Source organism: Castanea sativa, chromosome 9 (genome assembly GCF_040712315.1).
Source record: "Castanea sativa cultivar Marrone di Chiusa Pesio chromosome 9, ASM4071231v1".
NCBI lineage: Eukaryota > Viridiplantae > Streptophyta > Magnoliopsida > Fagales > Fagaceae > Castanea > Castanea sativa.
The window spans coordinates 23,091,925-23,152,872 of NC_134021.1; the positions used below are offsets into that span (position 1 = coordinate 23,091,925).

At 34.7% G+C, this 60,948-nt stretch overlaps 2 protein-coding genes across 5 annotated transcripts; both read right to left on the bottom strand.

Annotated features, from left to right (window-relative positions):
* Window positions 1–3,755: 3,755 nt before the first annotated feature.
* On the bottom strand, window positions 3,756–8,331 carry LOC142609888 (strigolactones hydrolase CXE15). The gene is made up of 2 exons (XM_075781615.1): window positions 7,566–8,331; window positions 3,756–4,432 (listed from the first exon to the last, which is right to left on the bottom strand). Exons 1-2 carry the CDS (start codon window positions 8,237–8,239, stop codon window positions 4,126–4,128), a joined length of 981 nt encoding a protein of 326 aa, XP_075637730.1. The 5' UTR covers window positions 8,240–8,331; the 3' UTR covers window positions 3,756–4,125.
* A 32,823-nt stretch (window positions 8,332–41,154) lies between these two features.
* LOC142610606 (D-lactate dehydrogenase [cytochrome], mitochondrial) lies at window positions 41,155–58,169 on the bottom strand. 4 transcript variants are annotated; one of them, XM_075782465.1, is made up of 18 exons: window positions 57,792–58,169; window positions 57,581–57,683; window positions 57,362–57,462; window positions 56,842–56,890; window positions 56,132–56,224; window positions 55,049–55,163; window positions 53,914–53,974; window positions 52,034–52,070; window positions 51,902–51,963; window positions 51,611–51,707; window positions 49,650–49,724; window positions 49,471–49,579; window positions 44,054–44,163; window positions 42,894–42,956; window positions 42,704–42,783; window positions 42,426–42,556; window positions 42,108–42,151; window positions 41,155–41,616 (listed from the first exon to the last, which is right to left on the bottom strand). In XM_075782465.1, the coding sequence occupies exons 1-18, from the start codon at window positions 58,052–58,054 to the stop codon at window positions 41,497–41,499; spliced, it is 1,713 nt and encodes a 570-aa protein (XP_075638580.1). In that variant the 5' UTR covers window positions 58,055–58,169; the 3' UTR covers window positions 41,155–41,496. The 4 variants fall into 4 exon arrangements, with proteins under 4 accessions (XP_075638580.1, XP_075638578.1, XP_075638579.1 ...); XM_075782463.1 differs by having other exon boundaries at window positions 42,894–43,040; XM_075782464.1 differs by having other exon boundaries at window positions 56,132–56,227; window positions 57,792–58,159.
* Window positions 58,170–60,948: the final 2,779 nt, after the last annotated feature.

The window sequence follows — 60,948 nt, forward strand, 5'->3', positions numbered from 1 at the left end:
ATAGACTAAGACAAGGGTGGAAACTGGAATATGATAACCTCGTGGACCATGAATTATTATCACTAAGATCAATATTTTCCATCTCAGATTTATGGCTGATTCTTCTCTTGTATGATTATGGTTTAGTAGTAGCGGATAAGGACCAGGCCATAATGTCTTGTTTTTTGATAAACCGTGTCATTATGTCCTATAATATAAGATAAGGTACCATTTATAATTGGTAGATTGGTACAATTAATTTAGTTTTATACATAAATTGGAGATAATTCAAGGCATGGGGAGCGACGAGCTGATTCTGGACCCACACAATCTTCTAAAAAAGCTTCTGATGTAACTTGTAAAACATGCATGGCACAATATATTTTCATTTTTATTTTTTCAGGCAAAAAGCCATTGCACCATTCATAAAGTTGGCATAAAAAATTTGGAATTTATATTTTAATGTAAACCTCAAAGTGATTGATTATTGATGAGCACAGTGGAATTGTTGATTCGATGGTGACTGGTGTGATGGAATAGTAAAGAATCTAGATCATGTTTATATTAGGATATGTCCTATGTGATCACCTAATTAATAGATTGGTCAACTTATTTTTAAGAGTTTTAAGCTTTATGTGTCCAATGAGATTTTAAACTCAAAAGTCTTATAACCAGCATATATTAAGGTTTGGAATTGCATGAATGATTTTATCTTATTATCATTAAAAAAAAATAAAAAAAAAACTGCAAGAATGAGTTGAGGCCTTGAGGGAATTTGACGAATAGTAATTTTGCAAAACTTCTTTCAATGATTCATCCACAAAGAAAAAACTGAAGCCTAAGCATTAATATCCGGAAGTTACATGAGCTCAGAACTCACTAGCAAGTAATAATGAGCTAATAGCTATCCCCACATTATTCCTCACTACCTAATTATAAGTATTGACTGTGATCATGGTGTTCACTTTGACATTATTGCAGTGATTTGCTTTCTTAAGACATTGCACAATCATTACAACAATCTTATCAGAGCTTGTATATAGTCCACAAGAAGTGAATGGTCCACATTATCATCTTCACATTACTCTGCCTGATCCGCCAGCCGCTGGCTTGAGATATTAAAATATTGAGTAAATTTAAATACAGTTTATTTTGCTGAAAACTGAAAATAATAAAAAAATAATAAAAAAGTTACTATTTATGTGCGGGTTATCGTTCATTTGCTTGATTGCACTGTATGAGACATGGACAGTACAAGAGGCGCTGGTCTTAAAAAAAAAAAAAGCATAAAATGCAGACGCTGGACGCGCATCAGCGCTACCCAAACGCTGCTATAATATTATGGGTGTATGTGTAATGGTCGAAGAGGTAAATATACCTAATTAGGGCTAATTTAATTTCTATATATATATATATATATATATATATATATACCATGTTTAGGGTTGTTTGTAAATGAGTTGAGAATAGTTATCCTACTTCTCTACAATTTTATCTTTATTACAAACTGTATTGAATTTAATTTATGAAGAACGATATAACTGAAAATTTTCAGGTATGTTTGAAAAAAAAAAAAAAAGGAGTTGTTCTTGTGAAGGATTAATCATGAGCCTTCCCTTAATCCATACTTTACTGCATGGTTTCCGGGCTAAAAGCTCCAAACTTACCTAAAGGTGAAAATGCACATTTGTTTAAACTTTGAAAACAAAGAATACTAAGTGTGTGTTTGAATACCGCTTATTTTGCTGAAAATTGAAAACTGAAAATAAAAAAATAAAAAAAATTTAATTACTGTTTATTAATAAAATCACTGTTCTTCTGTTTGTTTGCACTGGGACGTGAAATATGAGACGTGGACGCGCAAAACAAACGGAACCTAAGAGGGAAGCATGGATATGACTCATACGAGTTTTTGTAAGAATAGAGACAACCAAACTTTTGATGAGAACAGCTTGCATGAACACGCATACAATATTTAGTTGGTCTCATCTTGTAATTTGTGCCAGTGTGTGCATGACAAGATAGTGAGTTCACAAGCATCTGAATGCAACACCATCAGTACTTAGGCACGCTCGATCTTATCCCCAACAAACGTACAGAATAGATACTGTATAAAATTCAAGATATAGTACATTCCTACATACACACCCACTTCAACAAACATTTACAGCTTCAACGGAGCATCATGTACTGTTTTAAAAAATATCTCAAGCCTATCATCACCAGTTTCGATTGCATTTTTTTCTACGGGTAAATAATTTACACAATTGATCCATAGGATGTGAACCAAAGCATACACACGTTATGTCATGACTCATAACACAAGCGCTTTTTTTTTTTATTTTTATAATTCAATAAATACAATAGAAGTTAGAGAGAGATTTTGAACTCTAAATGTTTTTATTAGAATATCAATAAGTATAAGTTAAACTAAAAAGCAAAAAGCACCTAGTGACTAGACAGGGCCGGCTCAATAGGTAATGCAATTGATACAATCGCCTAAAGTCTTCAAATAAAAGACCCCCACTTGTAAAAAAAAATATATATATATATATAATATATTTTACCTATATATTTTTATTAAAAAAATTTGTAAGTACTTTTTTTGTCAATAAAATGCATTAAAAAGACCTCATTATATCCTAAAATATAGAAGATTAAAAAGGAAAAAACAAATGTCCAGCAACTAAACTGTGCGCAACTGTGCTGCTGCATAGCACTGGACAGTTGCGCATTGTACAACAACACAGCTTGCATAGTTGCATATTGCACACTGTACAGGCTGCATGCACAACCCACAGTCATAGGAGATAGGACAACACGTTTTCTGAATTTATCAATTATTATAAATGATCATACCAATTAATAATTTGATGTGTATCATATCAACTCATTTGTTTTATAGTGACATTAATTTATTGAACCATGTAATAAATTAATTTTTATTTGTGCAGGTTTAGACTTTAAAATGGCCACGACTTTAGAAAAATTGCAATAACCAGGTTCTATTATTCTATACTTTAAATTTTATTTTTAGTTTAATTATCATTTTTAATTATAAATTTTTTTTTGATAGTTAAATTCAATATATATTATTTGATTAATATTTAAATATAAAAAATGTCTCACTTAAAATTTTCACCTAAGGCCCACAAAGTTGTTGAGCCGGCCCTGTGACTAGAGCCTCTATCTTAATCCACTGCAGTTATAGTATTTTTTTTTCCATTGTATGTAACATGTACATTCCACAAGATTTTAAATTGTATATAACCTTATTTATCATTAGATCATGTCATTCGGTCCAGAGGTTATTAATTCTTTTACTTACAGATTACAATAACCGAATAAAATTTTTAATCATTCTATTATTATTATTATTATTATTATTTGTAAGTTACAATCATGCTAAGGAAGAAAATGAATAAGACCATCCATTTGTCATGGCCAATTTCATTTGCATTAAATTGAAATATTTTAGTAAATAAACAAGTTTAGCCTAAAAGTATTGTATTTTAAAGGTTAATTTGTGTCACTCAGAGTAAAACTCAGTGTAACTGATTTTCAAGCAAAACGACCTTGTTAGGATTAGATTATAATGTTGACTTTTGTATTAGACATACTTCCACATATAAAGGATCAAGAACAACCTTCTATTAATGTCTTTCCTTCCAATCAATCAACAAGACCATTTGCACAAGCGTGAATACTATTTGCACAAAATATATATATACACATATGTGTGTGTGCGCCCGGGGAGAGAAAGAACACTTTCAAGAGAAGAAAATAACATTGTTATTGTTCAGAGAGAGAGAGAGATAGCGACAACAACACAATAATTTCGTTTACAAAGGAATCTAAATTGAACATCTGATCCAATGGTCACAAATAGCTCAAAATATCAAGGTAAAACTGATCTAGACCCACACATGACAAGGTTGGGCGAGGTGCGTGTGGTATAGATAAGACCAAAGTTCATACTAGGCCCATCACTTGAGATATCAAAGAAGGTTTACAATGGCTTATAAACACAAGAAGAAACTCACTCCAAACCAAGAAGGAACTCACTCCATAGCCCACACGGACACATTATACTTATACATTCCACTAAATATTATAAGAGTCTGAATTGACATGATTCTAACTCTCCTAGTTAGAATTTTCAAGCATGAATCGTCTAATAATTTGAATGGCTTCATTTGCAACTTCTGAGAACGGATCATGAGTGAAGAAACCATGTTGCTTTCCCTCAAACTCTACATATTCAATTTTCTTTCCTAGTTCTTTTAACCTCTTGGCATAGTCCTCGGCTCTATCTTTCAACAATTCACTGCCCCCTACAACAACTAAAATTGGGTCAAGTGCCAGGGATTCAAGCCTCAGGCTCGCAGGTCCAAATGGGTTCGCAAATGGATGGTCTCTATTTTCACCTGCTGGTAGCGACAGCCTCCAAAACCTGTTGAGAATAAGGTAAAAACAAGTATGGTATGAATAGTATGGACTACAAATTGGTAACTACAAATGAGTGATACACACACACACACACATATATATATATATACCTAAGACTTATACAATGGTTCTGCTGCTTAGAAAATTTCTTTAAATCTTATTGGATAACCTTTTATGCAGAAAGATAAGGCTCAGTTGTATAATAATGATTTGGGTTTGCATTATTTCAATGAGTAATACTGATTAGTACAGGGATTCTTGCTTTGTATATGTTGGTAAAGGTGAAGAGATATTTAACGAATTTTTGTTGGGGATATATCCATCACAGGCTTTCTTAATAGCTGATTTAGTACCCAACATATCTACTGAAAGTAGATTTGTTTTGATAAGGGCTTTGCAACTTTTCAATGATTTTAAAGTGGGATAGGAATTAATTTCTCAACCAGTTATACTGAAACATCTTTCATCACTTCTAATGTCATGCTTTTACTATTTTATGCACCAAAATAGTTTTGGTATGACGATAGGCATATTATGCTTATGCATGCATACAGAAAATTATTCAAAGTTTCAAAAATAATAATAATAAACTAAGAAAAATATAGTTATACCAAAAAAAAAGTTGTAAATAAATTGAAATTTAATCTTATTCAAACGCACACATGATAATACATAACAGGAAATACGATTTTAATGGAAATTGTGTTGAGTGAAGAAAGCAATATTGGATTCTTTAAAAAGTTTCTGACAGTAACATATCTCTACAAATTAATTAATATGATTTTTACTAAGTTTGCTGGTGCGACATGTTTTGGCACCACCACCACCAAAGTGCTATAAGGAAACTCCAGTAGTGATGAGCCACGTGTTTTAATTTACTTCCATATTCTTGACCTAAGGAACTATGATTATGGGGTTGAAATTTCTTGAATTTGGTCACGTTCTTAAATTCAAATTTAATTAATTATTTGCAGATATTATTGAGAAAAAGAAGAGAGAGTCTCAAAAGGAAAGGAGAGTGGAGGAGCCCAGATATTATAGAGAATTTGAGATAAGAAAATCATAAGACACCTGTACTATTGTGACTGATTCAAGGTCAAAGTAGCAGCTTGTGAAAGAACTAGAAAATGACTTTTCCAAATAATTAAGAAAGAAAGTTCCCCTAGTTGCCTTTATATATTACATGATTTTGCCGACTATCATGAGAGAGAGAGAGAGAGAGAATTCATTAAAATTTGGAACCCCATCACTTCTTTAAGCTCTTACTATATTCTAGATTTTTTTTTTTTTTTTTAATGTACGTGAAAGATTTGTGAGACTTTTTTCTTAATTCAAAAATATATTTTCAATCACTTTCTCCTCTCATAATTAATAATGTCATAAATTCAAAACCCACTAAAATATGTGTAAATTATCAATAGAGAAAATTATCTATTTGGCCACATATCTAAATGATTGGTTGAAAGAGATCTAAAAATTGGATTTTGCTTGCACACTTAATGGTCAATATTAGATCATCTCCTCATCCACACAGAAGCTTGCAAATAGGGTAATAACTATTTCTAGTGTTTAAAGAAGTGAAATTTTGTGAAAAATGTAATGGTTTCCTTTTGGCATTAATCAAATGATCTTAATTAATTCAAGACCATCATGCATGGCATGGGAGTGGTTTTTGGATAGAAATTTCACTATCCACGTGCATAATCCGAATCAGTAACCCACCATACCTAATCCAATCTGTTTAAATAAGATGTTCCAAATTAGTTGTCCACTCTCAAAAATTTGATACCTACTTAGATTAAGTAATAAGGTAAGTGACAAAAAAAAAAACAAAAAAACAAAACAAAGAAGGAGAGAGAGCGAGAGAGAGTAGCATAGATTCCAAAAGAAAGAAAACAAGATACTCCAAACACTTATAGAAAGGCACTTATAAATGGCTGTTCAATTCAGAGGAATAATTACCATAGATGGATGAGAACAAAAATCACTAAAATGTCGTTATTAATGAACTGTCTATCATTAGTGATAGAGAGTTCATAGGTATATTTCCATCAGGTCCTAGGGGTCACTTACCAAGTTGCATCAACTTTATGTACGGACCAGTCTAAATCATTCGCATGATGTTTGAAATTTATGCAGTTTAATTATCACAAAAATAGAATAGGGTAGTTGCCCATCCACCACCGCAAGCAGAAAGGTACAATGTAAATATAGAATTTTGGAGGATTACTCTTTTAGTCTATAACTCAAGAAAAATCAACCACTCACAATTACATAAGTCAATGAATTATAAAATTGAATGTGCGAGTGTGTTTAGTTGTATCTCTAAAATTATTTAGTAGTCTATTTCAACTCTTTTTTTTTCATTTTTCCTTTAAGTTTCAGTATACGTGTGTCACTCATCTTTTACATGGAAATCTAGATTTAATAAACGAGATCAATACTCATTTATCAACAAAAAAAAAAAATTGTCTTAAATCTTTTCCTTCTTTAGTAATACATTAAGGGTAGATTTTTCTCACTAAATAAAACAATAACAAATTTTGAGATAAATGACATGAAATGATTTCCTTCTTGCCTTAATCAAATGGTCTCAAGACATGAGCTACTTTTTCTAACTATTGCTCAAAAAATGAAAAAGGACATTAACTACTTTGTCCATATATTGTCATAAAATATGTGTTCTTTCTCCCTTGTTTTCAAACTTACCCAAAGAAATATTCTTTTTTTTTTTCTCTTAATATCTACTATTAATAGCAAGTGGCAACGACAATTACAAATTGCATGTCAAAGGTTCATAAGCATGTAGACCAAAATATGAGGCAGTAAAGCTGTAAAGTAAAAGCAAAATCTAAATTACATCCTTCAAATTGGGATGAATGGTCCTTAAAAAATAATTTTCTTCATCTTTATTATCTTTCATTCATTTTCGTCTATCAAATTACGGTTAAGCCCAATAAATCACATATGTGAATAGTATTAATTTTAATGACACATGTGCACGGTATCAATTTTAACGACAATAAACAAAAAGATGAACTTGATAAACAGAAATGTTAAAATTTAAAATTAAAAAAAAAAATTAACAAAAATCTATTTGTGATGGTAAAAGCGATTTTACAAAAATAATTAATTACCTGTCAAGTATCTCCAAGGTCAACAATTCTTCAGATGGCCCCTCCTCTGACTTTGTCCGAACCTCTCCACCAAAAAACGGCGCCAGTAACACAAAACCTCGTACCCGTATTCCCACCGGATCCAGTTCACCCGACCCGAACCCGACCGCCAAATGGTGGGCAATATTCCCTCCTGACGAGTCTCCCACTATGAAAACCCGGTCAAAGTCAAACGCACAACTCCACCACTCATCACTTAAATTCTGGCTCCGCCGCCACTGTAACCACTTCACTGCACTCACTGCATCATCCATAGCAGCCGGAAGCCTATGCTCGGGTGCCAAGCGATAGTCAATCGCAACGACGAGCGCGTCAAGCCCGGAAGCGAGGCGGACGCAGCAGTTGTGAGAGCTGGGCCACGTGCGTGAGCCAACACAGAAGCCACCACCATGGATGAACACAATGATGGGGAGCTTATTAGTGTTAATACTACCATTGATTTCTGTTGAGGTGGGCTTGTACATACGCAAATGGAGGTTTAGTTTTTCGTCAAAGAGACAGTCTTTGAAGAGGACAGAGTTGTCGTGGACAACAGGGTCTTTGAAATTAATGTTTTCAGAACGGAAAACGGAGCCGTCGCTGAAAAGTTGGAGAACTCCCATGCAGTCCTCTACTATTTGAGGGAGTGAACCCATAGTTTCTGTGTCAAGGTTGGTTGGTTGGTTGGTTGGTTTGTTTGTTTGTTTGTTTATTTGTTTGGTTTTCGTAGGTTGATTGTGCTGTGTTTGTGTATGGAATATAGAGATCGAATGTGAGGGTATAAGTAGGGAAGGAAGGAGTGGGAGAAAGTAGTGATAGTGTGAAAATGTTGGGGGTGATTGTGTAAATTTGGGAGGACATTATTGAATTTGAATGTGGTGTCATTTTTATTTTGGCTAAATGAATGTGGTGTCATATGTGTGCATGACAAGTGGTTTATCTTATTATATTGAATATGGACCATAGATGGGAGTGGTGGCTATTGTATTGTTAGTTTCGAGGGCTGAAATTGGCTTAGATGAGGGGTTCTCAACTCTAAAATATGATCACTTTGTTCATTCTTTTAACCTATGCATTAGTTCTTTTTTTTTTTTTTTTTCCTTTTTGAGATAAATGCATTAGTTCATATACCGACATAGAAATATAAAATATGGTAAAATTAGGGAGGGAGCCAATCATACAAATATAAGATATGGTAAAATTAGGGAGGGAGCCAGGAGTTTACCTTAGGCCAAAAGTATAAATGATTTTTTTTTAATTTTAAAATCAGTATTAATAAAATATCAACAACAAAAATGATAAAGCTTCTACTAATTATTCTGAAGGCTTATAAACTAATGTGACAATACTTTGAAAGTGATTAGTATCACATCAATATCATAATAAATAAATAAAATCCAAAAACCATTATTAATTTTATTACTTTTTTTTGTACAAGATAGAAATTTTACTTTATCCTAATTTAGGTGTATATGCGTGTGAAACCCCCTCTTGAAAATGGAGACTTGAACCATAGCCCTTGCCTCCACATCCCACAAGCACTTATACTGGTGGAGCGACTACCGCACCAAGAGTGTGTGATGGTATTATTAATTTTATCACTAAATATTTACAAATGAATGCGACAATTAATGCATTTGATATCACATCAGTAATATAATAAATAAATATCTTAATTATTTATTTATTATGTCTCAACGATTGATACATTAATTTGTAAGACTTGTCTAGTAAAACTTATAGTAGTTATGTCATCATTCTAAATAAATTTATTTGACCAAACAATAAAAAGAAAAGACTCACAATAGTTGTTTTTGAATTATTTGTAATTTTCTTTTGAAATAAATCTAATATTGTAGCTAGACTTTCCATGATTTACCAATCAAATATAAGTCATATTTATCATCTAATTATATATCAAATATTATAGAGCTAAAAAACTATTAACATTGCCAAGGGAATAAAAAGAACCGCACTTCTAACTTTAAGTCCCAAACAACAAATAACCAAAGTCAAACAACTTAACAACTCATTTTCACCCACACGTATTTTAAAAAACTAAAAAAAAATTTATCTCAAACTACTCTACCAAACACCCCCTAAATAATCAATAAAAGTGTTTTGAAGTTTTCAAACGGTCAAAATCGGTACACAAACCACACTGATACAGTTGATAACATAGTGCAGTCACAATGAATGAGATGCCTATTGTGTATTTGTGTTTATTGGCTGTTGTGACCAATTTTAATTTTTAGGGAGGCCAAGTATAAATATTTTTATTTTAAATTTTCATTTATATATGTATATATAATATTTTAAAAATAAAAATTTCAGAGGGGAGGCCATTGCCCCCAAGTCAAAGCATAGTTCCATTCCTAGCAAAAATACGAAACCCACTTTTAGATTTGGCTTAATATCAACTATTAACAAGATTTTTCAAAAATATCTAATATGTTTCCTAATACAAAAAATGCTTAACATCGTTTGAAAGTTTCTTGCTCTTCCAAGTCTTCTACTTTCTTCTAATAGCTTGTCTTGACTACATAAGTTTCCCAGTGATTACATTATAACAATTATACACACAAATGAGTGTCTGAATAGCCAATAATGAAGAAATAATAGCTAGAGATAGGAAGAAGGATGAACAATGAAATTTTCAAAAGGTGTTAAGCGATGTTTGTGCTTAAGAAGTAAACTGGATACATTTGAAAAGTTTTGGTAGTTCTTGATATAAGCCTAAACTTCAGGGATAGTCTTTGTATTTTACCCTAGCTATGAAATAAGTAAAATATTCTTGCTCATCTGATAAAAATAAGATCTTATCCCTTTGATTGAAAATAGAGTGTATATATTATAATCAATATTTTATTTTTAAGATTTAACAATGTACATCTTATAAAAAAAAAAAGTATAAAGATTGATATGTCATTTAAATTTTAAATAACGTAACACTAAATATACTTTTAAATTTAAAATATTTAATCTAAATTATGAAATTGATATATTTTAAATGGAGTGAATCATTTTCAATTTGTCAACATCTTTTTCTTTATACTTTTATTTATTTTATTTATGTACAAATATATTTTACCTAAACTTCAATAAATAATCTTCAAAAAAACCTTTTAGGTTTGAAGGGTCAAGCTAGTTTTGTTACTGTCCCATACCATTCACGAGGTTAATATATATATTATAGCATATTCAACTTTAAAAAATGTCATTCTTTTAGAAAAGTCTCATTATTCACACTCGAAATGTGGTGAGGTTGTGACCCTCAAAATAATTTATGTGTATGAATGAGACGCAACCTATTACTTCTTGTCACGTACTTCAAGTGGAGTCTATATATGAAAATCATTAATCACACTTTTGGCTGTAGCATCGCCATCTTTTTGTTTTTTAGCTTCACTTTACTTTTTGGGGGGAAAAAATAAAGGAAATATTTAAATATACAATTATTAATTTAGTCGGAGCTAGCAAACAAGTCCTCTCCTTTCACCCATACAGGACTAAAATTAATTGATGAAGTTGTTAATGCAAAGGGAAAAGGGGATTTTCAAGAAAACAAACCCTGAGGAAGTTTAACAATATGCTAGTTTGTATTGAGAGGCAGCTTTATCTCGAAATCTAAATCTTCTGTCTCATCTTTCTTATTCCATCTATGCTCTACTAATAAAAATTTGCCATATATACATCTATTTAAGTCAAATCTAATTTTTAGATTTTTATTATTTAGTTTCCTAAAATAAATCAAAAATCAAAAGACCCAAACAATCCTTACCAGCCACCACTATTGTTCCTCCACCACCACCACTACTAACAACCTTTGCCAGCACCACCAAGAGGAGATCTGACATCATCAACGGCCAGCCACTCCCGCAGGCCCGCCACCCACCTCCACCTATTGTTACTTACCGAAAATGAATTTTTTTTTTTTTTTTTTTTTTAAAAAAAAAAAAAACCATCACATCCCCCACCAATTACCACCCGTCCACCACTCTTGTTCAGCACCTCTAGGAAGAGATGGTGCCACTATCAACGGAGCCATGTTTGGGTACCAGCCATGGATTTGAAGAAGAATGATGGTCATGGATACCCACCAACAAGATGTCACAAAACTAATATCAAACATGGATTTTGAAGACAAGGAGCTGTGGTGGATAGCTATTGATGTTGCCGGCGATCTTCTCCAGGTAGCACTGGTGAAGTTAGAGGTGGTGGTGGAGGAACAGTGGTGGTGGCTGGTGGGGATTGTTTGAGTTTTTTTTAACTTTTTTGGTTTTTGATTTATATTAGGAAATTGAAACAATAAAAGGCTGAAAATTAGATTTGAATTAAATTGGTGTACATATAACAAATATTTATTGGTGGAGCATGGGGTGGAGCTAAAAAGATGAAACAGAAGATTTGGACTTTGTATGTCAAGCTAAACACCTTGACTTACAAAAAAATAATTATATACATAATTATATATTAAACACCCTAACTTGAGAATCTGAAGAATTTGGGTTCAATAAAAATAATCTTGGCCTCCAAACATAATTCTCAACCTCTTAAACAATAATAAAAAATATATATATTTATAAACCCAAACAACAACAAATAAATAAAATATTAAAAAAATCATTCAGAAATAAGAAATAAAAATTCAACCAATTTCATAAAAAATAATCCATAATTTCATTTTTCCTAAAAAAAAATGATATCAAAAGAGATACTATGGCTATGAGTTCTCCTTGGCAGAGCCAGCAACTCTGCTCACTTCGGCTTTGCAATCACAGCAGCTCCACTTTTTTTGATAGCTTGACTTGCAATTGCATTAGGTATCATCTCTCTCTCTCTCTCTCTCTCTCTCTCTCTCTCTCCATTTTTTTCCTAGATATTATCATTTTAGACTCTCTCTTACTTTATTATTCTCATTTCAACATTCTCAATTCTTATTTTATCTCTCAACAATCTATTTTTGCTTTTCATTTTGTTAGTAAAAGGAAATTATAGAACTTCATTTATTTGTGCTTTTTTTTTGGTGATATCAATATATTCAAGATATCTTTTTATTGGACTTTGTATGACTTATGGTCTGTTTGGATGTTTAAAAGAGGAGAGGGAGTAAAGTAAAGGGAGGGAGAGTAATTCAATTACCATGTTTGGAAATTTTTTAAAGGAGGGGGAGGGGTTTCAACTACCTCTAACCCCTCATTTTTAATTCCCCTAAATTAGAGAGATTTGAAAGGAGTGTAGAGTACATAAATTATTAACCAAATAAATTTCCTATTTTACCCTTATTATATTAACAAAATTACAATGTTTAGTAACATTTTAAAAAAAAAATCTGTAACCCACAAATTTCTCTCAAGCTCTCTCAGCTCTGTAACCCACAAATTTTTTGTCCTCACACACACTCAGTGCCTTTGTTCACAAAATTGAACACACCGTATTCCTGATTCTTGTTTGTTTCTCTGGAAAAAATTTCTCTACCTCCTTTTTCCGCTTTGTATTGCATTATGTTTGATCTTTCGCTTCCAAGGTCTCTGTTTCTCTCCGATCTAACAACTCTTGCTATAAGGAGGTAATTTTTCACATATATGAATTTTTTTTTTTAATTTCTTCTGAATATACACTTCCAAATTTAGTTTTCACCTAACTTTTTATTTCTTCATTGTTAATAACTTTGTACAGGTACGGGTTTGACTGTAATGTCATTGAAGCTCTTTGTTCAAACTTCTCTTTGAATTTTCCCCCAGATTTTTAATTAATTTCTCTTAGAATAATATTTTGTTGATTTTTTCAGTAAACAAACAAACCAAATTTTTTTTCTTATTTTAATTATTATCAATTAAGGATGATTTTTTTTAGTATAATAAAAAAGCAGAAAAAATATTTAATCATAGACCAATGTTGATTATTGAATTCACATTAGGAAAAAAAATATATATTGCATGCTATAGTCATAATTATTTAATCTAACGAATTAATCATAGATCAATGTTGCAAGTTCATTTTCAAATAGGGGTAAATTTGTCTATTTAAATTATTTCCTCTCATTTCCATCCTAATTTTTAAAATATTCAAACAAGAGGAAGGGCTAATTACCCCATTCCCCCTTACTAATTTTAAAAACATTCAAATAAAGTGGAGGATAATCATTCCCCTCTACTCTCCTCCTTCTCTAAACTTTCAAACAAGCCATTAAGTTTCGTGATAGCTATCCTCAAAAAAAAAAAAAATTTCTAAAGCCGCCATTCATTACTATATTCAAACCATAAGCAAAATGACAAATCGTTGGGTTTATGTCCACATCCATTTGAGTTAAATCTGTACTAGTATCTAAATTGGACTTGGTTATATATGGAATTGACCCCCCACTTCTCTACCTTATTTTTACCGAGCCCCTCAGGTAGGTAAAAGAGACAAAAACAAAAACAGTAAACGATGATTTCAGCTTACCTTGCATATATCAATAATTGAAGAAAAATATAGATAAAAATGGGGAGCCGTATGCCCATATTGTGTATGCATGGTACCAGTGACAATGACAGTGGTAATTGGTGCAGTGTTGATGGCGATGGTAGTTGGGGCAATGTGCTTTTGAGCTCAGTGCTGATAGTAGCTAGCTAGTGCTTGCCATTAATTCATGAATACGTTACAAATTACAATCAAGCCAAACCAATTGAATTGGAGGTATATAATGTTGCTTTGGGACAAGCTTTACACACAATTTTATAGGGTCTAGAATTATAATCATGCTAAACCCACCCTCATCATCGTTATCAAATTAACGAAAACACCAAGGCTATAATTTCAAGTGCATGAACCCTATCATATTGCATAGCCCTACGTAACATGCCAAAGCTTTTTCCGGATACGATGCCAAGCAACATTGCCCAACCCTAGGAGATTATGGTGCCGTAGTGGGTTCTTGGTACAATTGGTACTGATCATAGTTCAATTGGGTTCTCAAAATAGACCCGAGCTCCATCCCAAGGTAGTGGCAGAGCCACGTGGAGATAAGGGAGGCCTTGGTCTCCCAAATATTTGAAAATTTCCTCAGTGTTATGCCTATGTGAGGTAGTTTTCAAGTAGTTGTACTTAACTACTTACAGTTGGCATGAAAAAAAAAAAAAAAAAAAAAAAAAAAGAAAAAGAAAAAAGAAGTAGTTATCATTATGAGTTATGCCCCCAGTCTCATTAATCTAAGGCTACTTACATTTGTTAAAATAAAATCAAAACTCTGTATATACCAATTATTTGAATTTATTAGTCATATATATATATATGAAGAGTCTAATTAGATTTTAATTGAATTCTCAATTTTGCGTCATGTGTTCTATTTAATTTTTAATTATGTGTCAAGTGAATTATTGAGTGTAAAAATTGAAGAGTCCAAATCCAATTAAAATCTAAATTAGATTTTAATTGAAATCCAATTTTCTGACATGTGTCCATTTAAGATTTTAATTTTTGTAGCAAGTGAATTATTGGGTGCATAACCAAAGAGTCTAAAAAAAACATAAGTTAATATCATGTATAATTTAAACCATATAATTATAATTACTTTTAATTGTTTTTTTGCATATACATAATGCTACACACTAGTTTACATAATTACTATGACAAAAGAAAAACCTAAATAATTTCAAGATTAAAAAGGAAAAAAGAGGGCAAACTTCCTATATTCCTATGATTCCTTTTTAGTTATTACCTTTGCCTCTCTGTTTTTTCTGTCTCCCTTCAACATTTGATTTTAATTCTGTAAAAAAGCTATGGCTATAATTTTTAAATGGAGATAAATTTGGCTTTCATATTTTTGTTTGTTTGTGTATGTAAGGGCAATCAAGGACCCATTTTAAACTAATTCACAAACACAAACATGTCTTTACCATTGAGTGAAGAGTTTAACTTACTTTCAGTACTTTTTCAACAGAACATGTCCTATCAATCATCATAGTTTAAGCAAGAGTTTAACTTACTTTCAATACTTTTTCAACAGAACATGTCATTTTGTTTTAAGTATACATTGGTAAGTGATAGTGAGTTTTAATTTTCACATTTTATTTAGTTAGTGAGTGATGTTCCAATTTCTCATTAAAATAAAAGAAGATTTCAATTAAAAAAAATATCCGAAATAAGCCAACCCTTTAAGAAGAAGGATTATTGGTGAGTTCATTCAAATCTCTTAGCAGAGAGTGAGAGAATTCATCGCATGTACACAAAGGGGAGTGATCTAGTGAATAATGCCAACTTGTCCATTGAATACCAATACCTCAAGATACTCAATTCTAGTAGCAAAATCGTTTAGGTCAAAAGGCTTTCACTCTTATTCCTCATCACTTTCTAGAAGTTATTTTAAAAAAAGGACTTTTTTATTTTTTTTGGAATGAATATTATTAATAATTATGTTTCTTTACTACAAAATTCTTAAACTTTATGATTGAATTTTTTTTTTTCATTTTCTTTCTTCTTCTTAGTCAATTTACTAATTTCAAATATATGAATAAAAATTAAAAATTCAAGAAAATGATAGAGAAAATGTAGGTTAACTATGTCTATATTTTTGGATGTTGATATAACAAAGAGAATGTAGAATAGGTTATTTTAAAAATCTCTTTTTTTTTCGGTGTATTTAGCTTTGGTGAGTATAACGTAATTAATGCTAAGTATTTTTGGTATATTCAAATTAAATGCATTATTTTCATGTCAAATTGTTTGGTTTTTGCATCATTTCAGAGTTAGATTTTTCTCATCGTCATAGACTCATAGTCATAGTCATTAACTTAATAATATTCTATGGTTCTCAAAGTTTATTTTTGTTTTTTGTTCTCAAAGCTTTTCTGTCTCGAGTCAAAAAAAAAAAAAAAGCTTTTCTGTCTATTATACACGCGTATTTGGTATATATATTTTGGTTTAATTTGGAATTAGGTGTCAGATAGGATATGGGCAACATGATTTTTTTTTTTTTTATGAATGAGAAAATTTTATTTCGAGGAAATTAATATTGAACAGCATAATGTTATTTATATAAAATATTTAGGTAATTTAGCTTTAAGTTGAGGTAATTTGATGCGAAATTTAGTACTCCTTAATAAAGGATTAACTTAAAGTGTATTAAGAAATAATTATGGTGTCTTTTTTATATATATTTTGTAAATACGGAATAGACGTACATTTTAATTTTATAAATAATTTATTTTTGAATATTTGCTAAAAATCTTTTTTTTTTTTTTTTTGATAGGGCTAAAACTCTTATTAGTTATTACTAAAGGGTGAATTTTTTTTTTTTTTTTTGTTTACTTTAGCCCCCCTCCCCCGAGAAAAATCATGGTTTCGACCTGTTTCTGGTGACGGACACTCAACTTGCTATACAACTGACTCATGGGCACCCATCTTTGTATATATATCTAACCTAGTATGGTAATTGGTTAGAGGGTGAAGTAAAAAATAGTAAATTACTTAATTCTGTTTTACATTCTCCATAAATAATTATCATTTTTTTTATAAAATACACTTTTGTCATACATATTGAATTATAAATAACTTCATTTGCACTTTTTTTTTTAAATATATTTTTCCCCTACACTTCAGGTTTACACTGTAGTGCAACACAGAAGAGCATTCCCATCCATAAATACCACACACAAAAAATGCATCACTAAAAAATTACTTTATTTAATTTACATTACTATTTTAACAATATATCGTGTGTCCAATATTCTATTTGTTTTTTCCCTGTGAGATTAATATAATTGGGAGTGGAATAGAGTAAGTGTTTTTAAAGATAATATTAGATATAGATATTGCTACAGAAAATGCAGAATATCAAGATTTAAAGCACTGGATGGGAATGCTCTACGCAGCAAGAGAAGATGCAAAAGTGTAATGGGTCTTCCCTTAAAGAAAACTGAATTAATATTATGTGGCCGGGCATATGGGCATATTAAACTAATAAAAAGATATTACTCCACTTGATCTTTGTCAAAAGATTGAAAACAATGAATTATGTTTATAATTTATATATATATATATATTGCTATAAGAAAAGCACCTAAATCTGAAACTGGCGCCAGAGAAGTTTATAGAGTCTTCTAATGAATCATTCTGTGGCCAACTGCGCATATGGTATGTTTTATAGTTTGTCTCTATTATGACATTACCGGATGCTGAAACATGCATGGAATGGAACCTGTTGCAGAGTGTTGGATAAGCTTCTTTTCTCCAGCTTTACTCCACCAACCTTTTTTTCCCCCAAATGAATATCAACCTTCTCTTTGGTTATTTAAAAAAAAAAACTTTAATTAAGCATGGTTCAAAATGTTGGTTTAGTGTAATTCATTGTTATTGATGTATTCATTTTTTTTTTTAAGTAAGATTGGACTTTTTTTTAGTCTAATGCTCCAATGCATTAAACCATTGTAAGGAGGTCAAGTTTTCACTTTTGATCACGTGTCATCAACGTAGCAAGTCCAATAAACTAGAGGCACTAAATCTAAACTTTACTTAAAATATAACTGTATTTGAAAAATATTACTGGCTTTTAAAGAGAGTATATAAGCATGCAAACTTTTTTTTAAAAAGGCAAACCAAACCAACACTAAGGTAATTCATCCCATCCTCTCATCAGTCATCTCCCATAATCCTTTCAGGTTGTACCACATGCTCTGTGCCAAGCACACACAATAGATTCTATTATTTGTGGAATCTAACCGAGGAATCAAATTGATACCTTTTGTTTTTAAAAAAAAAAAAAAATCAAATTGATAGTTGGTGACTAAACAATCCTAGAGTCATCTCACCTTTCTCTTAAATAAAAAACAAAGTACTTTTTAAAGTTACATTCAAATCTTTATAGTTCTATTTTGTCCCATTATTGTTTTGTCTTCTTCCATCATTGACTCTTGTTTTATTTTTTGTCCTTCTTCCACTGCATTTGAATTTCATGACCAGACAGAATATCCGCTGAAATCCACGCGAAATCCAGCCTATACTCTATAGGTCATTGGCCTAATTTCCTACGACTTGCATAATCCAAATTTTTGCCTTTATTTGTTGAATTGATCAGAGCTAAACCTTTGGGGTAAATACAAAGTTGAAGGCACGAGAAGACTAGATATAATTATGTAGTTTTACCAATGAATTGAATCGAATCAGTACGTCGATTTTCCTGTCTATTCTCTACTTTTAATTTCCATGTTTTATGAGTGAAATAATGATATAGCATAAAGCTGAAGTTGATGCAGCAAACGTTTAGATAGAATTATATATGCGAATGACACAGTGATTTTGCATGCCAGTATATGTCATATCTCGTTAAGATTAACCATTTCAACACAAAAAAAGTCAACTAGTCGCAACTAGCATGGTAAAGCTAAAAAAATTTGCAATACTGCTACCATCGTAAATTTGTGATGATACTGTAGCAGTATTACAGATCCAAAAATTATTATTTTACTCTCTCCACTGTCTCATTTGCACCGTCTGTAGCAGTATTGCAATACTATATCACTTTTGCACGGTCTGATATCCACTCTCCAATGTCTTGTTTTCTCTCTCTTTAGAATATATTATTTTATTATGTAGATATATTATTTTAATATGTAGTATGGTAAAAAAAAATTAGGATGTTGAATGTATTATAAAATGATATTGTATAATTGATAAAGTAATTTTTTGAGATGGTAAAATAGATATGATAAAATTTTAAGCTGTGAATGCTCTAATGCAGCAAACATATATATATATATATATATATATAGAGCGTTATATTAACGTATCTAATATATATAATGTAATAACACATAATAAATTTGATAATTTTACTCCATTAACAATATTTTTTATTAAATGTCGTATCCAATGCATAAAATTTTTACTTTTACAAAATTTATGAGAGGCCATAGTAGGCAACATTTGTTTTATGAACTTAAAATAACACCTTTTCATTTTGATTTTAGGTTGATACTTCAAGCCACCAATGAATTTGATTAATATAAACTATAAGCCTACAATCGAAATTCTTCTCTTTATGTACTTCCATTCAAATGAGTAATCATCTTGACTATTATTTTTTTAATACTAGCTCGCCTCTCTACAACTTGCCACCGCCATTGGTGGTGGCCCTCTCCTATTTTCCTCTCAGTTTCTCTCTCTCTCTCTCCTTTCTAATTTCTCTCTCTCTTTCTCACATTCTTGAGTCTAAGCATTAACCCTCGCTCTCTCAAATCCCTAAGCTCAAACTCAATGGCCGAAACTCAATTTCTATCTCTCTTTCTCAAATTCAGACTATCTCGACAAATCAGCCTATTGACACACATTAAATTTGCTAGAGATGATGTTTGTTTGGGTATTGATGTTTTTGGGTTTGCTGGATTTGAGTGATAGTTGGATTTGTGAAGTGAAGCTAGATTCGAGATGAAGCAATGTTCATGAAGTGAAGTTGGGTTTCAGACTTTAAAGTAGCTTTACTTTGAGACGATTGGTTTAAAGTAGATGGATTCGAGGTTGGCTCAAAATGGGTTTTTTGGGTTAGGTTCAAAGTTCCTGGATTGATGTATTTGTGGGTCTATATGTCCTTAATCTCTATTGTTTGATGAGATTTTCTAGGTTTGAAAGGATTTCAGCTTGATTTGTCTTTTTCGGGTTTGAATTTTCTAACGATACATTGGAGTAAATTTTCTTAGGATTTTTTTCTACACGTGTTAAACCCTTCAAGGGGCATATTTGGTTTATTCATCAAGTTCATTAGATAAAATGGAAAAAAAAATTAAATTATTTTATTTCATTTTATTAGAATTTAGGATTTATTTAAATTATTTAAAGATTTTTTTAAGTTATTTATTTTTTTTTTTTTGAGAAACAATTATTTAATTATACTTAATAAGTAAATCTATGTCACAATTTTATAGGTTTATCTGTCACATGTGACACGTTTATGTGTCACTTAGTGAACATATCAACAAAAATTTGATAGAGGATAAACGATCCAAATATTATTATTTAACGTTAAGGAGCAAAATTCAAACTCTAAAACTTCATAACATAAAATTTAAAAATCTCAAACTTTAGCATGTGTCACTTAATGGACACATCAGCAAAGAAAAAAAACTAAAAATAAATGTTTTAAACAACATATAACATTAAGGGCTAAAATTCAAATTCTAATATTTTAAGATGTAAAATTCAGAAACTCCCATACTTCAGGGAGTTTAAGACTTTAGTCTTATACAAATATTGTTATTGTACTTGATGTTTGTCTGTCAGGTAAAATGAAAACTATATTTGATGTGTTTGCTACCTCTTTGAAATAATACTAGCCTTAAGAAGATAGAATGAATATTCACTATAGTAGTTTCTTTTGGAGGTTTCGGGCTTGTTGTATATGTAAAGCCCACTCAAGAGCATGAATGGGCTTAACAGCCGAAGCTTAACTTCAACAAATGATAACAAGAAGTTAGAACAGCTTTAGCTGGAATTTCAAGTTGATCAAGGGTCCACGATTCATATAAAAGATAAAAAAAGCGAAGTCAATCAAAAATCCAAATTAAATTTTAATTGCACTTTAATTTTGTCCCAACTATTCTTATAATTGAACTTTATTTTGATACCAAGTATTAGGCCTGTCCACGGGTCGGTCCGGGTCGGGTTTGTACCCAACCCAAAACCGACCCGATCCTGTCGGGTTGTAGAACAGCAGACCTGCCGTCGACCGTGAAACACCACGGGTCGAGTCGGATCGGGCTCAGGTAGACGGCGGTCGGATCCAACTTCAACCAAAAAACACAAATCAAGAACCAAACTTGATACAATTTTCACATATCTGGAAGAAAAAAATCTATACTAACGAACAAGTTTACAAAACCAAACACCAGTAGCCCACAAATCTAAAGAACACAAACAGATTTTCTAAAAACTACAACCTTGACTCGCAGATCGGAGATGTTGAATGGCAGAGATTGCAAATCGACGATGGTGAACGGAAGAAAATTGCAGATCGGTGATGATGGAGGTAGAGAGATCAGCGCAGATCGGCGATGGAGGTTGAGATTTTGGCGCAGATCGGCGATGATGGAGGTTGACAGTGATGGAGTTGACAGCGACGGCGCAGATCGGCGATGATGAGGTTGACAGCGATGAGCTCGGCGATGTTGAGATATCAGTGTAGATCAGCAGCACATGTCGGAGATGTTGAGAGATTGAGAGAGCGAGAGAGAGGCTTAACTGAGAAAGAATGAGAACTGAGAACTATATGAGAGCCAACAGGTTATATATCACAGTCGGGTCGGGTAGATCGGGTTTTGGAAGGGAAGACCCGTCACTCAACCCGCCGGAGTCGGTTTGGGATGGCAGGAACCCGCCGCCGACCACCAAACAGTCGGGTCGGACGGAAGACGGGTCGGGTTTGGTCGGTTTGGCCGGGTGGGTCGGGTGCTCGGATTGGTTGGACAGGCCTACCAAGTATCATTCTAATTCTTCTCCACAAAAAAAAAAGTGTCATTCTAATTATATTATAATTTTGGGTCAATCTTGAGTGTGTTTGACATCTGCTTCCACTTTTAATGTACAACTTTTTAAAATAGCACTTTTTTCTACATTTTTTCACTTTTTTCACTTTTTCCAAGGTAAAAATATACTATAGTAGATTTTCAACAAAAATTAAATAAACTATTGTCAAACGAATACTATATTTATATGCAAAACATGTATCTAATTTTTAAAAGCGTAAAAAGACTCCATTCAAACATATTATATGTCTATCTATGTATGTAATACTATGAATGTGTACAATTTTTTGGAGAAAATATAATAATAATAATAATAATAATAATAATAATAAAAATTGTAAAACCCATGGTTTTATCTTTGACACATTAAACCTCATACTTTTAAACAAAACATTTTAAACCCTAAACTTTCATAAATGCACATTTCATATGTGAGGGTGGTATTTTTTTTTTTAAGTATACTTATGAAAGTCTAGGGTTTCAAGTGTCCCGCTTAAAAGTTTGGGATAATGATGATTAATTTACCCCAATTATATATAGATATATATATATATATATATATATGTGTGTGTGTGTGTGTGTGTGTGTGTGTGTGTGTGTGTGTGTGTGTGTGTGTAAGGACATAATTTGCACTCAAACCCAAAATTAAAGTTGGGATAGGCCCAAAAAGCCCAATACAATGAATTCGTAGAGAGTGTGCTTGAAATCTAGGTTCTAGTGATTTTAAATAACAAAGATGATAGGCTAGACTACAACATCATACACATGGGGTAGTTTATACAACAGAAATTGTCCTCAGACTCAAGCCGAGGAGGCTGGATTTTATATTTCATTTTGGACTTAGACTAAAACAGATTACTGTTTTTTATCTTAATGTCTACCGTCCTCCCCTTTTCTCCCTTCGATCCCCCTTTTATATCATCCTTCTTCTTCTCCCCATCCTCCACGTATGGATCAGATTACTAATTTAGATACTTGTCCCATCAGCCCATCCCTGAAGTCTTTTAGAGGCAGCTGTAAGGCTGAACTCTAATGCTCAGGCATCACTTCCCCATTAATGCAGCCAGAGAGGTAGCTGAAGAGCATTCAATGTAGTGGTAACAGCTTTATCTTGGATATTTCACAGCCCTTCTTCTTATCTTGTACATCCACCATGCCTACCCTTACTTATAGGATCTCCTAGAATATCGCATTTGGGCGTTGGACAGCCCTTTCCCATCTCAGCTTTACCTAGCTGAGGACATACTCTTCCTCAAACCACCTTCTTGGACAACCTTGATTAGACCTCGCCTCTTTATCTATCAACACTACCTCTTGGGCTAATATTCCCACATCCTCAAATCATTCAGTGTCCTCGGATTGGGCCTCTAGCTCAACACATATTCCTGGGCCCATTGACCCCACAATAGCCCCTCGAGATTTTCATTTCTGCCACCTCGGGAGGAAAAAAGGATCTCGACATTTGTCACCGTTAATTTTTATTCACCACACATCTTCCCTGACAGTGATGATGTCTCTTAAACTGCTCATTGCACGTTCTTGACGTTTCGGTATGCGAAGCGTCCCCTAATTAAATTCTGACAGCTTTTTGTCCCCCACGTTCGACAACGCGATGCACATCCAACGGCTGAGAATTGTATAAGAACATAGGCGGAAGTTTTCCCGCTTTATAACTCTCGCTGATATAAATATCATCAATTTAAACCATCTTTCTCACTTCAACACTCATACAACAAACCTGCTAATTCTCTTAACCCACACGTGCTCTCACGATTTCCCAGAACTTGTCTAAGGAAGCTTTTCTTCTTAGTGTAAGTCTTCTTAAACCCCTTCATTCGTTCCCTTTTTGTACATTTTTCTCTTTTCTATATCTCTTTCTCCTCGGTTTATTTATTCCCTCTTCTGTTTCTCAATACCTTCAACCTTTTCCTAGAAATTGGTAGATTTGCCTCCTTAGTAGATTCCAAGGAAAAAATAGAACAATTCAAAGCCCTGTATAAGATTCCACCCGGGGTATCCCTTAGGTACTGTGAGGAAAGAGAGTGGCATGAGAAAAGGCAAGAAGGGGAAGTAGTAATCCCAATTATCGCCTTCGTAGAAGGGAGAATGAGAATCCCTATGGGCAGAATCACTAGGGACTACCTTAAGGCTCACCGATTAGCTCCCACCCAATGTGTCCCAAATGTATTTAGAATATTAGGTTGTATAGATGCGCTTGACGAAAGGATGGGTTTAGAACTTACCCATCACGACGTTAATTGGGTCTACAACCTTTACCACCTAAAAGGGCAAGGGTACTACCTAAAGTCTAGGTATCCCGAGGTCAGACTTATCCAATGCCTCTCCAATTCTAACAAGGTCTGAACAAAGATTTTCTAATCGTGTCTGGGGAATGGCATGATGGCCTTCCTTGTCCGACGAGGGAAGGGGAACCAGGTGGGGTTTTAGGTTTAAGTCAGTCATTCTATAGTTACCCTTATTCTTTATTTCCTTCTTATGTTTGTACTCACAACACCCCTTTGATTAAGATTGTCTTTTGTTAATAACTTACAAATAGACACGTCGCCATTCCGAATTTCGATCTTGTCAATGAAGCAAGCTTGGACAAGATCTTGAAAGCCGAAATATACGTACATAGCGACGGTGAACTCAGAGCGGCGCATTTGATCCTCTGATATACTCCTATATCCAATACCTTTCAAGCACCGAAGTGTGTGATTAGAGCAAAAGACGCTCGTCTACATCGGATAAGTGTCACTGCTGAAGGCTTTCTCCTTCCCGAGGGCACTTCTATTCCTCAAGGTACCCTCGTCACACAACCCATACCTGACGGTATCTCCCTAATACTCTTCCATACCAACGCCCAACCGGTGAAGCAACCCCCTCTCAACCCAGCCTAAAGAAAGAAGAAGAAGTTGTTGAAGTTTCATATTCCAATGACGAATTTGAAGTTTTCAACAAACCCACTTCCCCAGAGAACCAAGCTGTTGACCTCGGCACTTCATCTTCAACACCAACAAGACATCCACAAGAAGAAACTGTCAGCTCCGATACAATGGGAATTCAACGCAAGCCCAAGCAGAACCTTAGAGACCTAATGGAGGCCCAGGTGGGGAGTCAGGAGTCCGAAAAGCTAGCTCAGACCAAACTTCCCCAGACAAAAGATAAAGGGCCAGAGAAATCCTTGCATCCCAAACTCCCTCCTCTTCCACCTATCCAAACCCAACGCGTTGACCAGGCTAATCATAAGAGAATGAGGGATCAGCCTAAGGGAAAAGACGTGATTAAGGGAAGGAAGAGCCTCCTTCCCAAGGACGTGGAGCCCGAAAATGGAGTTAAACAGGCTCGCATAACACACACAAGGCTAGAAAAAAGGACTAAAATCCAAGCGCCTATGTCTGCCCCAATTTGGGCTCCACCAATGCTCATAGACGATCATGTGGTTACTGTCGACGCCTTCATTAGGAGTTCTGACGCAAGAACAGCTGCCTGTGTGGCAAACACATTAGAACAAGCTCTTCTACTGCTTGAGGACATGATCGAGCTGAGGTAGATGAGGAAGCAAGATGTCTTTATGAAATTAAAAAAGGAGCTCACTATGGTAAGAATCACATTTAACTATTACTCATTTCATTTTCTTTTGTACTTAGGTTTTTTGCTTTGACCATATCCCTTTGCTCCACTCTGTTACCGTGAATAGGTTGTCTAATCTGCTCATAGGGCTAAAGAGATTGTTATCAGCTCTGACAAAACCCTTAAGGATGAGGAAGTAAGGTGCAACAATGCCCAGAGGACCCTTGAAATAAAGGACAAAAGCTACAAGAGGTCACTGCCCAACTAAGCAAGGCAGAAAGCGATAAAATAAGCGCCGAGGCGACTTTAAAAGTAGCTGAGAGACAGGCCGAGGCCCAAAGGCTACAACTTCGCCAAGCCAACGAGGATTATGTTGTGGCAAAGAAGCTGATAGAGGACCTTCAGAAGAGTCTGAGGGAATCCGAGAATGCTTAGGAGGAGGCCAACAAAGCCAAGGAAGAAGCTACAAAAGCCAAAGAAAAAGCCGAGAAAGCAAGGGACCAAGCTGAGCAAGATGGATACGAGGTTGGGGTGGTTGAGATAGAGAAAAACCTCAGATTGCAGGTCTCCGAGGTATGTTGATATTACTGCCTCCAAGTGTGGAATGAAGCACTTACCCAAGCTGGGGTTGATGCTTCTTCTGCCCTTTGGAGGACAGACAATGTCTATTACCCCCCAGCCATCCAAGCCTCTGCTCCATCCGTTACCAAGGCTAATGCTGCCACCCAGGGAGCAGACGCTGAACAAGACGGCTCAGCTGAAGCCTTTCCCTCCATTGGACGTCAGCCCGAGGAGGTTGAGCAGTCTGAGGCCACCAAGCAACCTATTGTAATAGCAAAAGGAGGGGCCCAGGATGCTGCTCAGCCCCCTAATGCCCCTAAAGAGTCTACCAAAGAGAAGGGAGCTACCGAGACAATGGAACTTGTCCTGGCGACCTTCCCTATCACCATCAAGGAGGACCCAAAAGGCAAAGGGTTTGCTTCTGACACCACGGCTCCTATCCAGCCTTTAAAGAATCCTAAGGGAAATCTGATGATAAAGATGAAGCCGTGATTGATCCTCGCCCTTTCTTCCTTGTAGCTTTATTTTCCTTTTCCTTGATGTAACTTAATAGTCTATAAGCAAATTATCTTTTCGAAAGACTTTAAATTAATAAAAATACCAAGCGGTTTCTCTTATGTGTTTGACACTTACATTTTTTCTTTGTATCACCTCTACTTTACTTAATGCCTAATTAATATGACAATGGCATATGCCTAGATTTATCATCCACATAAATGATAACTCTTTTCTAATGATCCCAGAGCTAGTTAGTCAACCAAATCTGGCAAAACACTCTTGTAACTGCAAAGTCTATATGTCACAACAGAACAATTATTCACTTCATTTCCCAAATGCTTGATACGTAGAACTAGACAACAAACATGTTTAATATACTTACAAATTTTTTAATTGATGCTCATGAACTCTCATCTGTTCATCACTTCTTTGGGAGAACCCAAGATATGCGTTCAAAATGGCTAAACATTGCTAAGATCAACTTTTGGGTATTAGTTGACTTACAAAACGGACAGTCCGAGGAACCATAGAGTTTTGTTTAATGCTTAAGAAAGCACAGTAAACTGAAGTGTTAATTTACACAAAGTAGATGGTCCGAGGACCAGACATAACTAAGGCTCTATTTAACATTTAGTAAAAATATCAATTTATCCAAAATATGTGGTCCGGGGAGCCAGACATAGCTAAGTTTCAGTTTGATAATTAGAAAAATGAACTAAAGTGTTAATTTTCCCAAAGTAGATGGTCTGAGGACCAGACGTAACTAAGGTTCTGTTCAACACTTAATAAAACATCAATTTATAGCAGGTATGTGGTCCGAAAAGCCAGGCATGACCAAGCTTCAGTTTGATACTTAGAAAAATAAGCTAAAGTGTTAATTTCTCCAAAGTAAATGGTTCGAGGACCAAACGTAACTAAGGTTCTGTTCAACACTTAATAAAATATCAATTTATACACGGTATGTGGTCCGAGGAGCCAAACATGACCAAGCTTCAGTCTAATACTTAGAAAAATGGGTTAAAGTGTTAATTTCCCCAAAGTAGATGGTCCGAGGACCAGATGTAACTAAGGTTCTGTTCGATACTTAATAAAATATTAATTTATACAAAGTATGTGGTCTGAGGAGTCAGGCATGACCAAGCTTCAATTTGATACTTAGAAAAATAAGCTAAAGTGTTAATTTTCCCAAAATAGATGATCCGAGGACCAAACGTAACTAAGTTTCTATTCAACACTTAATAAAATATCAATTTATACAAGGTATGTGGCCCGAGGAGCCAAGCATGATCAAGTTTCAATTTTATACATAGAAAAATAGTAATCAACATAACATAGTGTCAACAGAAATAACATGGCAAAAGTGCCTTTCATTAATAATAATACCTTCACAGGTTATTTACATTCCAGGGACGTGGTACAACATTTTCATCTAGATCTTCAAGATAATATGCCCCTATTCTAATTACCAAAGTGATACGATAAGGTCCTTCCTAGTTGGGTCCCAATTTTCTCCATGCTGGGTTCTTCACAGTGCCTAAAACCTTTCTCAATACCAAATCTCCCGGTACAAGTGGCCTTAACTTTACATGGGAATCATACCCCTGTTTGAGCTTGTGCTGATAATAAGCTAGCTGAACCGTGGCCTTTTCTCGTCGCTCTTCAACTAAGTCTAAGCTCTTTTCCAATAAACTGTCATTATTGCTTGAGATGAAAGAACTCGTCCTCAATGTTGGAAACCCAGTTTTCAGAGGGATTACAGCCTCTGCTCCATAAGTCATAGAGAATGGTGTCTCTCCAGTGGACCTCTGAGGTGTAGTTCGATACGTCCACAACACATACAACAACTCTTCCACTCACCTTCCCTTCGCATCATCCAGTCTTTTCTTGAGCCCATTAACTATAACCTTGTTAACAGCCTCGGCCTACCCATTCCCTTGCGGATAAGCTGGGGTGGAATTTCTATTCGTAATGCCTAGATCACAACAATATCTTCTGAAGACCTTACAATCAAATTGCAGTCTTTTATTTGAAATAAGAGTATGAGGAATTCCAAACCTGGTGATAATATTTTTCTAGATAAACCTTTTCGCATCCAAATCCCTGATATGTGACAATGGCTCAACTTCAACCCACTTAGTAAAATAATATGTGCCAACAAGCAACTATCTCTTATTTCCTACTGCTTTCGGGAAAGTACCTACAATATCCAAGCTCCACTATGCAAAAGGTCAAGAGCTGGATAGAGGATTTAGGACACCCCCTGGTTGATGGATGTTGGGAGCAAACCACTGACACTGGCCACACTTTCTTACATAATCTTGCGCCTCTCTCTGCATATTTGGCCACTAATACCCTTGTGTAAGAGCTCTATGAGATAAAGACCTTCCTCCCGTATGACTTCCACAATTCCCTCATGCAACTCTTCCAAAAGTAGTTCCGTTGCTTCAGGATGTACACATAGCAAATATGGTCCAGAAAAAAGAGAGTTTGTACAGCTTTTGATCCTCGGATAGCCAGAACCAAGGTGCCTTCCCGCGTACTTTATCTGCTTCAGACTTCTCCTCGGGCGAACTATCATCCTTAAGGAATGACACTACAGGATCCATCCAGCTAAGTCCGACCCTAATTTGATGAATTCGGATGATATCACCGCTTGTCACAGTTGGTTTACACAGATCTTCAATGAGGATGACCCAAGGAAGGCCTTGAGCCGAGGATGTTACGAGAGTGGCTAGGGAGTCTGCATGGGTATTCCTGCTCCTAGGAATCTGTACCAAAGCAAAGGATTCAAACTTTGATCTTAAATATCTCACTTGGGTTAGATACTCTTGCATTCTCGGATCTCTGGCCTCTAATTCTCCTTCCACTTGGCCTACTACCAACCGAGAGTCTAAGAACATCTGCACTGTTTTTCCACCCATCTTCTGAACCATAGTCATTCCTACCAGTAAAGCTTCATATTCAGCCTCATTTTTGGTGGCCGAGAATCTCAATCTTAAGGATTTCTCAAAAGTAATTCCCTCAGGAGATACCAAAACTAGCCCCACACTAGATCCTATTTGGTTCGCTGCTCCATCAACTTACACTTTCCATATTAAAGGTTCCTCGCGCGAAATCATGCCAACTGATTTTTCATCCATGTTCGGCCTCTTTGCATTCTTTTCTAACGAGCGCTCAGCAAATTTTACTACCAAATCAGCAAGGATTTGGCCCTTCATAAAGGTGCGAGGCATATAGTTGATATCAAAAGCCCCTAAAATGGTATCCCATTTGGCAATCCTTCCCGTGTAGTCAGCACTTCGAAATATAGACCTAAAAGGAAGTTGAGTTAAAACAACAACTGTATGAGATTGGAAGTAATGGGGAAGCTTACGTGTAGCATGCACCACTACTAGGATCGCTTTTTCCAATGGTAAATAATGCACCTCGGCCTCATGTAGGGATTTGCTCACATAATAAACTGGCCTATGTACACCATTATCAACCCATATCAAAACCAAACTAACGGCATGGTCAGCCACGGCAATGTATGTGAACAGGACTTCATCCACTTCTGGCCAAGACATAATAGGTGGTCGTGAAAGATACTCTTTAAGTTGCTGAAAGGCTAAAGCACACTCCTCGTTCCATTCAAATCCCTTCCACTTATTCAACAACTGGAAGAAATGCTTGCATATGTCCGCAGACTGAGAAATAAACCGGTTGAGGGCAACAGTCATCCTTGTCAACTTTTGAACTTCTTTAGGATTCTGAGGTGGCTGTAAGCTGTTAATTGCCCTGACCTGCGCAGGATTAACTTTAATTCCCTGATGAGTTACCATGTAACCCAGAAATTTACCTAATCCCACACCAAAAGAACACTTAGAAGCGTTAAGGCGCAACTTATAATTTCTTAGCGTCTGAAAGGTGTCATTTAGGTTTTCCACATGCATGGAAACCGTTTTACTTTTCACCACCATGTCATCCACATACACTTCAATAGTCTTCTCCAGCTGTGGCTCAAACATCCTCGTCATCATCATTTGATAGGTAGCTCCTGCGTTCTTCAAACCAAAAAGCATTACCTTATAGTGATAATTCCCTGTAGAAGTGACAAAGGTTGTCTTCTCCTGATCATCCAAAGCCAAAGGTATCTGGTGATAACCTTGAAAAGCATCTTAAAAACTCATCCGAGGATGCCCAATAGTGGCATCCACTAGCTGATCTATACGAGGCATTGGGAAAGAATCTTTAAGACAAGCCTTATTCAAATCTGTGAAGTCCACACATACTCTCAACTTCCCATTCTTCTTCTTCACTACTACTGTATGAGCCAACCATTCAGGATAAAAAACTTCCTTGATAGCGCCAACCTTTTTAAGCTTGATTACCTCTTCTTTGACAACCTCAGAATGCTCCTTGGATGAACGCCGAAATGGTTGTTTTCTTGACACCACAGCCAGATTGATGTTTAGATAATGATAAATGAAACTCGGATCCACCCTGGGGGCCTCATAAGCATTCCATGCGAATACATCAACATTCTTCGTCAAGAACATAATCAGCTCATCCCTCTCCTAAGGAGGCAATTGAACTCCCACCTGAAAGAATTTTTTAGGGTCATCATCTATAATAACCTCTTTTAACTCTTCACACGCAAGTTCTTCTACCACTGCCACCCTGGGCCTGGCCAGAGTCATTGATTGCTATGAACCCCCTCAGCAGAGGTCGAGGATTCAACCCCAGGCTAATGCAGAATTGCAGCTGTCATGCACTGTCTGGCCACAGATTGACTCCCAACCAGTTCCTCGATCTGGTCCCCAAATGGAAACTTCACCTTCACATGCAGAGTTGAGGAAACAATACCTAGGGCATGAAGCCAAGGTCTCGCCACAATGGCTGTGTAGGGAGAATAGGCATCTACTACAATGAAGTCCACCTCTACAACCTCTGAGCCTAATTTCACAGGTAATCTAATTTGCCCCTTTGGTATGACAGTCTTCCCTTCAAAGCTTATCAATGGTGAATCATAAGCCGTCAAATCCTCAAGCTTTAAGTTCAGCCTCTTGTACAAGTCAGGGTACATAATATCTGCACCGCTACCCTGGTTTACCATCACCCTCTTGACGTCGTAGCCCTCTATCCTCAATGTAACCACCAAAGCATCATCATGTGGCTGGATAGTCCCTATCTTATCTTCTTCTAAGAAACCCAATGTTGGTTGGATATTCCCCTTGGCCCTCTTCGGCTCAGAACTAGACTCCTCGGCAAGGATTCGTGCTACGAACATCACCCCGGAAGGACAAGAACCAGTCCTCCCAGGAGCGGTAAAGATGACATTGATCGTACCCAAAGGAGGCCTTGAAGAAGTGTTGCCCTGATTTACCGAGCCTGAATGGTCTCCCTTGCCATTAGGCCTATACAAAAACTGTTTTAACCTCCCCTCCTTGACTAATTGCTCCAAATGATTCCACAGGGTCCTTCAATCCTTAATGGTATGGCCCCTTTCTCGATGATACCGACAATGAAGATTTTGATTACGCCTCATAGGGTCTCCTGCCATCTTGTTAGGCCATTTGAAATACGGTTCATTCTGGATTTTCTCCAATAGCTGATGCACCGATTCCCGAAATATAATATGGACCGCTTGAGGAGTGATAGGACCAGATTGCTCGGCAAAATCTCTTCGGGACCTGTTGTTGTTGTAAATGTCCGACCTGAAATCCCTCCTCTCTTGAAGGATAATCTTCGCCTTTCCCTTACCTTACTGTTGATCTTCCTCAACCCGTTTATATTCATCAATGCGGTCTATAAGCCAGCGTACTCTCCTAATAGGCTTTTTGGTCAAATATTTCCTTAAGTCATGCTCGGCAAGTAGGCCAACCTTGAAAGTCCTTATTACTACATCATCGAAATCTCCGTCGATCTCATTGAACATCTCCCAGTACCTATCGGAGTATATTTTCAGGGTTTCCCCCTCCCGCATGGCCATGGACAGTAATGAATCCAGAGGCCGAGGAACTCTACTACATGTAATAAAGCGAGACCTAAACGCCCGAGTGAGTTCCATAAAAAGAATTAATGGAACCTGCCCTCAAGCCATTAAACCACCTCATCGCCACAAGACCTAAGCTGGATGGGAAGACCTTGCACATTAAAGTTACATTCTTGGAGTGCACTGCCATCCTCTAATTGAAATGACTCACATGCTCCACAGAGTCTGTTCGGCCATTATAAATGGTGAATGTTGGCTGGGTGAACCACCGAGGAAGCTTCCCTTTTTCCACCCTACGTGTGAAATGTGACTTGAAAATTTGGTGCAATGCTTTACTCATAGCATCATTTCCTAAGCCTCTGCAGGATGAATTCTTGCCCCCACAACCATGAAGGTTGTCCTCCTCATAAGAGAAAGACTCATCAGGGGGAGTTCTTGACCTGGGCCTGTAACTGCTATCCTTGGAGTCCTCAGAAGAAGGATCAGAAAAGGAGGGAGTTCGCCTTCGCCTTCGTCTTTCGCGGCGCAACTTCCTCTTCAGACGATCAATCTCTAGCTGCATGGCTTTAGCATTTTCCTCGTGAGGAATTCTACTTCCACCTCGTGAATGACTCCTACTAGTGTGAGCTGTATGCACACTACCCTCCCGATCTCTTTCCCGCTTAAGATGCAGGAAGTGATCCTCATGCTGGGACCCCATAGACTCCGCATGGTGTGAACCTGAGCCTACCATAATGTTAAACTTCCTAAAACATGAGATTTCTCACAAACGACGTCAATTGTAAGGACACAATTTACACTCAAACCCAAAATTAAGGTTGCGATAGGCCCAAAAAGCCCAATACAATGAATTTGTAGAGAGTAGGCTTGAAATCTAGGTTCTAGTGATTTTAAATAACAAATCTAATAGGTTAGACTATAACATCATACACATGGGGTAGTTTATATAATAGAAATTGTCCTCGGACTCAAGCTGAGGAGGCTAGATATTATATTTCACTTTGGACTTGGACTAAAACAGATTACAGTTTTTGATCTTAATGTCTACCATCCTCCCCTTTTCTTCCTTCGATCCCCCTTTTATATCATCCTTCTTCTTCTCCCCATCCTCCACGTATGAATCAGATTACTAATTTTGATACTTATCTCATCAGCCCATCCCTGAAGTCTTTTAGAGGCAACTGTAAGGCTAAACCCTGATGCTCAGGCATCACTTTCCCATTAATGCGGCTAGAGAGGTAGCTGCAGAGCATTCAATGCGGTGGTAACAGCTTTATCTTGGACATTTCACAGCCCTTCTTCTTATCTTATACATCCACCATGCCTACCCTTACTTATAGGATCTCCTAGAATATCGTCTTTGGGCGTCGGACAGCCCTTTCCCATCTCGGCTTTACCTAGCCAAGGACATACTCTTCCTCAAACCACCTTCGTGGACAACCTTGATCAGACTTTATCTATCAGCACTACCTCTTGAGCTGATATTCCCACATCGTCGAATCATTCAGTGTCCTCGGATTGGGCCTTTAGCCCAACACATATTTCTGTGCCCATTAACCCCACAATATATATATATATATATATATATATATATATATATATATATATATATATATATATATATATATATATATTGTGAGAGGAACCAAGGATTATAAGCTTTTTTTTTATATATACAAGATTGAATTTCTACTCTAACATAATCTAAGTGTATATGTGTATGAAGCTCTCTCTTGAAAACTTGAACCCCAGCCCTTGCCCCCCACACTCCACAAGCATTTATACTTGTAAAGTGACCACCGCACCAAGGTAGAGCGGTGGTACCAAGGATTATAAGCTGGTTATTAAATATGACTAGTTCTCCATTTTTTTTTTTTTTTTTGGTGAGAGGACCCAAGGATTATAAGCTGGTTATTAAATATGACTAGTTCTCCAAATAATTAATTATATTTATTACATGAACAATAATAGTCACATTGGTTTGAGACTTTAAGTAATGCAAATTAGCATTACAGGCAACTACATGTTGGGAACATATCTTACCTATCATATATTTTTAGCATTTATCTCATACTTTTTGTATTTATCACCTTTTTAATATGATAATCAATTTTATATATATATATATATATGACAGAGATGAGAGATATTTTAATTTATATATATATATATATATATATACCATTCTTAGTTTCTTACTCATCTGCTCTTTGATTTTGCATTTTGTAAGGTCAAACAAACAGTACTTCATACTTCATAGTATTTAAATTTTTGCTCCTAAGTCTGCACTCTTCCAGCCACCTCACTTTGCCACCATCTTCAACTACCCATTCATTTTGCCTCTCAGAATCTTTCCCCAAATCTTTTTAATTTTATTTTTTATCTTCAACTTTTAAATAGTAAGAGCATTCACATCCGGTCTTGCAAAATCTTAAAATTGCAAAAAAATTTGCAATTGTGCTACAGTGTCATCCTAAATGTATGACATTGTATCACAATTGTAAACGAAAATATTATATTTTATCAATTTGCCTTTTGTTTTCTCTCATTCTGACTCTCACTTGCTCTCTCTGTGTCTCTCACAACTCCTCCCTCCTCACTCCCTCTCTCACATCTCTCTCTTGTTCAAAGCTTGCACCAGAGCTAGGTTTTGGATTTTGGATCGGCGAAGATCGGAGATTGCAGTGGCATGGGTTTGGATCAGTAGGCTTTGATCGGTTGATGGTGGGTTTGGATCAACTGATCGATGGGTTTGAATTAATGGATCCATTGATCGGTGGGTGGATCGGTAAACACACCGATGGTGGCTCTGATGGATCGGTGGGTTGATCGTCGATAGCTCCGATGGTGCCTTCGATGGTGATTTTTTTAAAATAGGTTTGCTGGGATATGTGGGGTTTTGGTTTTGTTTGAACTAATGGTTTGATGGGTTTTTTTAATATGGTTTTGGTTTAATGGTCCCGCAGGTGGTGCTGGGATATGTAAGGGTGACAATATGTTGTGGGTGGCATGGTGGTGGCGTTGTTATTATTATTATTTTTTCCTGTTGTGGCCGGTGCTAGAGAGAGAGAGAGAGAGAGAGAGAGAGAGAGAGAGAGAGAGAGAGAGAGAGAGAGAGAGAGAAATAGTTTTTAAAAAAAGAATATTTAAATAAATTGGGAAAAAATAGAGTTTGAGATGTTAAGTGTGTTGTAAAATGGTATGGTATAAATGATTAAGTAACTTTTGAGATAATAATTTTTTTTTTTTTTTTTAGATACGGGATGTGAATGCTCTAATAGATCTGAAAAGTAATAGAAACAAATGAAAAGAGTTGTTGGACTTAAAATCAATTTGTGGCAAGAGCAGGTAAAGAAAAGCTAGATTTCCGCAAGGTGCTCTCTCCCATTTTCTTCCGAAATAGTATTAACATGGGCCAAATCAAGAATTATTAAAAAAAAAAATAGTGAGTGCATAACATAGGGCTATAAATGAGTCAAGTTTTGTCGAGTAATGCATGTTCAAACTTGGCTTGTCAGGAAAAATCAAAAGCTCGAGCTTGGCTTGAGCTTGTGACAAGCCTAAAAATAGTGTTTGAGCTTAAGCTCGTGAGAAATCCAAGCATTGAGCTTGGCTTGGCTTGGCTTGATTAATTAGTCAAGTCAAACTCAAGCTTAATATCAAGCTCAAACTCGAGTTCAGGTCAAGTTTTTGAGCTTGAGATCTACAAAAATTGCATTATTAGATGCTTAAATCTCTAAAATTAAGAAAAAAAAATAGTATACTCATTTTATCATGCATCTAGTCTTACTTATGATTAGCTATTATTTAAATTAATAATTTACATAATTAAATTCATTCATTCATCATTCCTTGTCTATAGCTTTAGCAGTTGTTCAAAATACAATTTTTACATTCACATTAGATGGTAAATTACTAGAAAAATACATGTTTGTAACTATTATGAATGAGAAAATACTAACATATTTCATAACTTTACTTTAGATGATTAATAGAGAAGGATCATATGTGGCTTACTTAATTATTTATTTAATTTTAAATGTAACTATAGTCTAAAGTGGTTCTTGATCAGTTTAAAGGGAAGGAAAAAATTAAGGTAATATAGACAGTGGTCTCATGTTGGCCATGTCATTATTAAGATATGTGTAACGAGTATATTTAACTAACACATATAAACTTATAAATGAGTCTATGCTTGAATTGTTATGTATCAAGCCTAATGGCTCACGAGCTTGTTCGTGAACAATTTTTTTTGCTTAAGCTCGGCTTGTTTATTAAACGAGCCTAAAACTAAGGCTCAAGCTTGGCTTATTTATAAACAAACAAACATGAATAAGTTTTTTATCGAGCCGAGCCCAAGTCGTTCATGATTAGTTTGATTCATTTACAGCTCTATTGTAACATAATAAAAGAGGCATATCTCAACACTGCGGCACAGCGTTCTCACGTCCAGCGAACTGCTGAACACATCCGCAATACATTGACTGAAGGCGAGGAGATCGTCTGCAATTTTTATAATAAAATCCTTTCCCGAGTCAAAGTTGCTGTTGTTTGGGAAGGATTTTATTGATGAAGCCATAGGCGATCTTATTGCCTTCCGTCAATGCACCACAGATTGGGTATTTCCGGGATGTTTCAGAATTTTTGGTATGGCAAACGGCGATGTGTTCAACTAGTTGCTGACACGCGAGAACGCTGCGGCGCAAGTTAGGCAATCTTGTGTAAGTAACGTATGCTTATTGAGGTTGTTCTGAGATATGCCTTTGTGATGTTCATTATCTTGTGTACTCACTATTTAGAAGAAGATGGGAGAGAACACCCAGCAGATATCTTGGTAACATTTATTTACTCGAAGGCAAGAGCGTAGGGTCAGATCTACAAGATGAACATTGGTATGGAAACCAGAAAGACTTCCAACAAGAAAACCGAAATACATTCCTTCTTCTAGAAACCAAAACAAATCCTAAACACAATCTTAAGTTTTCTTTCTTTCTTTATTCATTTATTTATTTAAAGCAGTAGGGGAAAGCTAGAGCAAATCCAGTTCTGCATATCAAGGATCCATGGTTAATTGGGGGGCGGCTTCTGCATATACTAACATTACATACCTTCAAAAAAATGTAGGTATTAACATTGACTGCTAAATATGAAAAGATTTACAGCTAAAAAAGCAGAGCTAGTACCTGACAGCTAAAGAACTAGAGCAACGTGTAGCACGCATACACCAATAGTTGCACCAGGCTCTGTTAGTAATTTTTTAAGTATATGGAATCTAAAATTGCAAAAATGTCTTTAAAACACAACTAATACACCAGGTGCCTTTATTGAAAAATGAAGTATATTTCACCCTAAATTGGTCATAAATGATATGGAAAAACTAAAAGCAGAGAATTTTATTCACAAAATGGGTTGTTTAAGCATCTTACGTATAAAATTTTAACCTTTTAATTGACAACATCAAGCACCTACCCCAATTTTAAGTAGCGTCTCAGATATAGCAGAGCTTTTAGAAGTAAAATACTTAAGCTGTGTGTTGTCAGTTGTCACAATGTCGAATACTTAATGGTTCAACAATAAGAATCGTGTTAGCTTATTAGGCTGTTAGTATGTATTAGGTTAGTGTTGCTAAGAATGTATTACTTGCCTCCTTGGTTCAGCCTTAAGTTCAGATTTATAATAACTAAATAATTGCAATACTTCAAATATCTTTTTTATTGTTCTAGAAAGAATTAAAAAAAAAATTTTAAAAATTTATAAAAAAAAAAAAAAAAAAAAGACCTAATGCAGCCAATTCCAAGGAATTCAGATATCACTTTGTAATTCTATACAAAAATTACATAGGAGGAAAGATAAAGATTGCATGAAAAATTTCTATTATGTAATAAAGCAGCCTAGCTTTACCATTTTCTTGCCATTTCTGGAAGCAATACCAGAGTAAAGACTATTTCCCCAGGATGTCAAGTAGGACACCACTAAAGTTTATATGGATTAACACAAATCAATTAAATAGCATTTCTTAGAAAAATTGTTTTGTAGGACATTGCATTTCAGTTTCTGACAAGGTGCTTTCATTTGATATTGATACAAACCTATTGATAGATCTTACCCTCGAAAACCAGCTTATAAAAAAAAGGTATCTAAGAACTTATATACACATGATTGAACTTACACTTAAGACATGTGGGGCACTAGGATCATAACATACCACCACACTCCGCAGCCGACATCCATGACGGCTCACTCTATCAATATTAACCCGATAGTAGCCCTTTCTCTTTTTTAGCGTCTCCACTCACCTATCAGTTATTCAATGACTTGATAAGACATTTTAATCTAGTTTTTAGGTCACCCCTCTAAGATCCAACAATAAAACCACAACTCATTTGATCCCATACTCAATGAGATACATTGGATTACTCGACATAGTGGTTGGCTCTAATACTAAGCTGATATGACCCCCACCACAACCACGTGCTGCACCTCTTTTCCTGCAAGGGGCTATGGTTAGATCAAGGGATTTTCAAAAATGGGTAATGCTAATTCAAGATTGGATCATGGGTGTCTTGTGACCTTATCCCCGCCTTGTCTCCTCTTTAGGATAAGAAAAACTTGCTTGGGACAAAAGCGAGGTAGGTTAGGTTTGGGATGGGTTGGAAATATTTTACTAATCCTAACGAGAGTGATGATGATAAAGATGAAATGTAAAGAGAAAGTGCAATTGTGAGAGTACAAAAAAAAAAAAAAACAAAAACAAAAAAAGAGAAACAAATATTTTAGAAATTGTAACATAATATGTATAAAATATAAATTATAACTAGTATATGAGTTTGTAATGGTCAAGAAATAATTTTAGATAAGAATTTTTTAGCGATTTTTATGTACAATAGAAGACTAAAGAAAATTTGGTGTGAAAAGTAATAAATAAGTAATTGAAGCTTCTTGCAATTTTTTCTTTACCTAGACTTACTTTCCTTTCATTAGCAAAGTTAGAAAACAAAAACAAAATAAAAGATAAATTGTATGTTTTTCCTCCCTAAAAATAGTCTTGGCTTGCTTGACCTGCAGTTAGGACGGTAAATGAACCAAGCCGATCATGAACAACTCGAACTCGGCTCGATAAAAAACTCATTCATGTTTGTTTGTTTATAAATAAAACAAGCTTAAGCCTTAGTTTTAGGTTCATTTAATAAACAAGCTAAGCCCAAACAAAAATATTTGTTCACAAATAAGCTCGTAAGCTATAAGGCTTAATACAAAACAATGTATAGACTCATTTATAATTTTATGTGTTAGCTAAATACACTCATTACACATTTTAATAATGACATGGCTAACATGGGACCAATATTGTTTACCTCAATTTTTTTTTTTTTCCTTTTTAGACTTTAGTTACGTTTAAAAATAAATTAATTAATTAAGTGCACCACATATGATCCTTCGCCATCATCAATCATCTAATGTAAGTAATGAAACATGCTAGTATTTTTCCATTAATTATAGTAACAAACAAGTATTTTTCTAATTCTTCATCATCTAACGTGAATATAAAAATTGTATTTGGAACAATTGTTGAAATTGTAGACAAAGAATGATGAATGAATGAATGAATTTAATTATGTAAATTTTTAATTTGTATAATGACTAATCATAAGTGGACTAAACGTATGATAAAATGAGTATACTATTTTTTTTTTTTTTTTTTTAGAAATTTAAGCATTTGATAATGTAATTTTCGCAGTTCTCAAGCTCAAAAGCTTAACCTGAGCTCAAGTTTGAACTTGATATTAAGCTTGAGTTTGACTTGACTAATTAATCAAGCCAAGCTCAAGCTCAAACTTTTTGACTTTTTCACGAGCTCAAGCTCAAACATGAGTTCTAGGCTTGTCACGAGCTTGAGCCGAGCTTGAGCCAAATTTGAGCTTTTGACTTTTCTTGACGAGTCAAGCTTAAACATTTAACTACTCGACAAAGTTTGATTTGTTTACAGTCCTACCTACAGTCAACATGACTCAATCCACTGTTTTGGTGGGTCGAGTTCAAGTTGACGCATTTTTCATGGGTACCTATACCCATTTCTATCTTTTGGGCTTGGACGGGTTAGCAGGTGTGGATTGGAGACCAATTTTGCCAGGTGGTTGGGCTAAATAGGGTTTTGGGCTGCTGATTATTTAACTCATAAGACTCAGGCTTGGCTTTAATCTAATCCAACTAATCTGAATCAAGTTCCTTGCTGTACCAAATTCCAGCTACTGAAATACTAATCTAGAGGTCGTTTCCATCGTGTGACAAACCTCTCAAGGATAAATCAGAGAGCAAAACCACAAAAAGATCAGTGGATTCAGAATGGCACAAAAATCACTTTAATTCTCTTTCTCATCTCCATCCAAGCAGATGGGGTCTTTCCCTTCAAACACACGCGCACACCACACATAAAACTATTCTTCAACAAATATTTAAGGTCACTCCAAAGAAGGGTGCAAAATTATTAAAATAACTAGAAATTTCTTAATTTCTTTGTCAATACAAAAAAAAAAAAAAAAAAAAAAAAAAAAAAAATAAAAAAAAAAAAAAGAAGAAGAAGAAGAAGAAGAAGAAGAAGAAGAAGAAGCAGGAGAGAAAGAGGTACACTATGAAAGGCCTGATGCAATAGCCATTGACCAAGTTCATGACTCATTATTGCCCATAATATACAACGAAGATTTTATAGCCCTATAGGTACAACATTTGAGATGTATAGATAGGATGTGCACGCATGTGACAAGGTAGGCATGGACGTGCATATAAGTGCGAGCAAAGAAGGGTGGGGAGCTCTTTAGAAACAAATGTGAGGAGGAATAAGCTTTCCTGGATTCATAATACTGTTGGGATCTAAAGCAGCTTTTATTCTTTTCATTGTCCTCAAAGCCTCCACTCCAAGTTCTTTCTCAAGATACTGAAAAGAGGAAATGTAAAGAATCCAATCAAAACAGTCTACATTGTCAAATAACACTGAACAGGGCATTTAGTCTTTGAATTCGGGTGGCTAATCCCAGTAACTTATGTATTCTAAGGTCATCTCAGGATAAAACACCAACCAAAATGAGAAGCGTCATAAATATTTTGGTCTTGCCATAGTCCTCATAGTGTAAAATTTACCTTCTGAAGGAAGACCAATCTATGGAGCATCAATACTGTAATTTTTTAAATTATCATGGTGAAAGGTATGCTTTCCGGATATACTTTCTTAATTAATTGTCCCATTTATCCTAATAACCATGCCATTGGCAGATAGGGAAGTGCCAATGCATGAAATTGAGAGCAAACTCATTGTTTTAGATATCAAAATATGGGCATGATACTGAAGTTGATAACCAATGCATTTTAGAAGTTGCCTCAGAGTATTGTATTAAATGGCCTACATGTCTAAAGATTTGAATGAGTTACCTTCACTTTCCCTGTGCCAACACCATGTTCACCAGTACATGTTCCTGCTTAGTTGTCAAAGAAACCATCATTAGCACCACAACTTGCTTTTTCAGGTCATGTTCTAATTTTTCAGAATGGAAACCGATCAAGATAACATTAACTTCAGATTACTGCATGTATGCAGAAATACTAGATGAACGTATGAAAGATAAGCACTACAGGATTATGAATCACCACAGACAAAGAGCTTTTATAGAATAATTAATGTTACAGGTAACCATGAACATTCGTCGTTAAAAAGGATTCGGTAAGTTTGTTAAAGATTAGAGTGCATACCTTCCATTGACAATGCAGTAAGGACCATAAATTTATTAAGTCTCTCTGCTTCCCGCCGGTGTTCTTCAATGTTAGGGTCAAACAGAATCACCGTGTGGAAATTTCCATCACCAGCATGAGCAATAACCGTGCTGTTAATTGGAACAGAGGCATATGTATTGTGAGCATCAGTTATTTGACTAACCACATTACTACAGGAACACAAAATGCTCTAATTTAACTTCTTGTCCAGAAAAAAAAAAAAAAAAAAAAAAGAAAGCCATTCTGATCAGACATACCAGACCAGTGGTGATGCATCCAGCTCTTGTTTGGACCTTGATATTAATTCGGCAAGGTGCGAGAGAGGAACGCATACATCCTGCAAAAATCAAAAGTTATAGAACTAAAACAAACAAAAAGCAAAGAGGGTCCTTCAGAGTATAAGGAAGCAAATAAAACTATAACTAAAATCCATTGATATCAACTGACCGAAATCATTGCCTCAAAATTAGGTTCCATTGCAAAGCAAGCCCATAGTGCCTCCTTCCTTATCTTCATGTCATTAAAACTTTGCGTTAGAAAATATGGAGAATGGCAATGAGGACCATTTGGATAAAACCTCTGAACAGAGAGACCCTATTAAACAAAATAAATAAATGGATCTAACTGAGGATAATTAGGAAAACAAGCTGCAGTTTGAGTTAAAAACCAATATCATACTAATTCAACATGACCATACAGGCCACTTGGGTTTTGATCTGAGAGTTATGGAAATCAACCTGATCTCTTGTATGTTTTGGTGAGCTTTCAGGTTTGCATTTATGCAACTTAAGAGACATCTAAGTGCACTGTGCATGTCCATATATCTATGTGCATGCATGCACTAACAGGTAAAATCGAGTGTAAGATCTATCCATTAAGGGTCTGTTTGATATGGAAGGGGAGGAAGTGGGAGGTGGCTGGAATTTCCAGCCACCTCCCCCTCTACTCCCCTCTCCTCTCCCTCCATCTCCCCCAATCCAAACATAGGGTAAAGTAAAGTAAAGTCTCACCTTTATGCAGGTATGTCTCTTCCAAACAAAACAGAGAACACTGTATGACATTCCAGAAGTATAAAGTAATACTACAGAAAATATAGATGGCAGCCAAAAGCTAAAATTATATATGAATAATATTCCTTGGAAAGTAATTCTAGTTTTCAACAGTTTCCTCAAGTCTCAACTCTCTCTCTCTCTCTCTCTCTCTCTCTCTCTCTCTCTCTATATATATATATATATATATATATATATTAGCAAGGTCTCATTCTCTGTTGCAAAATTTTATGGATGCAAAGCAGTTGGGAGATGGGGCACCAGTGCATGCTTGAGTCTATAATCCACAATTCCTAATAGAAACATTATACATGAAACATTATCTAATTTAAACATAAAATTAAAGCAGTGGAGCAGTGTAGTGTGAGACAGGTTCATGTAAGGAATCGAAATGAAACAGACTTGTAGTATTACCTGAATTCTGACAACGTATTATTTTGATAAATAATTAGTTCCATGGTGAGTTTTCTGAAGTATGGGGTTTATTTATAAGTCAACATGAAGAAAGAGATATAACAAAAAATGCCACTCAGTGAACATCAACTGAGTAACCACTACCTTCCAAAGCTCCTTTTTAGCTTCAGGATCTTCTGCAAAAACAAAATCTGAGCCATTGTGCTCTGCAACAATCTTCTGAACAATTTGTGTTTGCTCACGTGCATAAGCCTCTAAATAAAAGTAATCAAGAAATAAATTAGGAATCAAAAAAAGGTAATGAAGAAGAAGGCATAGGTGTAGCTTTCTATGGGAAATGGTGATGCATTTTTCCAGAATAATAAAAACAAGGACCATTTTGCCCAGGATAATTTCCTCTTTTTCTTTGGGGGGGGGGGGGGGGGGGGGGTAGGGATTGATTTAGAGCTTGTGTCATAATGACAATGCTATTTGTTGTCTTACTAGTGTTAAATTACCAATTCTCCCAAAAACTTAAGCTATCAAGAAATAGTGAATTTAATTACTTAATCATAATTCTAACACTTACTCTCACTTGGGGGCTAAACTTCCCCTTAATAAGTAGGGGCCCAACAAGTGAGAATTTAACATTTTAAATAAGAGGTAAAGTGAAGACAGAGATCGAACTCAGAATCTTCTGCTCTGATACTACGTTAAATTTGTTTATCCAAGATTTATTTTGTGGAATTCATGTTTGCAATCCAATTGAAGTAAAGGTCAAATGATTTTAAAGGTCTAGTTATATGTGTCCTAGGGATGAAACATTTTTTAATATTCGTTTATATTAAAAAACTTATGGTCAATTTTATATTAAAACGGAAAAAACTGTAATTTATGCAATCTTGCGAATTAAGGGTATTTGATAGTTTAGTTGAGTCCAGAATTTTCTAGGAGATTCAACATATTTAAGGTAGTATTTCTTTGAGTTCAAGTTAGTCTTTTATCAGTCACTACCTTATGAGTTAGTCTTTTATCAGTCACTACCTTATGAGGTTGTTTAGTTCATTAGTAAAACTAGTAGTCCTAAATACAAGAATGAACCTTATATGTATTTGCGCTTATTGTACTCAAAAAATAGATGGAGTTAATCGATAAAATATTGGGTGAGTATTGAGGCATGTTGGTTTTATTGTTCTTTTCTTCTCTCTCTCTCTCTCTCTCTCATGGGCACTATTCACAGGACGTTTTCACATGCACTATTCACAAATTGTGGAGAAATTCGATTTTCGTTTCCTCTTACCTCTTTTCAACCCTAAATCAAATCTTTTCTCTTTCCCACAAAACCCTTCTTTCTAAACCATTAATCCACGAATCCTCCTAAACCTTAACCCACCAAAAGCACATGTAGAAAAATTCTCCAATTTGTCCCATGTCAATTTTGTAACAGAACCAAAATCCTTTCACAACTTCTTTGCTAAAATTTTCTACCAACCGCTTGACGAAATTTCACATTCAAGATGGTGGTTACTAATGCAGAACTATTTTCAAAGTCTCATGCTTTTCTCAAAAATTTGTGGAAACCAAGAAAAATTTAAAACAATTGAATGAAATGGTGTGTTCCATAGAACCAATGTTAAAAAATTTGTCTAATATGTGACAAACTTTGGATAAGCTAGCAGTCACTATATTGGAAAAATATTCAGCTAAATGGCTATTGATGAAGAACTTATATATTCTAAGTTTCACCTCAGTTTATCCCCACACTTGTTGGCAAACCTCACAGCTGTTCCCCATCAAAATCTAATATATGCAGCCTTGCAAATTTTCTGCCACAACCTCAAGCAAGCATTGGTTTGACGCATCAAGGTGTGACAGTAAAAGAGAGAAATCCAGCTTCAAAATTCACCACATGTCGAATTTCAAGAACACCCAAAATAATGAATTTCATCTACAATAAAGACCATAAAGGAGCAAGGTGAGCACGAGGCTGACCATGGAAAAGTCAGGACCAATGAAGATATTTGTTACTGCTATGGAGCAATTCAAGATGCATTTAAGTTGTAAAGCCTTCTAAGCATTGATTTTAATATTCCATAAGAGTTTGATGATATAGTGGTAAAGAAAAATTTATTATCCTTAATGCTTCTTAAGGTGATAAAGAATTGGTGCAAGTTTCAAGGTCGAAGGTTCTTATACTTGACCACTATGAAGCTCAAGGTCAAGTTTTTTTTTCCAACTGGAAGAGAATGATGCAATCATCAAAGATTAATTCGTTTTCTTTTTTCAATATTTATTTTATGGGCTCCATGTGAGCTGTCCAATTGACATAAAAGTCATGTGATTTTAAAGGTCTAGTGACTTATGTCCTAGGGTTAAAACAGTTTTTAAATTTGGGTTTTTAAAAGATTTATGGTTGATTTTGTATTCAAAAGGGCAAACTGTAATTTTTTTTGCAACCCAGCAAATTAAGGGAATTTTGGTTGTTTAGTTGATTCTAGAATTTTCTAGGAGATCCTATGTATCTTAAGTTTTAGTTTCTTTTAGTCCAAGTTAGCCTTTTATTAGTTAGAGAAAATTGCACTGACCTCCCCCCTTGTTTCGAATTGTACATAAATCTCCCTTGTGAAAAAAAACTACACTCATCTCCCCTACAGCTTAACACCGTTAAACTCTATTACAGATTGAAAAATTTATGCTTTTATCCTCACTTCCAAATAAAATTTCTACTTTACCCTCCCAACCCACCATTACCATTCTATTCTTCTTTTTTGCTTTACTTTCCTTTCTTTTGAATTGCTAGCAATCCAATTTATGTGTTTTTGTGATGTCTGGCAGCTTTCTGGGCGACATTGTGACAAAATGTTCCAAGTAATTTACAGGGGAGGTAAGTGTACTTTATATTGAAAAGTAAGGGAGGTCCATGTACAATTCAAAATAACAAGGAGGTTAGTGTAATTTTAGTAAACCTTAGGAGAGGTCATTTTTCCTTATTAGTCATAACCTTATTAGGTTTTTAGTCTACTAGTCAAGCAAGGAGTTCTTAATACTACTAGTACAAGAATGAGCCCCTTTTTTTGATAAGTAACTATTACCCGTGCAATGCATGGATAGTGTTGTAATATTTTATGTAAAATGGTTTTGGAGAATGTTATATATGTATTATAGCATAATTGTTATAGAACTTTATTAGTAATGAGTTCATTATAAAAAGCAACAATTATAAATTGCACATACATATCCATTATAATTATTCAATTGAAGTAATGAGAGGGAAAAAAATCAACTTTGGAGGAATGTTATAGAAATAAAAATTGATATAGAATGTGTCTTTCTTTTTGTCCTTAATTCTAAAACAAATACACATCCCAAACACCCACAGTTAATTACATCATTTACAAAACTACAAATCCACAACGTTTGACTTTAACATCAAAATGGTAACTACCATTGTCACTCAATATAAAATGCAAGCTCCCTTCCTTAGTTGTAACCAACTCATATGGGTTAAGATTAGATGAAACAACAAAGTTAGAGCTAAGTAGGTGTCGTCGAAAGATTGAAGGTAAATGATTTCGTTTTTTGTTTGTGTGTATTTGACATGGGATTACATGAAGGACTATGAGTAAGTATATATAAAGGGCTAGAAGTGCAAGAGGTGAAATGGTAAATTAAAATACAAAGATTTTTGTGTGTATGTGTAAGGGATGAAAAGTCTTGAGACATTGAATCAAAAGATACAAAGAACATTTATTTTTTAATTAGAAAAGTCTTGAAGTATTGAACCAAATGAAACAAAAAGTCAATATTTAATTTTTTTTCTTATCTTTGATATGGCATTTGAGAATATTTCAATTTTCTTTATATAGAATGTGTCATTTGGCAGAATCTCATGTTTTTCCACATTAGGTCTCTGCTTTTATATATATATTGATTGATAAGTTTTATTGATATCAAAAAAGGAACACCCTAGTACACAGGGAGTGTACAAGGGGTCAACAAATCAAGTACAAAAATTACAAGAATCAAGAAAATCAATAAAAGAAGGGAATGATTGGTTTTGCATAGCAACCAACCAATCCAATAAAGTTCTAAAGAAAAATAACTTGAGTTCTGGTGTGGATCTCTCATTATCATCAAAGCACCTACTATTTCTCTCCCTACAAAGACACCACATTAAGCAATGGGGAACAATTAACCAAATAAAACCATTTCAACAACGACCAAACTTGCCTTGCCAACACGCTAGGAGACCCAAAACAAATTGCGACATAACCCAACTTACTCCAAATAAATCCAAAACTATAGACCACAGATCCATAGCAACCAAACAATAAAGAAAGAGATGGTCAACTAATTCACCATTACACTTGCACATGTAACACCAATCCAATATCCAAACCTTCTTTTTTCGTAAATTGTCAATCATCAAGCATTTCCATAAAGCAACAGTCCAAAAAAAAAAAAAACTACTCGAGAAGGAATCTTCTGTTTCCATATACTTTTCCAAGGAAAACAGTAATCAGTAGAGCCCTCTAAAATTCTATAATAATCATTAACCTTAAACCCCTTATCTCTACCAGGTTTCCAACACATCTTATTTTCACCAAACCCCCTTATTGAAGAATTATATATGGTATCCATGAAACTTGACATAGCCTCTAATTCTCAAGCATGCACACCCCTAAAGAAATTGACATCCCAAAAGAGAATGTTATTGGTGGACTTCATAAGCTCAGCCACACTAGCCTCCTAATCCCTGTAAAATCTAATCTAAACAAATCAGGAACTGACTGCAAGGGATGTCTCACCACACCAACAGTCTTACCAAAACTTCACCCTAGACCCATCACCAATATCATACTGAATATAGCATGAAATAATAGATTTGGTGCAACAGCCCCCCCATACACATCCATATTTCACCTCTATCACTTGCCTCCAAAGGGCATCCTTGTCAAGCCCAAATCTCCATAGCCACTTCCCAAGCAAAGCTTCACTAAAAAGTCTTACCTTCCTTATCCCCCAAGCCACCCAAAGAAATGGGGGAACAAACAGTAGCTCATCTAACCAAATGAAATATAGGTTCATCACCAATGCCGTCCCATAAGAAATCCTGCTGAAGAAGTTGATCAATACAATATTTGTGTTTGCATATTGAGGCACGTTGACCTTATTGTTATTCTCTCTCTCTCTCTCTCTCTCTCTCTCTCTCTCTCTCTCTCTCTCTCTCTCTCTGATATTCCATCACTGTTTACGAGTATTGTTCACACACAGCATTCAAAGATTGTAGAGAAATTTGATTTCCATTTATCATTACCTCTTTTCATCCCTAAATAAAATCTTTTCTCTTCCCTACAAGACCCTTCTTATTAAACCCTAGATCCACAAATCCTCCTAAACCTTAACCCACCACAAGCACAAGTAGACAAATTCTACAATTGTCTTAATATTAAGGAAAGGCTTCCATCCGTACAATTAGTAAGTGCAGCAAGTTCAATGATAAAAGGTTGTTTCAAATGAAATTGCATTTAGCCAAAAATAAATAAAACAGAAAATATTGAGAGAACAAGGATCCCATTTACCTGTGCCTATAAATTCAAACATTAAAGTTGGAATTTCAGGCAAATCTTTTCCATTTGCAATATTGATAGCCTTCACTTGAACCTCATCCAATAGCTCTACCCTTGACACCTAAAAATTATAAAAAGAATATCCGTGAAGGAATTGATAATTAGAACAAAATTTGCAGCTAAAGTCCCACCTGTATACCAGACATCATCGTGGCTATAGCAACATCTGCTGCATCCTTAATTGAAGGGAAATTACACATTGCAACCTGCAAAATTGTTGAATTCAAATTGCATATAAGCACAACATTAATATTGTTAAATTACCAATTGTCTCAAAAGCTTAAGTTATTAAGAAATTGTGAATTTAGTCACTTAACCATAATTCTAACACTCCCCTCACATGTGAGCTTAAACTTCCCCTTAATAAGTGGGGGCCCAAAACGTGGGAATTTAACATCTTAAATTACCAATTGTCCCAAAAGTTTAAGCTATTGGGATATGGTAAATTTAATTATTTAACCACATACTTCTAAAAAATATAAAACCAAAAGAGTTAATACAGATTGCAAGAATAAATAACTGACAATCTCCTGCGCAAAAAAATAAATAAATAAATAAATAACAATATTGTAAGCGCACAATTGCACTTGGCCCCAAGAACAGTTACGGGCTCAGGCCCAATGAGCCTTAAACAATATGAATTTGTAGAGTGTGGGCTTGAAACCCAGGTTAGAAGTGATTAAGGATTAAATGACAAGTCAAAGATTGCTAACACTTGAAAACAACAAGGAATATTGTAAATCAACCTGCTCGGACGCAAGCCGAGAGCTGTTCTTATATTATCTCTTTCTCTTTTTTCTTTTTCCTTTAGATTACCAAAAAGGAATCCCTCTTCCTGTTCTAGGTTGCTCCTTAAATACTCCTCTTTTTGATACTTTGTACACGTGTCGCCCCAACTCCCCCTTAGCCTAGATATTTCTTTTCTCAGTACCTTTGAATAGTAACCAGAAGTTTCCCTTCCACTGTTCAGGTGTCACTTCCCCATTAATGCGGCCAGGGTGGTAGGTGCAGGGTCTTTAATGTGGAGGTGGCAGCCTTTATCTTTGGTATTTCTCTAACATCGGTGCTTCCAGGACATTCAAGGGTTCACCCCTTTTAACCCTTGGTCTTGACCGTGTCATTCCCTAACCTTTACCATGAAGTCCCGGGTTCTCCGGTGTCCGTCCGAGGGGAAGTTCACCCTCGGCTGGATCCTCGGATCCTCGGCGTATGGGCCGACCCGTAGTACTAACAAATTCCAAACCCAAGAGCAGGTCGGCCTTCCTTAGCATGGCCCAAAGGCCACATCCCCATCAGGATCTTTTTACTCCCCACAAATATCATATAGAAGTTGTATAAAGAAAGATGCCAATGTCCATTCAAACAAAAGTTTTCTATATTTAAATGGAAGAAGGTATTTTAATTTACCCTAGAAATGACAAACACGGATAAACCTCAAGCAACCATACTAACTACCACATGACAGAGTTATCACTAGTGGCTACTTGTTTATAGCCATTAAGAACACTTCAAACACAGGAGTTTGCAGTAGCTATTGTTTATAGCAATTCCTTCACTAGTGGCAAATGTTTTGATGATTATCTTGGATTACCAAATTTGTAGAAACAGCGTGGCAAGAACCAGTGTTTTACAGTGAAAAACGTGAGACAAACCTCTAAAGATGTTGAGACAACCAAGTGATCTTCTCTGACATCATTAAACTAGTTTGATTATTTTTAAATGCCATCAATACTGTGATGATTCAAATTCTCATAAAATGCAATTTCTTTTTAGTGTAAGCTTTTGTCTAAGATTTCATGCATTCCTCATCCTTCAGCTTATTTCATGGAAATAGGAAACTTGAGAAGATGGAAATTAAGTTTAAAACCCACAAGTCGAGAAGTCTCCTTGGCAAGGATCAGAAATAACTTTAAGATACGATCAAATGAGAAATAATAATAAGATTCAAATATACATATCTTATCATGGCTGCATAACGAAACAACTATATAATCAAGATTTAAATCCAATCATCACATGACAGGAACAACAGTAGCAAAGTAGAAATAATTTTAAGAGGAAACACCTTCAGAAAAAGAAAAGGTCAAAGTACCACTGAATGCTGTGGAATTTTCTGAAGCCGAAGAGTGACTTCTGTTATTACACCCAGAGTCCCTTCACTTCCAATCACCAAGCGGGTCAGATCATACCTACAATATACAACTTTTACACGGTTAACAGCATGCCTGGTTAACGGTTGCATTTTTATCCCACCAATTTTCTCATTTATTTTTTGAAACTACTACTCAAAACAAAAACAATAAAAAATAAGGGGAAAAAAAAAAGATAATCAGAGAAAAGAAAATATATCAAATAATAGATTGACATAGATAAGAGAACAAACCCTGCAGCACTCTTTCGAGCACGAGATGCCGTCTTGACAATATCTCCATTGGCAAGAACTACCTGGAACAAAAACAACATAAGAAATACAGCTTTTGGAAGCTGAATTAGACATCAGAATTTTATAACAAACCTTGAGACTGATGACATTATCACGCATGGTTCCATACCTACATGCTAAAAATAGAATCATTAGATCCAATATTAAATTAGACCACTGAAATTATTTCTAGAATATATTTTCAGTTATGTTACTTAGACAAAATTTAATGTAGATAGAGAAGCATCTAGGTTACCAAAATAAATTTTACAATTAAAATTCAAGTTGACAAAGACAAAAGATAAGAAAGGTAAATAAAAAGATTCTAATCGCCAAATGGTTATGCACCAGGTTGCTAAACTTGATTGGTCCTATAGACAGATAATCAAGAATGAACTGTTGAAAGTGTTTATTAAGTAGACCCTTTTACCAACAGTGGCCAATCCTGGACCTACTAAAAGACAGAAAATATATTATTCTTTAAAAAGGAAAATAAGTAATGCATAATGCTTTTTGATCATAGACTGCTATAGAGTGTCACCTACAATTTTGAGATTATACATCCATCACTGCCAAAAGATAAGAACACATAAGAGGAAAGGATCCAGTATCCACAAATTACTGTCAGCATTGGATAGGGTGAAACAATTCAAGTCTTGAATCAACGAGTTACAGAAATAAATAGTAAAACCAAATTACATGGCAAGCATCCCACGGAAGTATGACAATCTATTAAGATAAAAGAGCATATCCTTTAGAACCCAGTAATATGGTATTCTGTACAAATATTAATCACATAGAGAATATCCTCTGTATGAAAATATGCAGCAAAATAATACTTGCTAGTGGAGCTAGGTCCACACTTGGTTGCCAACTTTAATTCCCCGGATTGTGTGGATTTGTGCATGTGAAGGTGTTGCAGGGGCCCGTTAAGTACCACTTCAAGCATGTACTAGGTTGATCTGGCTAAACAAGTAATTATGGGGAGCTTCAATTGTGACTAGTACTTTTGCAATATAGCACAGATGTTGTTAGCTCTTGCCCCAGGTCGTGACAAATGACATCAAAACCATGTTGGTGCAACCAAGTGGCTCAAAGGCACTACAAGGCAATGTGCTAATGAGGACATTGAAGATTTAAATGGAGGGAGATTGTAATGCTCCCTATTATGTGGATTTGAGTATATTTAGAGTCTAAAGCTATCATGAAGGCATGTGCTAAGTCCTATATCGAACATGTAGTAGGTCGATTTGGGATATATAAGAGCTTACAATGAGTTTCAATAGTAATTAGCCCTTTTGAGGTATAGTGTAGATATGGCTAGTGCTTTCCTCAAGTTGTGACACTGGCACACTTGAATGATTTCGTTAAAAAAGACCATTAGGTTTTGGATAATAATGGAAAATGGCCTACATAGTCCTTGAAGGGTCAGACCTACAAAATTAACACTAGCATTGAATCCAGAAACACTTCCAGCAAGAAAACAAAATTATTTTTCTTTCAAGGGATAGTACAAACAAATCCAATTCAACATTAAAAAAACTTGATCAATTGTCAAAGCTTTACATCTCCGTCTACCTTATTCTTCTTCTTTTTGCCCGCATGGGGGGGGGGGGGGGGGGGGGGGGGGGGGGGAGGAGGAAGGGGCCTTCACCCATTGTTATAAGATTAAGAGTTTCCTTGGTTCAAAATATGAGTAGAGGGGAACACTAAGGTTCAAAATCTAGTAGACACTCTTAGAGAAATATTTGCAGTTTAAAACTTAAACAAGCTATTCAAGCAAATATGGTACTACTAAGATTGAGAAAATGAAAACAAGTATAAAAATGTTACACCATCAGGTGATCGAATCTTTGAATCCTTACTAGGGCAACACTTACATGTATCAACATGCATTTTCTTTTTTTTAAAATGTAAGTATCAATATTATATGCTAATATGAAAATTTACAATTGAGAAAGTAGAGCTACTACCTCACAGCTAATGAACCAGAGCAACGTGTTGCACACATACCCCCAATGGTTGCACCAGGCCCTATTAGTCAAGAAGTTTTACGTACATGAAAATCCAAATTACAAAATCACTTGAGAACACAATTAAACACACCGGGTGCATTTATTGAAAAATGAAGTATATCAGAGTGACTTTCACACTACACTGGTCATAAATGATATGGAAAAACTAAAATCAGAGAATTCTTTTCACATAATGGGCTGTTTTAAGCATTTTACGCATAATATGGTAATCTTTTAAGCAACAACACCAAGCACCTACCCAAATTTCACAGTTTTAAGTAGCATCCCTGATATAACAGAGCTTCTAAAAGCATAATACTTAAGCTATGTGGTGCCATAATATCAAAGACTTTATGGTTTAACAATAAGAGTCATGTTAGTTACTAGGCTATTAGTATGTTATTAGGCTATTAGGATTTCTTTTTAGTTTATTAGGCTAATAGTAATATAGTATCCTCATTTTAAGTACCAAGAATGTACTACTTGCCTCCTTGGTTCAGCCTTAAGTCCAGATATATAATAACTTAATTGTTGCAATACTTCAAATGTCTTTTTAATTATTCTAGAAAGATTCAAATATAAGACCTAACATAGCCAAGTTCCAAGGAATTCAGATATCACATTGTAATTCTATACAGAAAGGGGGAAAGATAGATGCTCATAAATATTGCATGAAATTTTCTATTATGTATAAAAGAAACTTATCTTTATCATTTTCTTGCAATTTCAAACTCACAATTTTTAATGTATGCCAAATACCATTTCAGGAGGCAATGCCAATGTGAAGACTCTTTGCACAGGATGTCAAGTAGGATACCACCAAAGTTATATACAAATTAGCACAAGCCAACTAACTAGCATTTACTAGAGGAATGTTTTGTAGGACTTGCAATTTATCTCAGCTTCTGACAGAATGATTTCATTCAACAGCACATTCAAAATGCACAGTTCTAAGGTATACGCATTTGACATGCTATAACACTATCTTGATATGAAACATTTCAATTAGCATTTCAACTATGAGTTGAAACAAAAATGCACCCCAGATATCTATTATTGAAAACATTAGAAGAATGATGCATCATAAACTAACCTGGATCAAGGGGAAAGAATAGACCATAAGGCTCCAGGTATTCATTCAGCTCCATCCATCCAATCCCAGGTTCAACAACCACATCCATGTCCTCAATATGTAACGCTTTAATACTCTACATTTGAACAAATAATGCAATAATAACCAAAAACCATGACACAATACAAACTACTCATTTTTCAACAAGATAAGAAAGATAAAAAAAAACTAGAGGACGCATTTAATTTTAAACTGAAGGAATTGACATCAAAGGAAGACAAAATATGCTCCAGACTCCACAGAGTGAATTTTTTTAATATCAGTAGACCCATTATCCATTCAAAAACTTTCACTATAAGTACAGTGCCGGCTCTACCTAAGAATGAATTCTATTAAGTAATATGTACATTCATACATTCATACATACATACATACATATACACACAAGATAAGGCAGGCAGTTCAGATGGAAGCAAAAGTAGGCAGCAGGACCAAAGAAGACGGTTGCAAGTTCCATCTAGGCTGATCTGCCTCATTTTATTTAAAATATAAGAAGGTACACCTCTTGCATAATTCTCAAACAAAGTTGTAAGCAAAGAACAATATTAGTTCTTTACCCGTAGATATAAGAAACAGAATCGTGAAAATTAAGGCTAATTACTTTTTTTTTTACTTGTATAGTGAGTTTGATTTGCCAACATGTGGTTTCACAAGTGACACTTTACCCAATTCAAGCCTGCCCCATTAGCATATTTTAAATTATGTCATTAAATATAACAGTCCAACCAAAAATTCAAAACACAAACACACAAGTAGGTAAAGTGCCTTCCTTTAAACCACATGTAAATAAAGAGGCACTTTTTTCGAGGACTGATCTGCATGTGCAAGTTTTGACAGCAAATTGACTTAGACCTCAAGTTGAAAAATTCTTTTTTTTTTTTAAACCACAAGTTGTTCAACTAAACTCGGCGCATACTGGTGCCCAAAATATAATTAACCCTAAAAAATTTAAGTTACAGTACTAAATTAAGTGAAGTTTTAATTTCATAAAACAAAAGCTCAGGAAAGCATACTCTTATACAATACAAAAAGATCAGTACATACATTCATCGTCGACATGTCAATGCAAACACCTCCATTTGGAGACAAGGTGTGACCCTCAATTGATGTAGCTCCACCATATGGTACAATTGGGACCTGCTTGTGAATGAAAAGCAAACAACTTTGGTACTTTCCTGAAAAGATTAATATTATTTTTCATGAACTAGTGATAGCAAGCAAACAATCTATATCATCAATTGTGGATCTATTTATTAGTAAATTTCCTATTTTTACAGTATGCGAGAGAAATTCTCACCACTGTAAATTTAGTTCCACATTCACAAAACTTTACTAGCTATTGAGCTCTATCCTTCTTTTATTGGTATGTTACACATGCACCCTATGGGATCTTGAACTCGAGACCTCACCTAGGAAGCACGGACACTTCATTTAGGGTGTCATTCCCATGTCGTAACCGTGTCATACCAGTGTCGTACCGGCAGTTTCACGTTATAATTTTTTAGAAATTACTTGTGTCGCTATGTTGTACCCGTGTCTGTGTCTGTGTCTGTGTCTGTGCATCCTAGGACCTCTCCCTCAACCTTGCACTCACAAGGAGGAAGTGCCATTTGAGCTAAAATATGTTGGCCCATTAAGCTCTATCCTCAATTGAAAGGGAAATACAAATAACTAAAGGCAAAAGCCACAGGACCAGTCAAAAGAAATGCATGCAAGGCATCATTATCAACTTAAAGATAAGGAAAAACTCAGACCTTATGTGTGTCACATGATTTAACTATCTTGGAAACTTCATCTTCTGACCTGCAATTTATAAATTAGGCCACGCTGTGAGAAAACTACAAAATTATAATACTTAGTTCAAACAATCTCAAGAAATTACTGCACTTAAAGAACAAATAGCATCTTTTTTGACAATGTTTCCCAGTGTCACATGTACATAGTATGCAAACACCTTTGACATGTTTTCTAGTCATATTAAAATATCTCACACAGGAAACTCATAAAATTTAAGCAAAAGTTCACACACATGGTATAAGTAGCGACATGATTAACTTTCATGTGATCGAACTTCTATTCCTTAATCCTTATTACACAAGCACCATCATACCATGGCTTTCACTATGCAACCAATATTTCATTGCCATACAAGCATCAAACATGAATTGCATGACCACAAAAATTGCCACATCTTGCTGTTAAAATTGCAAAAATGAACATCACAACAGATGTAGCTAGAAATAGTAAGCCACATGGTGAATATATAAGTCTCACCTAGGAAAAACAACGACATCAGGAATATTGACTGCTTTGTGAAAGCTGTTTTGTGGTTTTCCATGGACATACCTCTCATCATAATCCATAGTCATGTTATCCTGCCCAGATAATATAGTATCATTATTCATTAACCAACCACACACAACAATTAACCAAATTTTCAAAGCTTCTCATCCATCAATGATTCAATATAGAAGAAACAATGATATATTATACTCGACAGATAGCCTTCAATTCATCAATAAGCTCTTGAGGAAGTTCCTTGTGAGAACCCTTCACCACAAACTCAGTGCTACCTTTGCCCCCAATGCTGACACCTCTGTTTATAATGGGAAAAAAAAAATCAAAACCCATTATCAACCAAAACCTTGTTTTAGGAACCAATCAAGAAATTTTTTTTATTTTTTCAAAGATGAGAGAAACCCACCTGGCAGAATCGAGATTAGAAGCGTCACAGAATGAAGGGTTAGATTGGGATTGAAGGGCAAGTGATCCAGCTGAGAGTGAGACAGCAAGGGCCGCAGGAAGCAAAGCTAGCGATGGGTTTTTAGAGGTATGGGAGTGAAAGATAGGCGTGGTGGTGTGTGGTTTTGGAGTTTTGAGATTGTGGAAATGTGAGGTTTGAAGATTGGAGTAGAAGAAGCTCTTTGATGAGGAACGTAGGCGAGATAACCAGTAAGATAAAGCCATTGTTTTTTTCTTTTCTGGTTTTTTTTTTGTTTTTTTACCAAACCAAACAGAGGAAGATTATGACACAACTCAACTGGAATTCAGCTATTTTATTTTTTAGTTCGTTCCTAGGTTCAGTTGTACTGTCAATGCATGATAGATATAGTGATATACACTGGACGTATAATAAATAATTAATAGAAAATAGCTTTATCTCCTTTCCTTGAAAATAAGGGATGTTTGGTATACACCTAAAAAAGAGAAATGCTAGGGGTATACACTTTTAACAATGGGCTATGTGGAGATATACTCTAACTAATCAGAATTTGGCATGTGGCGAGTTGTGATACAAAATTGTGTATAAGTGTGTGTCTCTAGCATTTCTCAACTGAAAATTGTTGTTTGAAAATATATTTGAGTGAAAAAATGTGTGAAAATATATGTAATATTGTTTAAAAACTGAAAATTGTTATTTGAAATAGTATACCAAACACCCCATATGTTCAACTAAGCTAGTTCTTTTTTCTTTTTTCTTTTTTTAAAGAGAACTAAGGTAGTTCTTTAATTAAACCAATCAAGTGTAAAAGTCAATTTCTTTGAACAAACTTTTTTTTTTAAGGCCCTTTCCGTGATTATGTATTTTATAATTTTATAAAATGCTCATTTTTATTTTATTTTTTCATAAAATTTATTAAGAAAAAATTAAATTAAAGGCTTTCAAGGTTTTATAAAATGACACTCACTAAAATTATGGACTAAAGGACACTTACCTTAAAGCTTTGTATAAATGCAACAATAAATCCAATGGTCTTTGTATCTTTTTTAAGTAAAACGGCATCTAATAAAATTTTCAAGAAACATCGGACAAAATTATACAATATTCTAATAACACAATAATGTCATACTTCCTCCTCTTTTATAAATAATGAGAAAATACTATTAATAGTACGAGAAAATTATATAATCTATATAATAACTAATAGTCGAAATGTTTGATTTTTTGTTGACCACTTCTTATTATGCTATGTGGCTACACAAATTTATGCCACATATACATTTAAAAACATCAAACAATTGTGTATTTTCAATACGTATATTCACAATTACACCTATTCTGAACTGGTGTCAATGTGCTATAAAGAGACATCCCTTGTTTCATTTTAAAAAGTTAGTTATTTCATTCATTTATAAGAATCTTTAAAGAGAGACACACACAAAATTCTATTCGTTGTGTCTAGAGATTGTAGTGCTTTTTTTACGTATTGTTGATCATTGTATCTTGGTCAGTTTTATATCAAACAATCTATATTCATTTGGTTTGTAAGTTTTATTTCATTTATCTTATACATTCACACAAATTTGTGCATATATTGTTTATTGATCTTATTCACAAAATTACAAAGGTAAATTATTTGTGTAATAATATCCAACAATCTTAAGGCAGATTTTACTCAATTTATTTTTGTGATTTCCGTGGAAAGTTTATGTGTGTGCACTAAATAAGTTTTGAGAAGTTATTTTGTGATTGAATTGGGATAATTATATAAGCTCTACTATTGGTGATTGTGTTTTGCATAAATAAAATCGTGTTTACGCATAAAAAGAATCTTGATAAACTAACTCCCCGCACCATTTGGAATTGAAATACACAATATATATTTATAAAGAGGTGCTACGTCCACAACATTTTTACAACATTTTTACAACAAATCATAGGTGGTTAGTTGTTATTGGTTCAAATTTGAACCTAACACTAAGATTACTTTTTTGCCCCAACAATAACAACCAGTAACATCCTACCACTTAGGATTTGTTGTAAAAATGTTGTAAAAATGCTGTGGACATATCATTTCTCATATTTATATATAGCAACAACTAATTGCACTATTTGATAAACTTTTTGAAAATTTTCGTTAATGTTTAGTAATTATTAATGGCCCACTAAATTGATCTTTTATATAACTATTGCAATTGTATGATATATATATATATATATATATATATATATATATATATATATATATATATATATATACACTTTTGGATTGTTTTGATTCGCAGGGAAGAGAATCAGTAATCTAAGAAGAATAGGATTCATAGGATGTGTAAAGAAATTGTTCAGTATTATTGTTGCTACTGTTGGTGTGGCTTGATTCCTAGACCATTTCATTATTTAACAAAAAAAAATCAACTTACAAATAGAAATTTTGGAAAAGATCCACATGTTTCGTGTGTTTCTAAGAAAGTGAAGATAAAAAGTTGAGAAAAAGTAACCAAATAAAGAAATCGTTCAATATTATCGTTGCCACCATTAGTGTGGCTTGATTCCTGGACGTTTTCATTATTTAACAAAGAAAATTAACTTACAAATAGAAGTTTTGGAGAAGACCCACACATTTCTTGTGTTTCTAAGACATGAAAGAGAAGAAATTGAAAAAAAGTTACCAAATGAATATGAACCACTATTTATACCAAAAAGATTATAACCCCTCAACAGGCATATTTTTATTCAATATGCACATTTTCGGTCAATAGGCACATTTTTATTTAATACGCACATTTTTTCCCAATAAGCACCTTTAATATATATCAAATATGAAGAATTATAACATTTCAATAGGCACCTTTTACTCTATCCAATTTGAATGGTTATGACATTTCAATGGGCACCTTTTAGTATATATATATACATATATATTACAACAACACATATTATACACACACACAAAATTATGTCTCTTATTCATTTCCACAAAAAACTAATAAATAAAAATTACTTCTTCTTTTTTCCTTGAAACTCATCCAATAGCTATTCTCGTACATCGCACGGGTTAATGACTAGTCTATATATTTATATATATAATAATAGGTAAAGCTGAGAGAAAATCCAATTAGATTTCAAATTGAAATTCAAT

Bases quoted from the DNA above. Each gene is read 5' to 3' on its own strand.
- LOC142609888 (XM_075781615.1), bottom strand. From the start codon at position 8,239: ATGGGTTCACTCCCTCAAATAGTAGAGGACTGCATGGGAGTTCTCCAA. The intron at 4,433-7,565 runs GTAATTAATTAT...TATTCTCAACAG, and splicing joins ACCTTGGAGATACTTGACAG to GTTTTGGAGGCTGTCGCTAC.
- LOC142610606 (XM_075782462.1), bottom strand. From the start codon at position 58,054: ATGGCTTTATCTTACTGGTTATCTCGCCTACGTTCCTCATCAAAGAGC. The intron at 51,708-51,901 runs GTTTGTTCTCTT...TGTATATTGTAG, and splicing joins GCTCGAAAGAGTGCTGCAGG to GTATGATCTGACCCGCTTGG. The intron at 42,152-42,425 runs GTATGCACTCTA...ACAACTAAGCAG, and splicing joins TACTGCATTGTCAATGGAAG to GAACATGTACTGGTGAACAT.